General features: G+C 43.5%; 1 protein-coding gene and 1 pseudogene across 3 annotated transcripts; both read left to right on the top strand.

Moving 5' to 3' along the window:
- Positions 1-12,483: 12,483 nt before the first annotated feature.
- Positions 12,484-31,653, top strand: LOC125304378 (annotated as a pseudogene).
- Positions 31,654-37,758: 6,105 nt separating this feature from the next.
- Positions 37,759-67,354, top strand: LOC125304379 (glutathione hydrolase 1 proenzyme-like). Of its 3 annotated transcripts, XM_048258599.1 has the most exons (13): positions 37,759-37,844; positions 48,715-48,878; positions 53,048-53,178; positions 54,009-54,098; positions 56,616-56,808; positions 58,764-58,924; positions 59,585-59,731; positions 62,138-62,274; positions 63,287-63,474; positions 64,508-64,635; positions 64,768-64,880; positions 66,338-66,451; positions 66,925-67,354. In XM_048258599.1, exons 2-13 carry the CDS (start codon positions 48,715-48,717, stop codon positions 67,069-67,071), a joined length of 1,713 nt encoding a protein of 570 aa, XP_048114556.1. In that variant the 5' UTR covers positions 37,759-37,844; the 3' UTR covers positions 67,072-67,354. The 3 variants fall into 3 exon arrangements, with proteins under 3 accessions (XP_048114556.1, XP_048114555.1, XP_048114557.1); XM_048258598.1 differs by lacking the exon at positions 37,759-37,844 and having other exon boundaries at positions 48,676-48,878; XM_048258600.1 differs by lacking the exons at positions 37,759-37,844; positions 48,715-48,878 and adding an exon at positions 50,166-50,185.
- The last annotated feature ends 4,735 nt before the right edge of the window (positions 67,355-72,089 follow it).

Here is a 72,089-nt window from a genome sequence, read left to right as displayed (position 1 = left end):
TTTTATCTTCTCTCCTCTGCCCTGCTCTTCTACTCCTATCACTGTGTTCTCCTAAGTGTGGGAATCCTTGGGGAATCCAGAGGTGCTTCGGTCCAGAGGTGCTTGTAGCCAGAGTTGCTTGGGTCCATAGGGTCCAAGGATGCTTGGGTCCAGGGGGTTCAGTTTTTATGTTTACGTATGTATTATAATTGTTTTATTTTTCTATTTATTTAGTTTATTTCTTTCAGGGACCATGCACAAAAAACGTTAATCATATAAAGGGAATAGATGCTTATTACCAGATTTAGCTAAAAGCTAATTTCCATTTGTAGGTAGAAACAATGGGATAAACATGAACGCACAAACACACACACAGTATTAAACTGTTCCTTGATCTACCATACATATAACTCTTGGTATGGCATGCCCTTACTTACTTATTATGCCCTTACGTATTTTCTACAATATTCTAATGCATCTTACTGTCCCATAAAGTTCTGACACGCGTCAACCTTCCCATCAGATGTTTTACGACATTTTGACGGTCCTTACAAGTATGTCAGCTTCAAGCAACAAGATGACTTGACTGGGTGATGTTGAGAGTGTTTATGTTTAGATGACTTGACTGGGTGAAGTTGAGAGTGCTAATCTTGTATTATTTTTCTGCAGTGCATTAGTCCCAGTGTAGCTTGGGAGAACCAGTCAAACCTGTTAGGAACGGTTCGTTAGTTATAAACGGGGTCACCGGAGGGATTTTGAGTGCTTCAATCAAAAGTTGCGTGACCCTCCCCTGCCTGCAAGACAATTTTCAACGACCCTCCTGCATACTTTTCAAAAAAGACATGACCCTCCCCGGCCAACTATCGATACCTTCCTCTCACGCTGTAAAGCGCAACGAGTCTATGCTCTAAACTCACCCTCTGCTTTCTGATCTTACACATCACACTTCACCAAGATGGTGGCCATTTCAGTAGATTTACTCACTAACATTGTTGTGGAAACACAATAAGCATGGAAACTAAATGCACACTTCCTGCAACTGCATTAGCCTACTTGAAATAAGTTACTCCTTTAGTAAGTATTCACATGAAATAAAACAATAAAACATTGAGACCATTCAACAAAGCACACTGGGTAATAACAAATTCAACATAACACTTGCTATGGACTCGTCTCTAGGCTTCCCAGTCATTGTAAAGCTGCCGAAGCTGAACATTATCCAAAACTCAATTTCTCAGACGAGCGTCAATTTGGGAGCTTACTACACTCCTTCCTTCTCAAATGACTTGAAAAGGCCGTTTGCACAATTTCACAAATAATCACAGGGACCGAAAAATACCTAACATGCCAACTTTTTCCGGGTTTAGGCCTATCATATTAACTTTTCCCTGCTGCCTTGCCGTTTTAATATTTTCCCGTATAGAATATCCCATATTACTGTAATACTCTCATAACATTAGTCCTGCATTCTGGCCTGTCCCTGTGTTGTCCTGTTGTTACCCCTTGCCCTTCCAGAGAAACAGTATATTCAAATCATCGTTTTGCTTGCTTGAATGCGAACTCAGAGTGATGTTAACCTACAGTAGGCCTATTTAAGTTAACGACGTGGTTGTCGTGAGAGCACGATTCATTGGCGCTTGCAGTGTTCGGCCGTAGGCTATGTCTACGTGTGCACCTGCCAGGCTAATAGACAAAGAAATCCCCCTGTATATTCACTCCAAGTTGGCCTTCCATAACTTACCAACTCTACACTGTAGACCATAAACTGGCTATTTATATGACCAATGACATGTATTTGTTCAACTTTATGAAGCAGAATTACGCACTTCTACTTGGAACACATTTTTGTTGGCAGAGGAGAGAATGACAGCGATTAACAAATTGCACTTGTTGCTGGTTACTAATACTGTAAAGTTAGGCTAGGCTACACAGTAAACTACAAGTAAACCAAAGTTAAATTTAGCTTTTTTAGGGCTGGATAAAGTTGACCAAATGGATATAGGCTGCTTAGGCGGAATAAAGTAGGCTACTTTGTTGCTCCAACCCTTCCAACGTTACTGGGGACGGATGTTGACATTTTTCCGTATTTTATGCGGAGAAACCCGAAATCTCCCTTATTTTCATTGTTCAATGTTGACAGAGCTATGGAACGAAAGAGAACGTTATATGGCGACAGAAATCAACAATCAAACAAGCCACTTTGATTTTTTGCTGTTTTCATTAATACAAAAGATGGGGGACCCCCCCTCCTAGACAAAAAAAAGTTAGGTGACCCTCCCCTCAACAAAGAATAAAAAGACATGACCCTCCCCTATTTTCCACCGGTGACCCTGTTTATAAACTAGATGTACCGCATAGCGGTACAAAATATGACCGCCGCCAGTCCTGTACATCCGTTCAGCGAAAATAAATCACACTTCAATTTGTCTCCATATTTTACTCCATCCCCACTCTTGAAACTTTTGTGTATGCTTGTTTGGCATGCCTGAGTGTGTGTGTCGGGCTGCACAGAAAGTAGCCTACTGGTGCTGAAAAGGTGAATAGATTGTAGAATAGCCAAAGAAGATGTAGCATTGTTATAAAACCTTTAAAATCTCTAAACAATCACAAGTAGGGCAGTTCATCACAGTTCATCCATTGCAACTGGATTGATGAAAGGTCACTTACACCTGTAGGCTACATTGTATTTGGGAAAAGCAAAAGGTATCAGCATAATGTTATTTATTTATTTATTTATTTATTTATTTTTTATGTATTTATAAACAAAAACATCTCTGTCAGTTCCATGCCGTTTTCAACAGCTATCAAAAACAAAGGTCATTTTTGGATGGATGGATTTTTCTTCTACAATGTTTCTTCTTCTACATAAGATTTTAGTCATCTTTAGTTCATGTAATACTTTATTGTCAATGCACAAATTAAGTAACAGTAGTCTGAAACGTTATTGTTAATGCACAAATTAAGTAACAGTAGCCTAGTCTGAAACGAAATGCTGTTTTACATCTAACCAGAGGTGCAAATAACTGACATGTCCAAATGGGCCTTGATGAAATGCGTCGCTAGACTGTTCATACACATTTTAACGGGCCAAAGTTGAAGAGCTTTTGTCCGTTATTGTTCGTGCAAATATAGGCTGATTCATGTTCCCTTGCATTGTTTAACTGAGGTCCATGGCTAGTCTGGCTTTCATCAGACCAAGCTCAATCTTTTAAGAAATCAAAAAATAAATAGCGGGCAGATCAGGCTGGGTTCACCCAGCCTAGTCCATAGGCACACGATATTGTTTAATTTTCCGATTGAGATATACACGCTCTGGCTATTCTAAATGCAAAAATGCATCAGGGAGTTATGACAAAACGGTAACTAACAAACTAGATCCTTATAGAAAGCTGTTAGCTTCCATAAGCTACAGGTAGGATTATAAGGTAGGCCTATTTACAACATAAATTGTCAATAGGCTATGCTGGCGACACAAATAAAATCTCCTTTGGAAACCAATGGCTTACGCCTTACAGTATCAAGCGGACTTAAACTGTCATATCGTGGCGAAAAGTTGTAATAACATTCACGCAGCTCCATGAGTCAAGGAAAGCCAATGAAGTAGCCACTTCTAAATGGGACCCACTACACAGTAGCTTAAGGTGTTTTGCTAAAGCAGCCATAATGAAATGAAGGTGTCATTGTTTGGATACTTCACACACACGCGCTTTTAATTTCACAGACTACAACTACCAAGCTGTAATCAAAGCACATCGATTCCCCTCACACCCCTGCACGCACAACGCAAAACAAAAATAAACAGGCGCCTCAGTCTCACGCATGTATAGGCAAAACTGTATCAGACTGGTGTAATGTTGGTAAATCTTCCATTGCACAGAATGATTTTGTAGCACGTGCAATAAATGACAGTCGAAAGATACAAACAGTGCTGCTATACATTTGCTTGGTATAACCGCATTTATAGTTTTCTACAAATGCAATCAATCAAATGCCTCCATCACTCAACCAACGCTAACGGTAACATTACCTAGGTCCTTATTGATATTACAAGATTAACGCACCTGCAGTAAAACCAAGCATGTCCGATAAACATCCTCAGATTTATTTCGGCTTCAAGAAGAAATGGGAATTACACTTCATGTGAACATCATCCTATCCTTATTAGATGTTCGCCAAGCAGTAAATTACAGTCCTTGTAGGGAAGCGTCCATTGTTTTTCCAACCCACTTTTAACTTCCAACAAAATTTCGCCTCACTGCAACGATGCGCCATCTAGTGGACAAACGACTACTTCGCCAACACTGAAAAATGCAGCCATGATGATGATGAATATTTATTTTGGCTTTTTTTTAATCCTACTGAATTTGTAATTATGTATCGGCCGCTCTAATACCGATAGTATGTGGGTGCCTGTGTGTGTGCATGTGTATATGTGTGCACCGCCATTTACAGGCCAATGAGTGTACAGTCACTAAATGTACACATAACCTAATTTTTTAGACCCCCATGGATGAAATTCTACGAAACTTGGCATACCCCCAGAGAATGCCAGGTCAATCATACACATAAAATTTGGTGCAGTTCTGAACATCTTAACTGAAGATAGGGCGATTAAAGCAGAATAATATTGCATTTTCATTTTTTACCGGGGTGCAAATCACAAATGAGCCAGGTTGATGTGGGCCCTTGAGACCAACATACCATAAAAGATTCTGCATCCTCAGTGCCACGGTTCAGGTAGTTATTTAGGAAGAACTGTTTTTTTTTTTATGGTTTAGGGGCCCAGCACGGGCGGGGCGGGGGTGGTGGTGGTGAAATTTTTCCCGTAAAAGTCTAGTGGGGCTACATACCCACCAAATTTCATGTACCCCGGTGGTTCGGGTGTCCCGGTATCAATGACCAAAAATTCAGGGAGTAGATGACGGAAAGATTCTTGAATTGTGTGCATGTGTCGCAGTACAAATTTATGTTTATGTGTGTGGGTGTGTGTGTGTGTGTGTATGTGCGTGCTTGTGTGTTTGCCTGCGTATGTGTGTTTGTGCATGTGCATGCATGCGTACATATGTCTACTGTGTGAGTATGTGTCATATGTATGATTACTGTAAATGTATGTGTGTGCGTGTGTATCTGTTTATGCACATGTGTGCACATGGAATGGGTTAACATGACCCTGGAGGCAAAACATACGGGAAAAATTGGTCATCCTAGGCCCCTACAGTTCTCAAGATATTCACAGAGAACTGTGTCTGCCCCACCCTCCTTTCGGGGTCCAGTCCAGCGGGGGCTACAGATCAAAACGAAGAATGACGGTTTCATGCTATCCATGTGGGGTACATGCCCACCAAGTTTCGTGGTACCCGGTCTTTCAGTGTCCAGGGAATCCTTGTTGGTGTAATGCCACTAAATGTACACATAAATTATTTTATTGTAAGGCCCCCCATGAACGAAAGTACTCAAAACTTGGCATGCATTCGGAGGGTGTCATAATGATCCTACACTTTTAATTTCGTGCAGTTTTGACCTTGTCAGCCAGAGATATTGTGATGAAAACTTTTTGCTTTTTAATTTTTAACTAGGTGGCGCTATACATGAAATAAGTGGTAATGGGATGGGTTGACATGCCTCCTTAAGACCAACATACATAAAAAAGGTGGACCTCCTAGGCCCTACGGTTCTCGAGATATTCACAGAAAACTGTCTCCGGCCACCTACAGGCCAGTTGGTGTATAGTAACATAAATTAATTTATTGTGTGGCCCCCCATGAACGGAATTCCACGAAACTTGGCGTGCATACAGAGGGTGTCATAATGATCCTACACTTCCAATTTCGTGCAGTTTTGACTATCATAGGTCACAGATACCTTCAATTACAACACCTCATTTTTACTTTTTTGTGTTTAACTAGGTGGCGCTATACATGAAATAAGTGGTAATGGGATGGGTTGACATGCCTCCTTAAGACCAACATACATAAAAAAGGTGGACCTCCTAGGCCCTACGGTTCTCGAGATATTCACAGAAAACTGTCTCCGGCCACCTACAGGCCAGTTGGTGTATAGTAACATAAATTAATTTATTGTGTGGCCCCCCATGAACGGAATTCCACGAAACTTGGCGTGCATACAGAGGGTGTCATAATGATCCTACACTTCCAATTTCGTGCAGTTTTGACTATGTTAGGTCACAGATACCTTCAATTACAACACCTCATTTTACTTTTTTTGTGTTTAACTAGGTGGCTATACATGAAATGAGTGGTTATGGAATGGGTTGACATGGCCCCTTGAGATCAACATACAAAAAAAAAATGGTCCTCCTAAACCCTACGGTTTTCGAGATATTCACAGAAAACTGTGTTCGGCCCTACCCTCCTTTCGGGGTCCAGTCCAGCACAGATCAAAACGAAAAACGATGGTTCCATGCTATCCATGGGGTTACATGCCCACTTTTCGTGTACCCCGGTCTTTCAGTGTCCCGAATCATTGGGGAAATTTGGACATGCTAAAAGAAAAGAAAAAAAAAAAAAAAAAATCTGAAAACCTATATATGACCGCCGCTTGCGCTGCTTGGCGGTCATAATAACGAACGGTCCCTTAGCCAATTAGAATGCTCTGCAGGTCAGTCTGGCAAGGAGGTCATAGACACCCATTTCCAAAGTTCCAAAACCCAGGCACCAATCACAATCGCTTATCTGTGTAGAATGTGTACATCTGTGTGTAGTATACAACAGGGAGAGGTCCATATTATTGTACATAACTGTGCCTTAGGCCTGTGTACCAGCAGGAAAGTCATACAGGCCGATGTTTAGGAACATCCGAGGAACATCAGTGATAACATGGGCCGAGGGAGACAGCATGTCTGCCTATTCGGGCTAGTATCTCCATCTGGCCAGGGCCGGGTTTTGTACACTGGTTGGCACCTGCCACGTTGGCATGATTGGCGCTTCTGTGTTTTTAGTATAACAGGCTTTGTCTTAGGTTTTGACACAATGAGACGGATCGAGGAAGCAACCCAAGGAGCATCTTCTGTCGGAAGGCTCAGCAGCCGCTTCTAATAACAACCGCAACTGTTAGACTCTGCACAGTTTTACTGTTTGAGACTTAGCCTGTGTTCTGTTATTCATTGTTGTACCATCTACAATAAATCATCATCTAATCGCCAATCCTGATCCAGCCGTCAAAGCTTTATTGACCATCTTCAATACAGACATTAGAACTAAAACACAACGCAACAACCAGAGAATCCAACATTTGGTGCCGCGGACCCTTCTCGCAAAAGGAGAAGAAAAGACGACAACATTTGGTTATCGACCACCGCAAGAGGAGAGGCAAGACGAGAACATCCAACGGGTTCAAAGAGACTTTGGGGCAGATTTTGGATTTTGAACATCTGTAAGAAGAGTCCATCTTGGCACCCCTGGATTGATCGGACTGAATCCCAGCTGAAGCCTGCCAAGAGGGGAACACTGTTGCACTGGCGCACCCTGCATGCAGTGAAGACATTCTGACCAGGTGAAAGCAAAAAAATCTTTACTCCTTTTATGGGAAAAGAACCAAAGTAAAGCTAATTTATTAGATAAATTAGAAATTAAAAGCTGCACATTAATGAGAGTATTGAAGTTTGTGTCATTAAGTGTTTTGACAGTAACGTACCTATATCAATGATTGATGAGCTCTAGATGTCATTTGATATAAGAAGTTTTCTGAAAAAGTAAAAAAGGTCAAAGTGTACACATATTTTGGGTATTGATAGATTCGTGAAATCCAATTAAAAGAAGTAATCGATTAACCACGGACAAGCTTGGGGATTAAATCTTTTCTTTTCTGTACTGCCATTACATGTTAAGCTGTGTGAGTTTTATGAGATAAATGCTGTGCATGTGCCAATGAGAAAACAGGGAGTCATTATTTTGCTGAGTGAACTGTGTGTGGTTTCTCAACGTCTTTGTTTAGTTTAATGGCCTAGGACTAAACTTAGTGCTACAGTGATAATGGAAAGGAGATTTAAATCACCAGAGTGGGGTGTTTTGGTTGTGCAGTATTTGAAAAAGTGGGATAGGGTTTCCACCTATGTTTTGTTGACTTGGTCAACTGGGAAATTAACTAAAAGATCGTTAAAAGTGTGGAGTGAGACATTAATTTGTATCATTGTCCAGCCGTTTTGGGAGAAAAGAAACAGTCTGAGTTAAGTGGAACTGACACTGGTGAAATTTTCAAAGTGCAAAGTTGTCACTATATCACTACCACATCAATGGGAAAATATAAAAATATATTTAAAGGATCACGCCACTGCACCTAAACACATAGTACAATTTAATATTTAATATTAGCACAATCCAGATATGGTTCTTGGTAGGAAAAACTAAGTTACAGGCCTTAGTTGAGATACAAGACTATGTGTCAGATTGGATGGCAAAGTGAAATTACAATTGGGCAAATTTGAGGAAAAAAAAAGTTGGAATTAGAGATCCCAGACAGGATTTGCAGACATGAAACTGAGAGGACGGATTTGGAGGAACAACTCATGGAAGCAGATGTGTTGCCAGAACAGAGAGTGGAATGAGGTTTAGGAGTAGTCTCAGAGGCCCACTCAACGGGGGGAGCCAACTCCTCCCCCATAACACACCGCACCCCAAGGGGGGGGTCGCGAACTATAGTCGCAACAGGCAAACCAAGCACCCATACTCAATCCGACTCTACCTGACTTGGACTCAACAGCGCCATATTATGCCATGGTGGGAGACATCTAGAGGGTGCAGTGGACATTGATAAAGACAGCTTCATTTGGACAGAATGCTGCTGTTATAGGAGGGACCCACATGGGCCCAGAAACAGCCACCCCACCTGACCAACCCAGCCAGCGGGTGCCTGAAACAAATCATTCTGGCCCTTCCAGCAGCCACTGCTTTCTACAATCCACAAGAGATTAGGGAAGAGCGTCTGCAACCAGCAGTGTCAAACTGCTCCACTCCAGGTATGGCTATTCACAGCCACCTAGCCAGCTGGTACCTCCTCCTCCCCATTGTTGTTACCAATGCCACTGGCTACAAGCCCTTACCCACCTCACCCACCTGTCAGCTATTTCCCTACCCCACCACCACCACCACTACCCTGTCAGCTCTTTACCTCACCCACCCCCACCCCCCCACCTCCTCACCCCCACCTGCCAGGAGATGATGGGGCATCACATCCAATGCTGCCCAGGAGGCGACTGCTCGATAACAAGGACCAAAGACAAAGAAAACCAGGCCAGCGATGGAGACTGGGATGCCTGGGATGATTCAGCTGGCGAGGCACTCGCATGCCCTGGCACACAGTAGCCACCACCGGCCCAGCGTGTCTGGCCAGCACACCAACCTCCAGCTAAAACGGCAACACCCTCTATGCTGCTGCCTTGCTTGAAGAACACATCAAAATTGAATTCTTGATTGATACTGGTGCTGAACTTAAAGTCTTTTCATCTGACCTATTAAAGAAACAGAAATACCTCTGTCAGGCATCATCAATACAGCTGGTGGACCAATGGGAAAAAATTCAGTCTGAAGCAGACAGCCCCATCACCATAGCCATTGGAGAAGGAGATGGAAGTCTTGTGGAACCTAGAGGCCCCAAAGAGGGATCTCCTGGAACATCCTGCATGGGCTAAGGAAGGAATGACTATTGGACTGTTGGAAATGGAGACAGTCAGACTGACTGGTCAGACTGACTGGAAAACCACCTCTGTGTGTGAAACAATGTCCCATCAAGAGCGGACAGATTGTGGCAGAATTGTTGGATGCAATTTTGGCTATAGAAAGAGGAACTGGCAGTGATCAAAGTAAAGGCACATACAAGGCAAGACGCCATTAGAGCAGAACATGGCTGGCAATGGATGCTGTGTCAAAAGACAGCCCATGAAGAGAAAGGGGAGGAGATAATGAATGAAAGATAATGAAATGGAAACAGAGACCCGGATCTAACGGTAACAGGAACATTTTGAAAATGACGGAAATGCATGAGTAGAGTGACAAAGAGGTCAAGAAACATCTGAAGAGGGAAAAGCGGAAAGAAGTTTGGCCAACTTATCATAGACATGCAGAACAGCTCAAGCCGAGAAGAAAAATGGACTTGGATTGAAAATGCGCGAAGTTCAAGGATGATGCAACTTAGGATATTTGGAACAATGAACAACAGTGGCTCCAGAAAAGTCTTTCTACCCATATCTGACGGGCGCGTAAATTATCTGCTATTGACACGGGAGTGCAGTGGAAGAGCGGAGGAAACAGATTCCGCGAGGTCTGGTGGTCACCGGTTCACAGTAACTACAGATATCGTCAAGGAGTGTCAAATGTCAGCAAAACAATCACGACAAGAAGCGTTGCTGCCAATGCTGAAGACACCAGCTCCACCCGTGACTATTCTGTTAGAGTCTTCAGATAGATTACATCACTCTTCCTGCGCAAAGGCTACCAGATACCTCTAAGGTCCTGTGCAAGTTCTCCAGGTGATCGAGGCATTCCTGCACGATCTGGAATTGTACCTTTGCGATGTTCGCCAAAGTCCTTGTGAAAGACATCATTCCCGCTGTGGATTGCCATAACATAGTCGGCAGGAAGGTCCAGGTGAGAGAAAAGTGGATTGGCTGCAAGCCATTGGTAAATCTGTCAGAACCGCCTGAAACATGACGCCATGGTAGGGTAATGAATTCTATCTGAGTTTCACTTTAATTCTTTAGGGGTGAGGTGAACTAGAGGGGGAAGATTCACGGAGACTTTCATTTTGACAGGGAATTTATGACCAGAGAAATGAAAGGTTAGGATCCGAGAATAGAATCTTTCGAGAACCCGAGTATGCTCAGAGTGCTGTGGTAGTGGACTCTTCTTGACACAAACTCATGTTATAGAAAATGATAGACTTAGATAAGTCTTATAATTGATTTTGATGATTAAATATGTGGATTACTGATATATGAAATGTTTAATCCGAGGATACAATTACAATTGCATTTTGAGAATGATTGGCAATTAGATAGATCAAGTGGGGGAGTAACCTGCAGTCCTGGTTCTAGAGGTGGGTTCCTGGGGACACCAGAAGGGAGCTGAACACGCAGCAACGGTTAACTGGGACTCACTGGGGACCAGGGTTGGGGATTGCTACACCTATAATGAATAATTATATATATTGTTTCATTGACTATCCTTCAACTGATACTGCTCTTTCTTTTTACTCCCACATGTACCTATATAGAGGTTGCCAGAATACAGACAACATCTGGGACAGAGACTTTGCCTTTGAACTGAACTGTGCTGGCCCGGTTCCTGAACTTAAAGACTTTGTTTTCCTTTTCTTTTAACTCTTAGAATGTGAGATAATCATCAACTAACATAATCAGTTTTTAAGTTTTTTCTTTCAAAGGTGCCTGCACTTCTTTTCTTTTTTCCTTAAAGTGCCTGAAGAAGTAATGCTTGGTTTTATTATTTTCTATTTTTGTTGGGACACATCAGACTCTGTTTGCGATTGTTTTGATCTATAAAAATCTGTTTTTTGATTGATCAAGAGGGGGACTGTAGAATTCTGGGAATATTCTTACTGTATTCTGATGTGTTCATATGTTTACATCTGTGTGTAGTATACAACAGGGAGAGGTCCATATTATTGTACATAACTGTGCCTTAGGCCTGTGTACCAGCAGGGGAAAGATCATACAGGCCGATGTTTAGGAACATCGAGGAACATCGAGTGATAACATGGGCCGAGGGAGACAGCATGTCTGCCTATTCGGGCTAGTATCTCCATCTGGCCAGGGCCGGGTTTTGTACACTGGTTGGCACCTGCCACGTTGGCATGATTGACGTTTCTGTGTTTTAGTATAACAGGCTTTGTCTTGGGTTTTGACCGCGGGAGGCGGATCGAGGAAACAACCCAAGGAGCATCTTCTGTCCGGAAGGCTCAGCAGCCGCTTCTAATAACAACCGCAACTATTAGACTCTGCACAGTTTTACTGTTTGAGACTTAGCCTGTGTTCTGTTATTCATTGTTGTACCATCTACAATAAATCATCATCTAATCGCCGATCCTGATCCAGCCTTCAAAGCTTTATTGACCATCTTCAATACAGACATTAGAACTAAAACACAACGCAACAACCAGAGAATCCAACATCTGGCATAAGGCGGGCTTTATATGATGACAGATAGAGCAGTGCATTCAGCACAACCAATGGCTGCTCTGATGGCAACGTGTTAGTTTCTGACCTCAGTAAGATGGTGCATAAGGTGTACAGTATAAGTCTCCTGTGTTTGTTTCTGACAGTAAGATGGTGCATAAGTCTCTGTGTCTCTATGTTTCTGACCTCAGCAAGATGGTGCCTATTGTACGTCTCCTGTGTCTGTTTTTGACCTCAGTAAGATAGTATCTTTTGTAAGTCTCCTCTGTCTGTTTTTGACCTTAGCAAGATGGTGCCAATTGTAAGTGTCCTGTCTGTTTTTGACCTTAGCAAGATGGTGCTCAATGTAAGTTGTCTGTTTTTGACCTTAGCAAGATGGTGCTCGTTGTAAGTTGTCTGTTTTTGACCTTATCAAGATGGTGCATAAGTCCATTGTGGTGGGCCTGGTGGTGCTGCTGGTGGTGGCCGTGGGGACGTTTGTGGGCGTGTTCTATGGGGTTGGGAAGAAGATGACCGACCAGAAGGCCTACTTCAAAGCTGCAGTGGCCGCGGACGCTGGACCCTGCTCGGAGATAGGCAGGTACGGGAGGAAGAGATGCAGACACACACACACACACACACACATACATGCTGGACCCTGCTCGAAGAGAGGCAGGTACGGGAGGAAGAGTTACATACACACACACACACACACACACACACATACACACATACACATGTACAGGAGGAAGAGTTGCACACACACACACACAGATACGGGAGGAAGAGTTGCACACACACATAACAAACCTGCTCGGAGATAGGCAGGTAAGAACCGCAGGTAAGAACCGAGCAATGGAGCAAACAGGGACGATAGAGTACAGGATAGAGGATGTGTAGACACACATGCACACACACACACACACACACAGGCCCAAAACACACACACACACACACACACACACACACACACACATTCACACACCGTCATGCACACCACTCTGTTTGGAGAAATCATCCCTGAACTGACATCAACCTCTCCTGCATGTTCCTTTTCTCTTACACCACCAAGCTTACATCGCATCACTGTGTGTGTGTGTGTGTGTTATTGATAATGGCGATGTGTGTGTGCCTGTGTGTATGTGTGTGTTTGTGTGTGGCTGCAATGTGTTGTGTGTGTGTGTGTGTGTGTGTGTGTGTGCACGCGTGTGTGTGGTGTGTGTGTGTGCTGCGTGTGTGTGTGTGTGTGTGTGTGTGTGTGTGTGTGTGTGTCTCTGTGTGTGTGTGCATTAATCGCGTGTGTGTGTCTTGGCGTGTGTGTGTGTGTGTGTGTGTGTGTGTGTGTGTGTGTGTGTGTGTGCGTGTGTGCGTGTGTGTGTGTGTGTGTGTGTGTTCACGGCACAGGGATATCCTGAAGAAAGGCGGTTCTGCGGTGGACTCGGCCATCGCTGGGCTGCTGTGTGTGGGCCTGATGAGCGCACAGCATGGGCATCGGCGGAGGCCTCTTCCTCACCATCTACGATGCCAGCACAGGTAGCCACAGGCCTCACACACACACTATCACTGGACACACCGCATAGTACAGGCACACACACACACTACCACTGGACACCCGCGCCAGTACAGCACACACACACACACTACCCACTGGACACACCCGCATAGTACAGGCACACACACACACACACACTACCACTGGACACACCGCATAGTACAGCACACACTACCACTGGACACAGCGCATAGTACAGGCACACACACACACACACACTACCACTGGACACACTGCATAGTACAGCACACACACACACACTACCACTGGACACACCGCCAGTGTTGGGAAGGTTACTTACAAAACATATTCCGTTACAGAATACAGAATACATGCCCAAAAATGTAATTTGTAACATATTCCGTTACGTTACTCAATCTGAGTAACGTATTGAATACTTGGATTACTTCCGCATTGAATTGCATTTTATAACTGTAGGAATGCGGCCATCAAATCCTGCTTACTAAACAGGCCTATTCTGGTGTGTTCTTCTGTTCCAAATGGCTGGTGTTGGGCCCACATAGGAGAATGTAAAGTCAACTAAGCTACCTGATACAACTATAAAATAGCAAGGTGACCACTAAAACTACAGCAGGCGACTAGGCTAATTAAAACATACTTTAAGGGCGTAGCCAGAAATTATAATTAAGGCGTGCCTGTAAGATTTTTCAGTTGCATCAACCCAGTACAAGTGAGGGGCGCATATGATAGGTGGAAAGCAAATGACCTGCAAATGTAAACACTATAGGCTACTGTATGTCAGTGCTCTCAAAATTAACGTGATCGCGTAATAACAATCAAAAACCGCACGTTAAAATATGCTACTCACAAGAATAATTCTTCAGAGGCTGCACCATAATTCATTTTAAAACGTAAATGGAGATCTAATTAGAAAGAAATAAGCCATAAAGCTATTTTAAGTTAGAATAAAAAACTTAGAATGCAGTGCCTATTTTAAAGATGGGTTTTATTGTAGGTCTAAATCAACACATGAACTGCTTTGTTTATTGATTAGCAAACTGTGTAACCAATTGGCCGAAGTAGCCTAAGCTATTAATACTTGGGAAAATATTCTTTGAACAGACATCAGGAACCACGATCAGTGAGGAACAGGAGTTACCTCCACTTACTTAACTCCTAATTTGCTGTGCACAGTCATTTCAGGGTCTCCGATGACGCGTCCCTAATGTGCGCTGGCTGCGTTTTGACGGGTGCAATGTCAGGCTAGTGGACGGTGGGGGTTGGACATGGAAACAATTTCATCATAGATTGCTTTCAGGAGCTTTTGGGAAATGGAGACACACACACACACACACTGTGTACCACTGGACACACCTCATAGTACAGCACAGGTAGGCTCAGGCACACACACACTACCAGATGTAGAACATTGCAGTAACATTGGCATGACAAAAGAACATTGCAGTAACACTGGCATGACTGTGAAGCATTGCCCCCCCACACACACACCTTTCTCAGGTTATCACCTACAGTACATGCCCTCACCTGGCCCTGGCCCTGAGGCCTCTGCTACACGTCACTGAATCAGTGTCGATACAGAGTTCCAGATCAAATCCAATCTCAGGTTATCTCCATAGACACTGTGTCTTGCAGGAAAAGTGGAGACTATCAACGCCCGGGAGTCCGCCCCAGCGAATGCATCTCAGGACATGTTTGGGAACAACACAGACCTGTCGCGCACAGGTACTCATTAAACTGCTCACCTATGCAGCAGCAATGATGGCATTGTCACAGACATCACAGGGACAGTTTATGAGAGTTTGGACACAGACATAGGGTGGACACACACACACACACACACACACACACACACACACACACACACACACACACACACACAAACACACACACACACACACACACACACATTGAGAACGTGCGTCAGGGCCACATGAGACACAGGGCCACAATCATAAACGCTCTCATTTCATTAGAAAAGGACTAAACACTAAGCTCAGTAAAAAAACTCAGATGTTTCTGCAGACAGTATGTATGGGTGTAGTGAGTGAAGACAGTATGTATGGGTGTAGTGAGTGAAGACAGTATGGGTGTAGTGAGTGAAGACAGTAGGTATGGGTGTAGTGAGTGAAGACAGTATGTATGGGTGTAGTGAGTGAAGACAGTAAGGGTGTAGTGAGTGAAGACAGTAAGGGTGTAGTGAGTGAAGACAGTAAGGGTGTAGTGAGTGAAGACAGTATGTATGGGTGTAGTGAGTGAAGACAGTATGTATGGGTGTAGTGAGTGAAGACAGTATGGGTGTAGTGAGTGAAGACAGTATGTATGGGTGTAGTGAGTGAAGACAGTAAGGGTGTAGTGAGTGAAGACAGTATGGGTGTAGTGAGTGAAGACAGTATGTATGGGTGTAGTGAGTGAAGACAGTATGTATGGGTGTAGTGAGTGAAGACAGTATGTATGGGTGTAGTGAGTGATGACAGTATGGGTGTAGTGAGTGAAGACAGTATGGGTGTAGTGAGTATGTTGATCAGTCGTGTTATATTTTCCATGCATGACAGCTTGAAGCAGCATGGGTGGAGAACAAGTGTTGTGTTTTAAGTGTTGCATGCGTGAGAGTGTTGTGTGTGTTGTTTGTGAGGTGTGTTGTTTGTGTGTTGGTGTGTGCATTGTGTGTGAGGCGTTTTGTGTGACAGTGTGTTGTGTGTTATGTGGGAAGTGTTGTGTGAGAGACTGGTAGTTCATAAGTTCAGAGCTGAAACCCAGCTCAGCATCACGGCTGTCCTGATCTATGTGTATGTGTGTGTGTGTGTGTGTGTGTGTGTGTGTGTGTGTGTGTGTGTGTGTGTGTGTGTGTGTCCATATGGCAGGTGGGCTGGCCATCGCAGTGCCAGGAGAGATCCGCGGCTACGAGCTGGCACACAGGCGGCATGGCAGGCTACCGTGGAAGGAGCTGTTCCTGCCCAGCACTCACGGTTGGCCGCCGAAGGGGTTTCCCTCTGGGCAGTGCCTTGGCAAAGGCCATCAACAGCTACAGGAGAACAATCACTAGCGATAAGGCTTTATGGTACAACCACTATCTCAAAACCGCACCATATTCAAAAAACAATCACCAGCGATAAATTTGGTGCAAAAGTAATCGCAATACTGCACTTGATTCTCATCAAAGAGAGAGAAAACGTAACATTTTTGCTGCTTTTTCTCTGAGATGAAATCAAACTTTGCCATTGAAACCCCTGAGTTGACTCTTAACCGTGAGTCAGTTTGCTTCACTGCAGGTTGCAGTTGTTGTTGTTGTTGTTGTCATTGTCTCCTGCTGGTTGCTCTAGTGTTTTCTCTCTCTCTTCTCTTAGTGAAGTGTTCTGTGACTCAAAGGGCAACATTCTGAGAGAGAACAGCACCATCTACTACCGCAAGCTGGCCGACACCTACGAGGCCATAGCCAATCAGGGCCCAGATGCGTTCTACAAGGGGCCAATAGCGGAGAACATGGTGCGGGACATCCAGGCTGCAGGTAGGTTCCTACTTTGTGAGCTGTGAGGTAATGGTAATGTGCAAACTTTACTCTTTTTTATTATTCCTATAGCACATATTATAGCACAATGGCAATTCAAAGTACCGGTACTTCACACAAAGACATAAGCGATCGCTAATAAGTCCATGGGCAATAGGTGACTCTTGGCATGGACGAGACACAGTATGGAGGAGATAAGCACTGTAGAGAAAAGACCAGCTCTACTTCACAACTCTTCGTACTGGCGATATGTAACCTAACCCTGGGTGCCAACGCCAAGCTTTCTCTGGACAATTGGGACAGCAGTCATGGCGGTTTATGCCAGTATGTAAAAGCAATCACTGGCCCGTGCTGATTTGACATGATGGACTAGGCCTGAGTCATACAGTAGACCTTAATTGACATGTTTGTGCAGGCATTGTGTGCATGTGTGAGTGTGTGTGTGTGAGTGTGTGTTTGTGTGTGTGTGTGTCTGTGTGTGTGTGTGTGTGTGTGTGTTTATGTCTGTGTGTGTGTGTGTGTGTGTGTGTTCATGCCTGTGTGTGTGTGTGTGTGTTCATATCTGTCTGTGTGGTCATATCTGTGTGTGTGTGTGTATTGTGTTACAGGTGGCATCGTCACTCTGCAGGACCTCCAGGACTACCAGGCCAGGCTGGAGGAGGCCCTGTGTGTGGGCATGGGGGAGTACCGGCTATGTGTCCCCCCCGCACCCGCCAGTGGCCCCGTGCTGGCCCTCATCCTCAACATCCTCAAAGGTGAGTTCCGCCTCACGTAGGGCCTGAGGATACCAACAACACCAACACCCACACCACTACCGCAACACCATACCACACCCCATCACTACCGCACCAACACCCCATCACTACCGCACCACTACCACACCAACACCACACCACTACCACAACACTATTGCACCCTTTTGCCACCATGTGTTAATGTCTATTCACCCCCCCCCCCAAAAATAAATAAATGAATAAAAAATAAAATAATAAAAAATGGATTATGAATTTTGTGCTGCCATCAGCCATCACAGCCAATTAAACTTTAGACTTCAAAGACCAGTGGACCAAATCCTTCAGACATGAAAGCCTTGTTGATAACCTATTTCTATCACGATTTTTTAACTGTTACATTCATGACGCTTATGCTAATGTTACAACTGTAGGCTATCGCACGTTTAAATGGCTGCATCAGGTTGTAACAAAGCTAGCCTAGACCTGCGTCGCTGTTAAGTTAAATTCTTAACAAACTAGAACATATTTTTTAATTCTTTCATGAACTAAACATGTATGACTCCTTTCTGGTCAAATTTCACAGCTTTCACGTTTAGCAGCATTATGTAAATCGAGTTTGAACGGAGAGAATAGAAAAGTGTTATGATTGTGCCACTTCTCTACTCTCACATAGTAAACAAATGGAATGTTGGAACATTGCGCTCCCCAACACAAACGCGAAAGGTCGGGTTTGCTTCTTATCTCTTTTGATGATAAGTTTTGAAGTTTTGTTTTGAAAACGGAGGGTTAGCCTACTTAACGTAACGTTCACGGATTGGGATAAATATAAGAGATCAAAATTTCCCTCACGGGATCAAAAGAGTATAAACTTACTTGTGGTTTTCTGAGTATCAATGTCATAAGATGGTTCATCATCACATTACACCTCATGACATTACATAGGCCTATACGTGCACACATGTGCAGGCCAATTATAGGGGGATTCGACTTCATGTAGGCTAGCCACTGCAGACGTCTAAGCGCTGACTACGTGATTATCTCTGAGACTCTGCTACGTTTTAAACCCGGAATTGTGCATAGGCTATGTCATGGTTGAAAATGTCGAAGTCAAATCCCACAAATTTTTCACCGATTTTTTTATTTTTTTTGCGGTGAGGACGGTGACGAGCTCAGACCCGCGGTAGGGGTCACGTGACCGCAGGATTGCGGTAATGCAGTTACCTTCACATCCCTACCCTCCGGTTACAAGTCCGAAGCGCTAACCAGTAGGTCACGGATGCCCCAAAAATGCCATTATCGAGGTGATTAGCTATGTAGCCTTAATACTTCGTATGGGAAGCAAACCTGTGAACACGCAAGAATGTCATTGCTTTGGTATGCCGTCTCTCTGCACGTTACACCACCACCAAACGTTTAAATAAACGTTTAATTTAACGTTTAAATTTAAAGGTGTAGTCAGAGATGTAAAAGAACGTAAAGGTCCTGCCATGTATTGGTTCTACCTCTGCGCTTAACACATGTGATTTCACTAATTAGCTGATCTAACCTGGCTTAAGAGCTGTGCTAATTAGAATCAGCTCATTAAGTGAATGGTTGGAACAAAAATGTGGCAGGAGTTTTACTATATGAAGCCGGACTTCTACACCTCTGGGTGTAGTCTGCATCTCTAATTTAGTACACTTTTGGTCAATTTCAGTGGAGCCAACCAACAAGCACTAAAAACACAGAGTAAGAAGTTAACTTATATGAAGGCTGAACTCTACAGTTAGGGTGACCAGACGTCCTGAGCAATTCGGGACAGTCCCGAAATCTAATCGTTTATCCCGAATCCCGAATCCAGCCCTAATTGTGCCGAAAATTATACTGAGTAGTTATTTTCTGATAAACATTAAAACTGTACGTAGAGAGGTTGAGTCGTCTGGATGCAGCCCCGGCTATTTTGTTTCTTTTTTGACGTTCTATAATTAGGCACAAATATAATAATAATAATAATAATAATAATAATAATAAAGCTTTATTTGTATAGCACCTTTCATACACAGAATGCAGCTCAAAGTGCTTTACATTTGAAGCATGTAACACAATAATAGTCAGTCAGTCATTATCAATCACTTTTCTTTGCTGTTTATGATATACTCAGCAACATATCAAAAATATAGAAAATGACGTCATAAGACTGGCAGCCTTAACCCTCTTACCCCCCACAAGCACGCCATATGGCAACTGTGGCAAGGAAAGACTCCCATATTCCAGGAAGAAACCTTGAGCAGAACCTGACTTAATAGGGGGAGCCCATCTGCTTCTGGCAATATGCACTGATTTTAGCTCATTTTCATTCATTCCTTGACATGGCTGATGTACCGGAACCCCAACACGCCGCTAAAAAGCAAAAGCGTCTATGCAGGTACCGGGAGGAGTGGGTGGGGAGGTACCCGTGGATTGACAAAGCCTTAAGCGACGAGATGAAAGCATTCTGCAAAGTGTGTAGAAGAGAGTTTGGTAGGCAGATGTTAGACTACATGCTAGGCTATTATCCTTATTCTGAAAGGTCTGATTTGCACTGTTACGCAGTCATTGTTTTTTTTTTTCCCACAATGACATTTTGAGTTCATGATTTCTCTATTGTATTTTGAGGCAGACTTGATGTTTGAATAAAAATGTGTTTTGGTAAAGGTTTGAAAATAAATTAATTATCTTTTTTAATAGTCTGTGTAGGCCTACAACCCCCAACCCCCCCGCGAAAAATCTGCAGGTGTTAAACTCCGGAGACGATTAACCATCCAGGCTTTTCAAGAAGCTGTGTGGGATTTAAATCAACATTTTTTTTGTCAAATTCAGTAAACTGCTCCTCACAGTTCTTTGGCTTTCTGTTCTGTGTGTGTGAACTCAAAGAAGCTCAGGCGTTCCAATACAGTGTTGCTTCTGTAAATAAGAAACTAACAAAGATTGGGCCTTACACACACACACACACACACACACACACACACACACACACACACACTCTCTCTCTCCCACACAGCACTGCCCCCTGTACACACACACACACACACACACACTGCCGCACTCCCTTCTTCCCACATATTTTCCTCTCTGATGATGATCTGTTCCTGTCCTCCTCTACTGCCCCCCCTAACTCCCCTTACTCCTGAACCCCAACTCCTTTCTTCCCACCTCTCTCTTTCTCTCCCCCCTCTCTCTCCCCCCCCTCTCTCTCTCTCTTTCTCTCCCTCCTACACATACCCCCGCTGCGTTGGCTCTAATTGGGCTCAGAGACGTCTCTGGGTAGTCACACTGTACTCTGGGAAGCCCTCAGTCTCACATGGCAGACGACACCCTCTGTCTGCGCCAAGGGATTCACCACAGTTCACTGGCTCCTCTCTCTGTGCCAGACACACACACACACACCTACAATCACACACACATACTGGCACACACATGCACACACCCACGCACACAACACACACACACACACACACACACACACACACACACACACACACACACACACACACACACACACACATACACATACACAAATACACTCTCAGTCTATCTCTCTCATCTTCTCACACCCACACACACATACAGTACACACACACACACATAAACACTTTCAGGGCCCGTAAACACGATGCTTTGTTTTTTTACTGTAAACCGGTGAATTAATTTTATCGGTTAGGCCTTGCGTGTACACAACGCTGGCATTTTAGGAGGCTGTAACCGATAGTTTTTGTAACAGGGTTCCGAAGTGGAATTTTTAAAACCGCGGTTAACTTTTGCCGTGAAGACAGCAGAGCCGGCAATTTTATGACGACATAGAATTACCCCTCAACTCTGTTCTGACAAGCCACCACACTCGACCTGACATGCTGCTTGTCAGAACAAACCAAACCATTTGTTTATCATATTAAAAAAATGTCATGATTTATGTGCACAATGTATCAGCCTTTTGTGGCTAAGTTAAAAAGCACACCGTTAGCTTAACTTAAACATTAGCTTACTACAACCTATGACTAACGCATGTTGATGTTTTCTCCAGTGGTGCTCAGGCCTAATGCAAAACGTAAGCATTTCAATTTCCACATAGCAGTCACATACCTTGAAAATGAGCTTTATTAGTTTAACTGTTGAATTGAAAACCGAATTGTCTGTAGTCTCCTTATTTCATGTGACTGCTTAACAAACTATTAAACAATGTTTTGTCTTCTACGCAAATTAAATGTGCAGCCTCTGCACGGCTTTCACTGCGCCATCGACTGGTCTGTCATATGCACTACAGCACTTTTAGCCGCTTTCACCTCTGTTTTTTCTTCACCGGTATTGTTAAAGGTGTGAAAGCGGTAAGAGACAATACATGTGTAGACGTAGCCTCCCTCTCTCTCTCTCACACATACACACACACACACACTCACACTGATGTATCTCACACATTCAGCTCTCCCCTTGGGCGTGCTTGTGAGGTGTGTGTTTGTGTGTGTGTGCCTCTACTTCCTCATCTCTCAGTAGCGTTGCTTCTGTAGCCCATAATTAACCACACACACGCGCACACACACACACACCTCCCCTCCACGTCCCAAAGCCTATTACACATTCTGTGTTTTTTTGTTTTGTTAAATTACTCATTTCTCGTTTTCTCTGTCTATCCGACGCCATTCTGCCCATGAGTGAGTGAGTGAGTGAGAGAATAAGTGAGTGGGTGAGTGAGAGAATGAGTGAGTGGGAGAGTGAGTGAGAGAATGAGTGAGTGGGAGAGTGAGTGAGTGAGTGAGTGAGTGAAAGAGTGAGTGAGAGAGTGAGTGAGTGAGTGACTGAGAGAGTGAGTGAGTAAGAGTGAATGAGTGAGTGAGAGAGTGAGTGAGTAAGTGAGTGAGTGAGTGAGTGAGAGAGTGACTTAGTGGGAGAGTGAATGAATGAGTGAGTGAATGAGTGAGTGAGTGAGTGAGTTAGTGAGTAAGTCAGAAACTCCCAATGAGAACGACTAATGAGAGCCACCAAAGCCAAACTTGCAGCTCTTTCGGCGCCCCTCTCCATCCGTGCGAATCCCATTACCGCGCCACACTTTAGCGCTTTTGGTGTCCTGGTAATGAAAAACATGTCACTGCTGTCGGAGAAAGTCCTCCTCCCTGCTGTTTGGCTGCCCAGGCGGCTAGCTGCGGTCCCCAGTGGTCCTCTAATTAGCCTGGCGTTTGGGTAACATGTTATTTGAAAGGGTCCGCATAAGACTGATGTACTCCAACGCCATCAGAGCTATGACACCTGTCATGAACATTAAGAAGCCTTTATGAATGTTTATGTCTGGTAAGTGGCTTTTTTTTATGCCAAGTTGACATTTCTTGGGCTGCCTTCGTTGTGACAACTTTACAGCAGAGCTGCAGAGGCACGCGGGCCTTATGGAAGAAAGCCAGGGTTAGGGCAGAGAACAAGACAAACACAGCACTAGTACCACAGAGCCAGCAGGGTGTGCCAAAAATGATCCCAAAAGTAAATTAAGAAATTTAGGGTTCATAACAATGGTCAGTCTGACAGACACTGAATAGATTCATCTGCAGACATCTCTGTAATCTGTTTGTCTGTCCCTCAGGTTACAAGCTCGGGCCAGACAGTGTTTCCACGCTGGAGAAGAAGGTGCTCACCTATCACCGCATTGTTGAGGCCTTCCGTTTCGCATATGCCAAGAGAAGCGTGCTCGGAGACCCTCACTTTGTCAACGTTACCTCTGTGAGTTTGACTTCTGGAAGGGGCTGATTGAGTGATTTAACAATTGATTGATTGATTGACTGATTGATTGATTGATTGATTCATTCATTCATTCATTCATTCATTCATTCAATCAATCAATCATTCAATCAGTCACAGATTTTGACATAAAAACGATATTTACTTGTGATAGTCTGTTCACGGCCTTGTCTGAAAGCTGTGTTGTAGTATCACCATTAACATGTGTTACGCAAACCAAGTGTTTCTACTGGCAGTGTGAATGCAAGCCTTGGAACGTCTGTTCACGGCCTTGTCTGAGAGCTGTGTTGTAGTATGACCATTAACATGTCTTCTCTTGACACAGAACTCTAGGAACTGTGTAGTTTTTAAGGTAGCCTCTTCCAGTAGAACTGTGTTCTTAGAACTGACACTGATTGCCAGGTGTGTTCTATTGCCAGGTGTGTGTGTGTGTGTGTGTGTGTGTGTGTGTGTGTGTGTGTGCTGACCCTGGGAAAGCTCCTAGTGAAATTCCGTCCACAGTCTTTGACTTTCTAGGCCCTTTCTCCATCAATGACTGATTATAAATCTGCGGTTAAAAAGCTGCAATCATGTCGAAATACTAATATTAATGTTGGAGTCTTGCCCTAGCTTTTATTTAAAGCGTGCAAGGGTCAAACACTGAGCTCGCTAACCTCAAGTGTCCAGGATTGAGAAAGATTTGTTTGGAAGAGGACACATACAAACACACACACACTTTCTCTCTCTCTCTCACACATGCAAACACACACACACACACACGCAAACATCAGAGAATGCCTTTGATAACCAACACTGGATCACCATTCTGTGTGTTCCTCTTGGATTTCATTCCTTGTTGTTTCTCTTGGATGTTCTCCATTTGGGGAAAACACACCTCCATCAGTCCTTTCCTCCCCCCATCTTTCCTTTCAGTTTGTCAAGAACATCACCTCAGATGATGTGGCCGAACTATTCCGCAGTCGGATCACCGACGACACCACACACCCAATGGAGTACTACGAGCCCGAGTACTTCGTCCCCGACGACCATGGCACCGCCCACCTGTCCGTCATGGCGGAGGATGGAAGCGCGGTGGCCGCCACCAGCACCATCAACACCTAGTAAGACATGAACTTGAGTATCAATGCAGTACTGTAAAATAAGTAATTACCAACAATGTCTAAACACTTCTTTTATAACCACTGTTTTAAATTGTAATAAAGCCTGTTACACTTAACTTAATACACTATCAATTCCCATTTACATGGAACCAACATGAATTATTCAAAAAGGCTAACACAATTAAGTTTAACTATTTACTTTGAAAAATAGACTTCACATATAGACACATGCCTTTAGTAGGCGAAAAGCCCTTTCATCTCAACCCTTCTGTTTCAAAAGCAAATAAAAACTATTTGAATAAACTAAATGGGTACCCAACCAGTAAGTAGGAGTTCGAGGTGCAGGCCTGTAGCGTGACTTGGGTTCGTCGAAGCCAGAAACAAGATGGCTGGCTAGAAGGCATTTGCGTAAATGACAAGGGAGCTAGGGAGACTAATGTCGTCTCTGATTCTGATAAGGCGACAGATATGGCTGGCTCAGTCACCACTGTCTGCGCTCTGTAGGAAAGCCCTTTCGTTCCCTCATGGTGGTTCACCTTGTTTTTCACCCAACAAGGCAGCCCTTTACACAGGTATCAACAAGGTCAGAGTGGTTTCGCCAGCCAAATGACAACCTACCCTCTCGCAGGGAACAGCACACACCTGAATATCGCCCCTTTCGGAGTCGGAGGGGGCGAGGAGGTAGGCAGTGATGTCTACAGTCCGGCGGTCGGATGATTCACCAGAGGACAGCTCGATTACTAGGAAGCAAATACAGCAGAGTCCTGGGTGGTGTCAACCCTATCAAAAGGGTACACCATCCAGTTCAAGCGCCAACCGCCGAGGTTTCAAGGGGTCAAAATGACTATGATGAAGGACCAGAGCAAGGCTAAGAGGTTTGGGCCCTCCTGTTAAAGGGGGCCATTGAGCAATTAGGGCCAACATCACAAAACAGTGGGTTCTATTCCACATATTTTTTAATTTCGAAGAAGGGGGATGGACTTCGTCCCATACTAGATCTAAGGCCATTAAACAGTCACCTAAAGGTATTCAAGTTCCATATGCTTCACACAGCAGAGGTATTCCAAAGTGTCAAGCAAGACGTCTGGTTTACAACCATAGACTTGAAGGATGCATATTTTCATATTCCAATTGCACTTCACCACAGGCAATTCCTATTACACTTCACCACAGGCAATTTCCTGCTTCACTTTTGATGGGAGGTCTTACCAGTTCCGGGTCCTGCCATCCGTGATCTCTTCGGTCCCGCCGACCTTCCCGAGATTTTCGGTGGCAGCCTCGGCTCCACTTCAAGGCAGAGGTACGCGCGTCCTTCCTTACCTAGACGATTGACATATCTGTTCCCAGACAAGGGCAGAGGCACTAAGGGACTCAGCCCTGCTAGTCGCTCATGTTACCAGGCTAGGGCTCACTGTGAAATATGGATGTACAGGCTAGAGTTGCATCCAAAGCACCACAGGCACAAGCTAGTAACAGTTACCACCATTTGCCTAAAAGGGTTACAGCCAGGATACAGAAGAAGCATTCATTCCTGACTGCCGGGGTTCATTTAGGGACCAATTCTTCTCACAGAGAAGTGGTAGTGACCGATGCATCCCTGGCCGGATGGGGGGCTGTGTGGCAGTGCAGAACTGCCCAAGGTGCATTGGACCCTCGACAGGGGGAGCAACACATAAATGTGTTGGAGCTACAGGCAGTTGCTCTTGCTCTTAAGTATTTCCTGCCAGTCCTAGCAGGGAGACATGTCCTTATAAGGACGGACAACATGTCAGTGGATTACCATATAAACCACCAGGGGAGCACAAGGTCTCTAGCATCCCTGAGGCTGATTCAGCAGCTAATGTCATAGACCTACCCTCCGCTATTGAGCCTGAGGGCAATGCACATCCCAGGCACACAGAATGTCACGGCGGACTTCTTGTCCAGACAACACCCTAATCCAGGGGAATGGAGGCTGAACCTAGAAGTGGTGCAGGCCATTTGGCACCAATATGGCAGAGCGGAGGTGGATCTTTTCGCTTCTCAGGCCACGACACATTGCCCCCTCTGGTTTTCACACATGGAGTCAACAAGCCCCTTGAGCCAGGACGCACTGGCGCATGGGTGGCCCCAGTAGCTCCCATATGCATTCCCCCAACTCCCGCTCATACTACCCACTCTAGAGAGGATTCTCTGGGAGGGCCACCGAGTGCTGCTTGTAACCCCCAGGTGGCCAGGGAGAGTCTGGTTCCAGGTGCTATACAGCCTGCTGGACGTACAGCTTTGGCGTCTCGCTGTCCGCACAGACCTCCACTCTCAGCTGGGTGGCCAAATCTGGCATCCGAACCCAGCACGGTTGCAACTTTGGGTGTGGCCTCTGAAGGGCATGTGACCCTGCAATGGTAAAGACTATCCACAGCTCATGGGCACCCTCCACTAATGTGCTTTACGCTAATAGGTGGAAGCTTTTTATAAAATCGTGCCAAGAACATAGTCAGAAGGCAGCATGTTGCCTGATACAAGTTATCCTGTTTCCTACAGTCACGGTTTGATGACGGCCTGGCAGCATCCACTATCAAGGTGTATGTAGCTGCAATATCAGCTAGGCATAAGAGGGTAGAGGGGGTTACAGTGGGACCCGATAGTCTGGTGACCCGCTTTCTTAAGGATGCTCAGCGACTGAGGCCCCCTCAAAGAAGGATAATACCTTCCTGGGACTTGCCTTTTACTTGTACTGTGTCAGCACCCATTCGAACCTCTTGAAGACTGCTTTTTTTCCTAGCCATGTCATCGGCTAAGAGAATGGGGGAGCTACACACTCTGTCAATCAGCCAGGAGTGCCTACAGTGGAGTCCCGACCGCACAGAGGTAACCCTGTGGCCAAACCCGGCATTTTTGCCCAGAATCTTCTCTGCAAAGTATACTAACCAACCGTTCAGTCTGTGAGACTTTGAGCCCCCAACCCAGGGGGAGAAACTGGGGCAAGGTGATATTCTTCTATGCCCAGTCCGAATATTGAAAACATATATTGAAATGACCGCTGGATTCCGGCAGTCAGATTCATTATTTATCTGCCACACTCTGATAACGGCCTACCTGTTCCACCTCGTGTTCATGGTCATTCAACTCGGAGTGTAGCTGCGTCATGGGCTGTACTAAACGGAGTCCCACTTTCCGACATATGTACGGCGGCATTCTGGGCATCAACTTGCACATTTGCAATGTTTTATAGGGTCAATGTGACCACGAACCTCGTAGCCACAGCCGCCCTCTCAAGCCCTTAAAAGGGTATGTAGATCTTCCTCGTGACCCTGTTGGCATTTGTCATCCAGGTGCTGAAAGCACCGCCACTGGGGGTCAGTAGAAATGAAATAGAATGATAGTTACGTATGTAACCGCCGTTCTATGAATTTCGGATGACTGCCAGAGCTTGGCGGTCACTCCGAAGGTGGACAGGAATATTGCCAAGAGGTCACTTCCGGGGTAAGCGCACCTTAAGCACTGGGGCGGGGGCAAACATCACCCCTATCACAAGTGACTTTGTTGATATAAACACTCGACCTGCATGTGCATGTGATAAGACATCCAGGTGCTGAAAGCACCGGTCATCCAAAATAAAATAGAACCGCGGTTACATACATAACCATCATTTCATAGTCCTATGACCTTTCAAGAGCCTTGATAAGCTGTTGAGATATGATAGTATGTTATTGTGATATGATATACGTTGATAATCCTTGATAAGCTGTTGGGCAGACATGTGGCTTGTAGAAAATGGGTTCATAACTTACATCGCTGAATGTAGGGCTAAGGGAACAGTCATAATCCGAGAAAATGTTCATTTCTCCCATAGGAATACATAGACACTGGACGTCCCACTAGACTCCTAAATGGGCATGGCAGTGTGATGCGATATGTGTCGTGTTTGATTGTGTATCACAAGCTCGCTCTGTGTGTTATCTTCTTTGCCAGTTTTGGATCTAAAGTCATGTCCAACTCAACTGGGATCCTCTTAAACAACGAAATGGATGATTTCAGCTCCCCCTTCATCACAAACGCTTTTGGCGTCCCACCCTCCCCAAATAATTTCATCCTACCAGGTAAAGCAACAACATACTGTATCTTCTCCATTTTGACACAAGGACAACAAGTCCTTGTGACTGTATTGCACCCAAAGATCAGCCATACAGACAGAAACAGACTCAGTGGTTTATGTTTTACATTTTCTTTAGGCAAGAGGCCGTTATCGTCAATGGTTCCCACAATCTTCCTGGACAAGAACAATAAAGTAAAAATGGTTGTTGGAGGCTCTGGTGGGACGAAGATTACCACGGCGACCGCCTCAGTGAGTTTCAGTAGGCGCTTGCAGCTCTGTCTCATTACTGCCCTTCCAGTGTCCAGTGCATTGCATCACTGTATCTCCCCATCTAATCACTGCATTACATCACTGCATTGCATCACTGCATCTCCCCATCCACACTGCATTACATCACTGCATTACATAACTGCACCTCCCCATCCACACTGCATTAAATCACTGCATTACATCACTGCATTACATCATTGCCATTACATCACTGCATTACACCACTGCATTACATCACTGCATCTCCCCATCCACACTACATTACATCACTGCATTTTCCCATCCACACTGCATTACATCACTGCATTACATCACTGCATTATATCACTGCATTACATCACTCCATGTCATCACTGCATTTCATCACTGTATCTCCCCGTCCACACTGCATTACATCACTGCATTGTACTACTGCATGTTCCAATCCACACTGCGTTACATCACAGCATTACATCACTGCATAACATCACTGCATTTCATCACTGCATTTAATCACTGCATTACATCACTGTATCACCCCGTCCACACTGCATTACATCACTGCATTACATCACTGCCATTACATCACTGCATTGCATCACTGCATTACATCACTGTATCTCCCTGTCCACACTGCATTAGATCACTGCATTACATTACTGCATTACATCACTGCATTACATCACAGTATCTCATTATCTCCTCACTGCTCCTGATTACTTCATCACTGCTTTTGAAGTGTCAAAGTATCTTCTCATGTCAACTCTTCAACCACACGGTATTTCATCACTGCATCTTCTACTGAACTCCATCACATCCCTGTATCTCATCAGGTCATCTCTTTAATGTGATTGCTCAGTGCATCTGCACCCCATTACTGCATACACATACATCTCCACATTTGCACCCCATTACTGCATACCGTCTCTGTGTCTAGGGCCTTTGAGAACAGGTGGCTGTGCACCAGAGCTTTGCTGAGACAGTGACAGATCACAAACAAAGCTATTTTTGTCTTTATTTGTTTCATTCTAAAATATAATTTCAATGTCGGAATGTAAGGCAGACAAGTGGCTTGTAAAAAAGGGGTTCATAACTTACATCGCTAAATGTAGGGCTAAGGGAATGGGCATAGTCCGAGAAAATTTAAATTTTTCCCATAGGAATACATAGACACTGGAAGTCCCGCTAGACTCCTAAATGGGCATGGCAGTTGCGAACCCCACATCACAGCATGCCAGAATTGACCTTCTTATGAATCGCCTCGCTTTATCAACTGTCGAACCGTCGATCGTCGATTGAGTCGATCATTTGTGTTTCATTCATTCATCTTCCCTCTGTGGCTCTGTGGTCTCCAGGTTATCCTCCATGCTCTTGTCTTCGACTATGACCTGAAGACAGCAATAGCGGAGCCTCGCATTCACAACCAGCTCGCCCCCAACACCACGTACGGAGAGATGGACTTTGACCCGGTGAGTGGACAATACATAGGCTCCATAGAGCTGCTCAGTTTGGGGATCCAATTTGCTGAACAAGATGTGAGAAATCTGAAGCAGCAATGAGGGTGGTACGTTTTTGCAGCATTCTAAAGAGCCATTTAACATTTCTGATGAATTGCTCAAGCTCTCATTGTGTGTGTGTGTTTGTGTGTTTGTGTGTGTGTGTGTGTGTGTGTGTGTTTTCCACGTAGAACATTCTGGAGGGCTTGGAGCAGAAGAACCATGACACGGCCTTGCTGACGTCAGTGGCAGCGGTGGTGCAGGCGGTGATGAGACAGGGCGATGGGATATTCGCCGAATCGGACCCCAGAAAAGGAGGATACGCTGCAGGATACTGATATAAACACACATGCTTACACACACACACACACACACACACAGGCATAGTTACTGTAGATACACAAATACATACAGACAAAAACATACACAGATTTAGAGTTAGAGAGTTAGGCCAAACCCACACAAACACAGACATACACAGATGCAGATGCACTCGCACACACGCACACACACACACACATTCATCATATTTTTATATATTTATAAGGGAAAGTGTCTGGAACATTTGTGATGGATCCCAAAACGTGTGCATTTTTTGAAACTCAGGGAAGACAGTAGATGCTTCTGGAAGGAAGCACCTCATTGCAGCTTTTCTAACAATGTATCTTGGACGTACTGTATGTAATTAAATAAGAGTGCCATGCTGCAATGCACTCCTATGAGTGCCATATTCCTCTTTGTGTTTGATGCATGCATGGTCACACAGATTTGTGTGTGCACAAATTGATTGTAAATATTGTATTGTAATTATTTTCAATTAATTGTACTGTCCTATTTCTCTACACACTGTGGGTTTGGCCATTTCATTATCGACTTCATCCTTTGATCCCATATATGTGAATGCTTTGATGAGGCTTCAAAGACAAGTGGTGTTTAGAGAATCTCATGGCCTTTAATTTTTTATTTTGTTTTTAAATTGTTATACTGAGCACAAATCCTTTTACTGCACCTTTAAGATGTCCATGGTACTGTATTTATTCCTTGAATGGCAAGCAGACACTTTACTGTGTTAAATAAAACATGTCTGTTTTAGATGTTGTGCTTTAAAATTGTGGCTATGATATTGTCATTGCTTTGTGTCCTTTTTTGGTGCCTGTCAGACCATGGACCTATTGCACAAAACTAGGATAAGGGATTAAGCCGGGATTTCTTGGTTATCCTGGCTCAATTTATCCGTGATCCAGTTGCACAAAAGCGGGATAGGGGGCAGCAGGATATGGTATGGTATAAATCACCATGGCGATTTATTCTGTGGAGCTAGCCTGCTCCAGACCAGGCTAAGTTCCAGGATCTATTTAATCTCCTCCCTTATCTCAGTCAGCAGTCACCACAAACACTGTCATTATTTAAACGTTTGTGATCATTAATTAACTTTTATATATCGCCATTCCCGACCTGTCATGCGACAATGTGACGTCACGGGAGTGCCTAACCATTTCACGCGTGGTGGTCGCGGCACTAGTTGACAAGATAATCCTTTAATTGTCTCCCAAGGGAGAAATTTGATTTTATACACCTGTGGAAAGGGACCTGATGAAACCCATGAATCGCTACCTACTTCACACCGTAGAACAGTGATCCTCACTATTTTTTTTCACAAGAGCCACATTAGCAGTGCAAAATCAAAAGTAGAGCCACTTTTATGACATGTAACTATTACTTATACTAACGGCTCCCACACACAGCTGCGTGCATCGCGTTGCTGGAGACGCATCCCATTCACTTTAAATGGGCTCACGTGATCCGTTGCCGAACTGAATTGTGGGTCCGTCGGCGTCCGTTTCTCCCCGCTGCTTTCGCGTTGAGGAGTTCAGCTGTTGCAGCACCGACAGACGGCACCGCCAATCAAAGCCAATCTCGGACGGCACCAACCAATCACATTATGGTTTTACTTCAAGTCATTTGCATAGCTACCTTCGGGAACACCCACTGGAATGCGTTGATGGAACGCAGCTGTGTGTGGGAGCCATAAGTAACCTTTGCAAATGTGCATTTCTACATATAAATTGGACATCCCACAAAAAAGAAATAACACAGCCATACATTTCCATTTAAAACCAGATTTACTTTAATACTGGGATGAGCGGAAGCTGGCATGCATGTCCTTGACTTTCTTCATGTTGTATTTGTAGTATTAGTAGTAGCAGGTTTGACAATACCCCCTTTAGGAAACACCATTAAGGCTTAATAACTTCCCTTCACCTTCATTATTTGGGTGAAGGGAGAGGTATAATTCAGATGTTTGCGTTTTTGTGGTGCAGTATTGTATGTTTATGAAGCACATTTGAAAAAATGTATTGACTGACATAGCCTACATGTAAGACCAATACAAAAAAAGTTTTTTAGAAATGTTGGCCAACTGAAAAGTGTGAACATGAAAAGAATGAGCATGTACAGCACTCAATACTTAGTTGGGACTCCTTTTGCCTGAATTACTGCAGCAATGCGGCGTTGCATGGAGTCGATCAGTCTGTGTCACTGCCCAGGTTGCTCTGATAGTGGCCTTTAACTCTTCTGCATTGTTGGGTCTGGCGTATCGCATCTTCCTCTTCACAATACCCCATGGGGTTAAGGTCAGGTGAGTTTGCTGGCCAATTAAGAACTGGGATACCATGGTCCTTAAACCAGGTAGGCCTACTGGTAGCTTTGGCACTGTGTGCAGGTGCCAAGTCCTGTTTGAAAATGAAATCTGCATCTACATAAAGTTGGTCAGCAGCAGGAAGCATGAAGTGTTCTAAAGCTTCCTGGTAGACGGCTGTGTTGACCCTGGACGTCAGAAAACACAGTGGACCATCACTGACTGTGGAAACTTTACACTGGACTTCAAGCAACATGGATTCTGTGTCTCTCCACTCTTCCTCCAGACTCTGGGACCTTGATTTCCAAAGGAAATGCAAAATTTACTTTCATCAGAGAACATAACTTTGGACCACTCCGCAGCAGTCCAGTCCTTTTTGTCTTTAGCTCAGAGGAGATGCTTCTGACGCTGTCTCTCGTTCAAGAGTGGCTTGACACAAGGAATGCGACAGTTGAAACTTGTGTCTTGCATACGTCTGTGCGTGGTGGTTCTTGAAGCACTGACTCCAGCTGCAGTCCATTCTTTGTGAATCTCACCCACATTTTTGAATGGGTTTTGTTTGACAATCCTCACCAGGGTGCGGTTATCTTTATTGCTTGTACACTTTTTTCTACCACATCTTTTCCTTTCCTTCGCCTCTCTATTAATGTGCTTGGAGCTCTGTGAACAGCCAGCCTCTTTAGCAATGACCTTTTGTGTCTTTCCCTCCTTGTGCAAGGTGTCAATGGTCGTCTTTTGGACAACTGTCAAGTCTTCCCCATGATTGTGTAGCCAACATAACTAGACTGAGAGACCATTTAAAGGCCTTTGCAGGTGTTTTGAGTTAACCCATTTAAGCCCAAATTTTTCCCAGACATGCAAATATGCAAATCATGTGTTATTAGCAACCCTTTGAAGTAATCAATAATTATTATTTATTTTTTTTAATGTAGAAAAGTAGATGAAAGTAGATGAAAAAGTGAGTTTTATGGGGATAATGTTTTATGTGGGATAATATGCGTATACTCAATTAAAGGTTGCTCAAATTGCTTTTTTGTTAAAATAAAGGTATTCTGACAGGAATTTTCAAACTGATATGAACCAATGGCAATAATAAATATGAAAAATATGTAAACATAGTTTATTTACCAGAAGCTTCGGCTCATTAAAATAGAACCCTGAATGTGTATGTCTGTGCGTGCGTGTGTGTCTGCATGTAGAGTTAGTGTATATGGTGTGTATATATATATTATATATATATATATATTAGGGGTGTAAAGATTAACCGATACGTATCGGTATCCGTTTTTAACGTGTAAGATACGGCTACATCGATACATAAAGCCCCGTATCGGAAAAAAACTGAAATGAACCGGTCGTTGTATCGACTTACTTGTTATGAATCGCTTAACAATGTTTTCTGCTCGCTCAGACTCTCATTTACGTTCCAAGCAGCGCGTTCATCCCACTTCCGGTTTTGAAACTATACGTGGTACGGAATTGTGGGTAATGCAGTTCGTTTTTGGTTACATTCATTGCCAAAGTTGTCAAATGACCTCATTACCCATACATCTACTGCAACTTAAGCATGTGACAACTTGCACTCGGCTGGCTTTTGTTTTTCGAAATCCAGCGCGAAATTAAACACTTATAGCATTCCTAAACAGCAAGGATAGTCTGTAGAGTAGCCTTACCTTTGATGAAGGGATTTCCTTAATGTTAAATAATAATTTGGCCCTGGCTGCTAAAACGATGCACAAATTATTAGCCAATGATTTTGTTCATATTCACTCAGACTTGTGGCATTATAGGTTTCTGCATTAGGTCTACTGTTGGAACAAAATAAGCCCAGAGAGTTCATTGATTTGTAGGCCTATTTTATTCTTGTAGGGTAGGCTAGGCTATATGAGAAAAGGCCAAGAGTTTCTTAAGCACTTTTATTTTGGTATTGTCTTACCTCAACAAGGCTACAGCTCCATGAAAACAATCAGATATAACTCTATAAAATCTGTGAAAGATCTATAAAGTCTATAAAAATGTATTTTTATGTTGTATTTGGCTGCTGTGTTTGACTGAAATGTAGACTATTCTTTTTTCATTTCAATACAGTATATGAAACAAACCTCAGTTTAGATAATAAATATAATAAATATTCACACATTTTTTTTTGCCTAATTGACAACCATGATCATGATAATTGATAATATAAAATTAATGTGCACCAATTGATAATGAGCAAATGATAAAACATCTTTCAGAATGCTTTCCATTCTTGAACCGCATCGAATCGTACTGAATCATTTTTTATAAACATGTACCTTTTCTTGTATCGAATCGTGCCCATGTATCTAGATAGATATACACACACACACACACACCCCATGCAGATACACACGCAGACCATATACACTACCTCTCACAACTACATGCAGACACACACTCACGCACAGACATACACATTCTGGGTTCTATTTTAACGAGCCGAAGCTCCTGGTAAATAAACAACACACAGACACAAACACACAGATATACACTCACACACACAGATATACACACTCAGACACACACACAGACATACACACTCACACATACACACACACACATATATATATATGTGTACACTATGTGTATATATGTGTGTGTGTGTGTGTTTGTGCCTGTGTGAGTGTGTATGTCTGTGTGTGTGTCTGAGTGTATATATCTGTGTGTGTGAGTGTATATCTGTGTGTGAGTGTGTATCTGTGTGTGTGTGAGTGTGTATCTGTGTATATCTGTGTGTGTGTGTGTGTGTTGTGTCTGTGTGTGTGTGAGTGTGTGTGTCTGAGTGTGTATATCTGTGTGTGTGAGTGTGTATCTGTGTGTGTGAGTGTGTATATCTCTGTGTGTGTGTGTGTGTTTGTGTCTGTGTGTGTGTGAGTGTGTATGTCTGAGTGTGTATATCTGTGTATGTGAGTGTATATCTGTGTGTGTGTGTATGTGTGTATTTGTGTGTGTATGCGTGTATTTGTGTGTGTGTGTGAGTGTGTATGTCCGTGTGTATGTGTGTATGTGTATCTGTGTGTGTAAGTGTGTATATTTGTGTGTGTGTGAGCGTGTATGTGTGTGTGTCTGTGTGTGTGAATATGTGTATGTGTGTGTGTGCATGTGTGTGTGAGAATATGTGTGTGTGTGTGTGTGAGTATGTATGTGTGTGTGTATCTGTGTGTGAGTGTGTGTATTTGTGTGTGTATCTGTGTGTGAGTGTGTGTATTTGTGTGTGTATGTCTCTGTGTGTATGTATGAGTATGTGTATGTCTGTGTGTTTGTAGGTGTAGAAGTATGTGTGCATTTAGATACAACATTCTATCCCACCGGTCACTATTGTGACCGTTAACATGTTTACTCATTCTGCAAACACACCAAATACATTTGAATAATTATAAATGTATATATCATAACTAGACACCTTAAAGACCATGTGTACAACAAATATTTGTCCTATGTTTATTTTAACATACTTTAAAAACCTTTTATTTGGGAGCTGTGAGGCCGTCATCCTCTTCTCAAGGTGCAACCAGGAAGTAAACAGCTCTGGTCATGTGACAAAAACATTTGACACTGCACACATTTCATTGAAACACTTTATTGTTTCAATATTTACTGAAAGAGTATTGGGATATTCCCCAGTTACAGTTTTAGAGGCTTATAAGTACTTTTTTTTTCAGTCACAATTGTGACCGACGGGGTGAAATGGGTTAATTAGCTGATTAGAGTGTGGCACCAGGTGTCTTCAATATTGAACCTTTTCACAATAATTCACAATGAACACTTGAAATATATCAGTCTGTGTGGAATGAATGTATACATTATACAAGTTTCACTTTTTGAATGGAATTACTGACATAAATCAACTTTTTGATGATATTCTAATTATATGACCAGCACCTGTACATGATGCATGTATTGCTTGTTGTTATGGTGGTTATGTATGTGATGCATGCACTGCTTGTGGTACTTGGTTATGTATGTGATGCATGCACTGCTTGTGGTACTTGGTTATATATGTGATGCATGCACTGCTTGTGGTACTTGGTTATGTATGTGATGCATGTATTGCTTGTTGTGGTACTTGGTTATGTATGTGATGCATGTATTGCAGCTGGTCCTCAGTAGGTGGGTTTAGATGGTTTCAATGGACAGATTTTCCGATGAAACTTTGTGTGGGGGTACGTTCTATTCCCATCAAGTGGTAATAAGCCATGTCATGCAACTTAAAGGATATATTGTTTGTTGAATACGTGTGTGTGTGTGTGTGTGTGTGTGTGTGTGCGCGCGCCAGTTGTGTGTGTGTGTGTGTGTGTGTATATGTGGACTCCCGTCTCCTGTCATCTTTGGAGATTTTCTGCATTGGGAGGTGCAGTACTCCAGACCCTTAACTCCCCTGCATATGCCACCTCTCTGCCCCGTCTGTGTGTGTGTGTGTGTGTCTGTGTGTGTGTGTGTGTGTGTGTGTTGCCTCTGTGCTCCATGACAGCACAAGAGGGCTGGAGTTTAATATTCCTGTAGAAGTTATACAGTGACAGCCTGACAGCCCAGGTGCCGATAAGTTATTAAACAGTGCGACCGTGACCAGACACAGAGGGGTAATAAGGACAGAGACTAACCACTGGTCAGATACATCAAGACAGAGACTAACCGCTGGTCAGATATATCAAGGTAGGCTTTGGAAGTCTCTTTCTCTGACTCACTCTTTCTCACACATTTAGAGATAAAGCTTTTGGCTTTGGCTTCCCTATTAGTACCTGGGAAACTGTTAGGATGGATAGAGTAAATCCCTGGACATCCCTGGATAAGGCTGTATACGGGCCAGACCTGTGCTGTATACTATACGGGGCCAGACCTGTGCTGTATACGGGCCAGACCTGTGCTGTATACGGGGCCAGACGGAGCCAGACCTGTGCTGTATACGGGGCCAGACCTGTGCTGTATACGGGCCAGACCTGTGCTGTATACGGGCCCGACCTGTGCTGTATACGGGCCAGACTTGTGTCATATCAGAGACTGGTCCTGTGCGGTGGATCAGGGCTAAGGTCAGGAGAGGATGAGGTTCTAAACTACTGGTGCATCAGGGCTAAGGACAGGAGAGGATGAGGTTCTAAACTGCTGGTGAAGTGTTCTGCTGTGGAGAACCCCATCATCGTTCCTTGAAAGTGAGGAGTAGAATATGGGGGCAGCCGTAGCCTACTGGTTAGCGCTTCGGACTTGTTACCGGAGGGTTGCCGGTCGGGAACCCCGACCAGTAGGCACGACTGAAGTGCCCTTGAGCAAGGCACCTAACCCTTCACTGCTCCCCGAGCGCCGCTGTTGTTGCAGGCAGCTCACTGCGTCAGGATTAGTGTGTGCTTCACCTCACTGTGCGCTGAGTGTGTTTCACTAATTCGCGTGTGGGTCCTGTGTGTGTGTTGCTGGTAAAAATATGGCATGCCAAAGTGAGACACGAGATCCAGTCACGGAGAAGTACAATCAAGATGCAGAGTTTAATTTGGCTGTATACAGGAGAGAGGCACACACGAAGCAATGCACTCCAGAATATGCGTCTCTGACTTGACACAGAATTATCCAGGGTTTAAGCACACAACAGCAAAGGATAGATAGATACAGTAACAGTGGCAGAATCAGGAGACATCCAGGCCACCCTAATCAATGGCACCAATGGCATTTGACGCAAAACAAACAAGAAGTGATATCAACCCTGGCACCTTACATTATCCATGGAATAAGTATCAGTCAGTGCATGTACAGTACATCTGATCAAAATACTGATTTCATACAAGAAATTTCACAAGATTACACAATGTACAGTGGGCATCGCTTTCAAATGACCACTTCATTCGCGCATTACGCGGCGTGAAGCTGCGTGAAGCTTTAGTACCACTTTCAGCCACTGTGCGTCGCTCTGCCACTGTACATCGCTCTGCCTGCCCCCCCTTACATAATTGTTGCCGAGAGTAATCCCAGCCTACGAATTCAATAACAAAATAAATCATGCATAATTAAATATTACCTCGATTTAGGCTACTTGGGTATGGCTTAAGGCTTGACTACACCTAAAATCGAAATCGAAATTTGCTGTCTACATTATTGTCAGTGTTGGGGTTAACGAACTACGCAAATCAAAACAGTGGTGTGATAATTGAGCCAGTAGAGAAATAACTGTTCAGAATTAATCTGTAGCCTTGGGTAGGCTTCTGCAGAAAACAATGTTGTTGCCGATTTAATACTATCTGGCGACGCTTTTAACAGGCTACTAATAGAGGCTTAGACAACTATGACTCACGCTTTGGTTTCAGAATTAATTTGCCCTACTTCTTGACTGCAATGTAGTCAATTGACTGCTTGACATGACATTTTTATTTTTCTGTACAATAAACAATTACATCTGCTTTATGCCGCAGAATTACATTCATATTTGGCTGACTGCAGACGCCCACTTCCCTCCCCATATTCCAAGATTAAGATAGTATGAAGTGCTTTTTGTAAAAAAATAGTTAAAACGAATAGCTATTTGCAATTTGACAAAAACACTGGTCCTCATTTTGCTAATGCGAGGACGATATGAGCATGTTGCATTTAGTTAGATGTCCGAGTCACGATAATGTTTGAAACCACTGGCTCGTAATCACAATAATTTAACACATGACAGTTGGATAACCTACTTCATCATGTCCCCATGCCTACATTTTTGTGAGTAGCATAGAGATCGTTAAAAACAATAAAGTATGGCTCTCCGCTTGGGACATCGAAAACTTATATTTTTAATAGACTACCGTCGAAGATGCTGACTTGCAAAAGCCTCGATAACACGCTATCTCCACTATCATCAGTCATGCCCCTTGATCAAAGTGGGGAATGAAATAAAAGTTTGAGAACCACTGGCTTAACAAGTTACCTACAGTCCAGAACACAGAATCTGTTGCAATATTCTGATGATCGGCGATGATATCGGCAAATGTTTGTTTTCCAAAGTAAGAATTTCACTTCACCATGCACCTTCGACAATACCTGGGCTACCTGGTATCATTACAAACATTATTCTGTGTCCTAAAACTGGCATATTTTATGGCATTGTGTCATGTAAGTTCGTTGCAAAATCTAGAGAAATGTGTGAGGTGGTCAGCTGGGGACAATTGAGACACACATTGATTGTGTTATTACTTGAACACTCCACACTATCCACAGCTGTGGTAGGCCTATCAGGGCAGGAGGATTACTGTCAGCGGGCTTTATATAAAATTCTTCAACAGAAGGCCTCGAATGTTGTCTTGTTTGTGGAGCGCTTTGCTTCGCTTCTGTAATTTCGGCTTCATTGAAAATGAGGGCTTCCCTCAATGACCCTCCGAGAATAAATAAAGGTTGAATGAATGAATGAATGCAGGCTTGCCCAAAATAAAGGCATGTGGTTTGCGCAGCCTACAGTAAATAACAGACCCGCCAGAATGTGCGTTATGATGCTTTTTTATGAGCAAGATGTTTTGGTACCCTACGCACACTGCATGTTCTTAAATAATGATCATCAGTAATATTCAACCATTAATTTGGGTAAATGGGCAAGCGTGACCACCTTGATTGGCTGATTGGCTGATGATTGTAACGCGGCATGATTCCAAACACCTCCCTTACAATGATGAGTGACAGGTCTCAGAATGCGCATGCTTACACAAGGACGGAAGATGATGAATAACTGGGGCCGTGAGGCTATTCACAAAGGCTTTTATCTTACTACTAGGAGTAGGTTACTCCTAAATCGCACTTAAAGATTTTAGATTGGAGTTTTCTTAAAAGTTATTCACAAAGCCTTTTCAGACAACTCCTAAACTAGGAGTGAGTCTTCGATGGCTATGGATGACGCCATTACTCATGCACGAGCTTGACTGAAGTGACCACCTTGATTGGCTGACGATTGTAGCTGAATTCCAAACACCTCTTCCGATGATGACTGACAGGTGACAGGTCGGAATGCGGCGCTTACACAAGTAGTCGCGAAGGACGGAAGATGATGAATAACTGAATAAAAAAGGCCTAGCCTAAATGAATAAAGAGTAAGGCAAAACAAATAGCTTAGTAGCCTAATGAAACATAGGCCTATGGATTGATGCAGTAGCCTACCTTTGCAACATTATTAAATTAATCTGTCACCATATCCCTAGGCTACGCTTTGCAAAGAGGAGAACATTTTAATTTGATTCACAATGAAACGTTACATTTCATTTACATGTTAACAATGAGTAGTTTTGGTTGTTGTTGGTGGCGTTATTGCATCCCTTTATGAATGCAAAATTGTTCCCTATGATTGGAAGTCCTGTTACATAGGCTATTTCAAAACATCGCAACGTGAAAATGCCACAAAAAGCTGTTTATGAATAGGTCTTAGTGAGTTAGGAGTCCTCTCGACTTAAGCTGTCCCAGACTTAGGTGCTACTTTTTAGGTCTAAAATGCTTCGTGAATTACTTTTGTGAAAAAATTAGGGTCCTAAAGTTAGAAGTGACACGCCCATTATTTTTAGGAGTTGCTCTAAATTCGCCAGTTAGGAGCTACTTTTAGCCTTAAAATTCTTTGTGAATAATGGCCCCTGAATAAAAAGGCCTAGCCTAAATGAATCAAGGCAAAACAAATAGCCGAGTAGCCCAATGAAACATACGGATGGATGTAGTATCTTTGTAACATTATTAAATTATTCTGTTACTATGCCTACGTTTGCAAAAGAGAACATTTTAATTTGATTCACACTAATGTTACATTTAATTTAAATGTTGACAATGATTAGCCTAGTTTTGGTTGTTGTTGGCGGCGTTATTGCATGTTAGTTATGCCTACAATGCAAAATTGCTTCCTCACGATTGGAAGCTCCTGTAGCTGCATAGGATTTCAAAACCCGCAGGTTTGTGAATAGGTCTGTGAGTAAGGAGTCCTTTGACTTCTTTTAAGCTGTCAGAGGTGGGAAGGTGTGATTTTTTGGGAAGGGCCGGATTAACTGTGCACAATTGTCTGATGGCCCCCCTTCCCCCCAGCCAACGTGAATCGGGTGGTTAGGCCTATCGTGAAGATTTTTCCATCTAAGGCACGAGCGCATCTGTGAGGCCAAGCCTCACCAAGTAGCTCGTTTGTTTACAACTAACATTCCATTTAATTAAACTGCTTTATAGGCTATGCCAAATAGTTTTCAACATTTTGAATATTAGTGTCGGGTGAATTGAAATGTTCTCAAAGTAGCCTTATGGCTGAAAGCTGCTTGGGACCCCCCTCCTCCGAAAGCAATATAACCATACAAACGCGCTTCCTGCACTCATTGTTTCAAAAGGAGTAATTTTGGCTTTGTCAGAACTGAAGAGCTGTGGACGCACGGCACGGTATGTCCAATGAAAATAAATTAACGCAACGCAACACAACACAACACAGACCCCCTTCTCCAGTCACTGACATGAACAAAACACAGAACCCGCTTCTCTCACAGCAGTCACTGACAGTAACCTAGAATAAATGCATGGGGAAAACACTTCCCATGACAAAGACATCGTAAAACACTGAAAGTTAATATTTTATCACTAGCAACATTCATCTGTCCTTTGTCAAATGTATTATGTTCCAAGTACCCTATGCGTAATTCTGCTTCATAAAGTTGAACAAATACATTTGCTTATTTCACAGAAAAAATATAAATAGCCAGTCTACAGTGCAGAGTTGGTAAGTTATGGTAGGCCAACCTGCAGTGAACATACAAACAGGGGAAATTATTTCTCTTGCAGCTGAGTAGCCTCAGGTGCGCACGAGACATAAGGCCTAACATGCAAGCGCCTAATGAATCGTGGTTTCACGACAATCGCTACTTAAACTTAAATAGGTTAACATCACTCTAAGTTCGCCTTCAAGCAAGGAAAACGATGATTTGAAGACATATGTTTCGTTGGAAGGGCAAGGGTAGCAACAGGGCAACACAGAGACAGGCCCGATGGCAGGGCTGTTTTGAGAGTATTAAAATATGGGATATTCTACGGGAAAACATTAAAACGGCAAGACAGCTGGGAAAGTTAAAATACGGATAAACACGGAAAAAGTTGGCATGCATTGTTGTGAAATTGTGCAAACAGGCTAACACATTTGAAAAGGAAGGACTGGTAGCATGCAAGCTCACGGAAAGATTGATTTAAGAACGCTATCACAAAGTGTGTGGCTGTGGCGCCGGGCGGAAGACAATTGGCAGGAGGGTCATGTCTTTTTAACAATTCTGTCGGAGGGTCATTGAACAATTTCTAGCAGGCAAGAGGGGGTCATGCAACTTCCAACTGAAGCACTCAAAATTCCTCCGTGGCCCCTTCAATAAATAACGATCAGTCCCTAGATTGCTGCTGGGCTATATGTCTTGGTTCTGTTAACAACTCATTGTCAAACGATAGCCTATCTCAAGTTGCATCCATTACAAACAAACATGCAATGTGAACGTCTGGGATTGGGGAGAGCACTAAATGCTCTACTGAATAAGCACGAAGTCAAACCTTTAAATGAAAAAAAAAAACACTCTTTAATAATCCAAAAAATAAACCGCTAATGAAGTAAACTTGTGACCATCAAAAATTGTTTATCGCTTGTAACCCGCGATACCAGGACGTAACAGGAAGGCATTTGGCTGAGCAACGGAGGTTAATATGCTCCATGTTTTGTCCAAACTGTCTATCATCGCTGCACTCGGAGAAAACCGAATGTTTCATTCGGCCCCTCGCTTCAATCGTCCCGTTGTACCTACTCAAAACGCAGATAGAACCTTATTATTCTAAGGTAGCTAAATAGCTGCTCACCATGATTCATGCCCAATTAATTCCCCTGTTAAAGTGTTCGCCTTTGTAGTTTGGTTTCGTGATAGCCTATGATAAACGGCTTATGGCCAAATATGTGAAAAAACGTTAAAATACAGTAGGCTTATAAACCCGAAAAGTTGACAGTGATTTTTCATAATCACTTTGGAGGGTCATAGAAAAATGTATTGCTTGGCGAGGGAGGGCCACGCCTTTTGGACTAATGCTCCCAAAACTCCTCCGTAGCCCCTTAAATAAATAAATCTAACAGTCCCTAATGAAGTAAACTTTTGACCATCAAAAATCGCTTATCGCCTGTAACTCCGCGATAACAGGATGTAACAGGAAGGCATTTGGCTGAGCAACGGAGGTTAATACTCTATATTTTGTCCAAATGATGTCTGTCTATCATCGCTGCACTCGGAGAAAACCAGAATGTTTAATTTGTCCCATGCCTCTACGGCTGCAAACGGATTCACTCGCAGTTAACCAAATATTTCTTTATTAGGGCAGGGCAGGCATATTTATGGCTATTACATTATTTCTAAACCAGTCTGCTAAAGTCTGTAGTGAAGTCTGTGTAGGGTTTTCCAGGCTCCATTTCTTTTACGAGACACCCTGCTCACTTGAGCCATCTACCGTTGTTTGGGTTGTTGCAGCGCCTCACTGGAAAAATACAAATTAAAGTCGCTATGATACCACAAGTGATCCCACGCCAAACGACCATGAGTGAAGCTGGCCAAGTCGAAGCACTGCCCACTGTACATGATGTTTTTTAATTAGTGTAAAGAGTATAATCAGACTTAAATCAGATAGTTTGAGTCAGTATCAGTATCGGATTTATTACACAGCCCAGTTCTCACTGAAGAAATGTGTGCAAGGGGAGAGAGGTCATTACAGCTTCCTGGCCACAGGGTACAGCAAGTGGCAACAGCAATTGGCCCTGATAGGTTGTGCTTGTGTGAAAATGTTCTTCTCTCCTGACTATGTGTCCTGGTGTTCGGATATTTCTCTCTGTCGAGAGTACAGAGGCATGATAACAGCATAAACACACCTATCTGTCCAGCCTTGATGTGAATTAATGTGCTTTGTGTCTCAAAATGTGTTTAAGGGTGGGGTGTGAGTCTTGCTCTGTGGTCTGGTCTGTGTGCTTGTACCTTTGCTGTTGCATATATAACTTGAATGCTGAAACGTTCACTTCAGTTCATCTTTGTGGAAGTTGAGCCGCATTTCTGGTATCTGAGATCTGGTGAGTTTGTTCTTATGGTGTTGGTTAAACAGCAGACTAATGGCTCTCTGCTTATCTGAATGTCTGAATATCAGTTTACTACTACTTACTCCTTCTGTTACTCGTTACTCTACTTTTCAGTTGGTCTCTGTAACCAAAGTGCAAGGGTTATGTTGTTAATATTGGCAATTTCAGGTTCGGCATTGGTCAGCTGAAAGTATAGCCTCCTTTTCACGCCTAAAATTAGCCTTTATTAATTTTGCCACCTTAGCTAAATTTACCTTTAGTTTAGTTTTAGCGTACCGTTGTGTATGACTTAAAATCGTGTGCGTGCTTTAACATCAGTAAAGCATTGAGCTTCACTCAGCATGATAATCCAGCTCTAATGCTGATGTTTTGATGCATATCTTGCGGAGGAGGGGAGGAGCCAACGTGTTTGAGGGGGAGCGGTGCAGGGACAGTGCGTGCTCTCCCTGCGCATATCTCTACAATGAAGCCATTTTTATCTAGGCTAATCTTTATTTGAAATAGGTAATCACTGCACATGTGTTTATAAAATAACACATAGGCTACCCATGAGTCTTCATGCAATCATGTCCATCATCACCATGGGAACATGTGCACAATTTAGCTATCCTGCGTCAAAACTCGTTACCGCCCCAGAATAGACAGGCTCTGTGCCACTCACCATGGTCAGGCCTCTCACTAGGTAGGCTATGAGATATTTAATTTGCCCTGACTAATTAAAATGTGAGGGCTAACTGTAAAGCTGATGATGCACGGGTCTGTTATTTTTTTCCAGAGCTGTATGAATACCCAGCCTAAATTTGGGTGGGGCGGGGTGGGGGTCCGTGCTCAGTGTCTCTCTCAGCAAAGGGGTCCTTGGGCTGAAAAAGTTTGAAGACCCCTGCATTAGCCTATAACAAACTCAACAGCACAATCGGCATAGTCAGGATACAGGTTCTAAACATTTCAGATCAACTTTGCAAACTAAAACCTAGTCTATATTTTATTTAATAACGTTGGCCTGAAATAGTGTTCTCAAACTAGTTTATGTATTACCTGGTTTGGCCCAACAAAGATCATCTTAACATGGGCTATAGGCTCCTGGGTTGTGCTAAGCTCTGAACAATGTCCAAACCAACAATGTCAAAAAGAAAGAAAAGTCATATAGATTGCAAACACTCACCAAAGGATAATAGCTCCTCCTCCCAACACACACACACACACACACACACACACAAACCACCACCAGGCTACATTAGGCTACATTACTGTAAATGGCCACTGGCACAAGAAGTGTGGGGGTGCCCTTTTATCATTTGTAAGAGCAATGGCCCATCAAAATGTCTGTGCATGCCCTGCACACACACACACACACACACATGTCTGTGCATGTCCCTGCACACACACACACACACGTCTGTGCACGTCCCTGCACACACACACACACACACACACGTCTGTGCATGTCCCTGTGTGTGTATGTGTGTGTGCGCAGGGCTCGAAATTAACTTTTTTTCTCAGTTGCAGCTGTCCCGAATTCTACTTGGCACTGTCCCGGACTTAACCACCAGTGTGGTTCAAATTCAAGTTCTTGTTTTTTCCCATTCTACGTAATAAACAGCATAATAATCAGTAACTTGCACCACTTAATTAACTCATTTTGGTCCACCATAAGTTCTGAACACTTAATTTATTAAACACTATTTTATTAACATTAATCATCTGCTGTTTCACACAACACTCATTTTCAGAGGTTGTGCTAGACGTTCTCATTGTCCGTCGTTTTGACGGACAGGTTTGTAAAACATTCCGTCAATAATCTATTTTCACGTGTCTTTAATTTCAATGTCAGTTTGGTGTGATGTCATGGCCACAGATCAAAGTGAAAACAATAAGTAGCGTGGGAAATTACCACGAAGCTGGCTAATTTCTGTCTAACTTTACCGAAGTGAAGCTGTCAGATAGGCTACTCTCCTGTATTCGTTTATTTTCTCAATAGCCTATAACTTAGAACTGCCACAACGAAATGTCAAATGCTAACTTGCTAAAGAAAATGCATTTAAAACCTTAATTTACAAGAAAGATTTGATTGCTGCTCTTCTGAAACAATTTGGCACCAATTGCACCAATTTAAGTTTCATTTAAATGCTGGTTACGCCCCTGGAAGTCATAAATTAACAAAGCCTTCCCAGACCCACTCTCAATCTCAATTCAGATTTGAAAAGTGGTCGGGTGTTAACCAGGCTAGTCCCAGTGATTAAACTCTGATGAATTCCTTTGTCTCTGCATACTGTTCTGGATAAAATTGTGCCAGAGTCCTGTGGATAAGTGTGCTGTGCCTTGCCCGCGTGTTCCCTCTCTAATGAAAACGGTGTGATAAGCTCATGATGACCTCAGGCCTCCATGCCTCAGTGTCATCCCACAGAAAGATCATGCACTTCCCCCCTGGGTCCTCTGTTTGTTTCTGACCTCAGTAAGATGGTGCTTTAGTCTCCTGTTTGTTTCTGATCCCAGTAAGATGGTGCATAAATCTCCTGTGTTTGTTTCTGACCTCAGTAAGATGGTGCTTTAGTCTCCTGTGTTTGTTTCTGACCTCAGTAAGATGGTGCTTTAGTCTCCTGTGTTTGTTTCTGACCTCAGTAAGATGGTGCTTATTGTAAATGTCCTGTGTCTGTTTTTGACCTTAGCAAGATGGTGCTTATTGTAAGTGTCCTGTGTCTGTCTTTGACCTCAGCAAGATGGTGCTTATTGTAATGGTCCTTTCCATTAGACTTGTAAATCATCGTACACCCACCCGTACAACATGTATAAATGAGTTGCTAAAGGCATTAGCAGGAGGCTAGTCATTGTTATTGTTTTGCGCTACATGTAGCCTCTAGCTAAACGGCTGGAAAACAAATTGTTACATTGTACTGCATGCACAGCAAGACCGTGCAATGCATGAATTGGTGACCGGATTGAAGCAGCAATGTAATCTGGTGTGTAAGAGCATTGCATCAACATTAAAATGACCAACACAGCACATATGCAAAAAAACATGTCATCTCATCTCAGCTATGGGCGCAGCCATGTTTGTCGTAAGGTCGTACGTCCACCTCGGAGTACCCTCAAGTATTTGAAGGGCGACGTATTTACAAGTCTAATGGAAAGGGCCATAAGTCTCCTGTGTCTCTTTTTGACCTTAGCAAGATGGTGCTCATTGTAAGTGTCCTGTGTTTGTTTTTAGATATATAGATAGATATATAGATAGATAAATACTTTATTGATCCCCAAGGGGAAATTCAAGGTCTCAGTAGCATACAGACATCACACACAACATGCACTTACAGCAGAAAAAGTAATATACATATAAACAAAAAAACTCCACTGTAAAACAGAGACAGTAGAAGATAAACATGATACTAAAATACTAAATACTAAATATACTATATAAACTAAATCAAATCAATTTTACCTTAACAAGATCGTGCTCATTGTAAGTTGTCTGTTTTTGACCTTATCAAGATGGTGCGTAAGTCCATTGTGGTGGGCCTGGTGGTGCTGCTGGTGGCGGCCGTGGGGACGTTTGTGGGCGTGTTCTATGGGGTTGGGAAGAAGATGACCGACCAGAAGGCCTACTTCAAAGCTGCAGTGGCCACGGACGCTGGACCCTGCTCGGAGATAGGCAGGTACGGGAGGAAAAGTTGCAGACACACACACACACGGGAGGCAAATATTGTACTCTTTACTCCACTACATTTCTATCCATAACTGTAAGTACCAGTTACTTCTTCTAAAAAAAAAGGAAAAAGAAAAAATCTCAGAAACCCTCAATTTGTTTTTTCCCTCTCAAACATGATTGGATTGTGCAGGCGCCACTGATTGGAACAGCCTATCAGCAATCACCTTCAGCTTTCCGCCAAAGTCAACTCCATGGTCAGATTTAGATAAGAGACGAAACCATGGATGAAACAATGGATAAAGACGCAGCAGGTCCATCCCGGGAATGTGCCAACCTGTGGCCCCACCTCGCCAGACTATTTCAACTTTCGTTAATGATAGTTTTTGCTTCAAGTGTTTCAATTACAAAATAGTATTTTGTATTTGAAATACATATTTTAAATACATGTATTAGAAATACTGCCCATCCCTGGCAACATGGTAAAAAGATGAAAATGACTTGATTTTACTTTCAATTCCTTTTACATTCTCCAACATTAACATTTTTCATAACATTTTCATACTACTATTGCAGTAGTAATGCAATATTTAAAAAAAAATTAGGCTACTCTTGATACTCAAGTACTTTTAAAAACAAGTACTTCAGTACTTTTACTTAAGTAGGTATCGTAACTCCCCCTATTTCCACCGGTCCCGTATTTCCACCGTCTTGCGTGTATGTGTCACTTAATATCCATTTCTATACAAACCAAGACAGCGGACTCCTATAGAAACGCAACCACCCACAACATAGGTGTATCTAAATTAGCTATGTACCAAAAATGACATTTTACCGTGACTCGAGGAGCTGTAAACAGTGTTGTAAGGCTGCGTGTACACAACCGCTTGGAGCTCCAGTGGAATTTTAATTTCACGACGAGAATTCTCGGTCTAATCGTCCATGTGCCGTTGAAACGGTGTAAATAGGCGACCCATCAGGCCAGCACTATAACTCCGAGCGTGGTAAACAAAATCGGATATTTCAGGCAGTAAATGCTCCCGTTAAGAACCAAACCAGATTTTGTTCAAATCTACACAACTATGGCTACTGAAAAATGTAAGGTTCATTTAGTAAATGTTATTTTGAAGTGTTAAAAAACATCGTTGTTTTATCATTTCTGAACAAAAGTGGTGATAATTGGGGGTGTTACGATATCTGACTGTTGTACTTGTACTTGAGTAAAATTGAGCAAAGGGTATCTGTACTTTTACTCAAGTAATAAAGCTGTGTACTCTGTCCGCCTCTGCATGCTGGACCCTGCTCGGAGATAGGCAGGTAAGGGAGGAAGAGTTGCACACACACATAACCAACCTGCTTGTAAATGAATGGGAACAGGTGAACTGCAACATACAGCCTCTATTACAGTGTTTGCCCATTGCTTACACACTAAAATCGAATGCTTAGACCAAAGCCTCAATACATAAACACATTTTTTGCTTTGCACATTTTTTGCAATTCTGCAACACACTTATTGCGAAACACTACACACGATTTCTTACATTAGACACTTTGTTCAAAAGTGAAATCTCCTGTTATTATTGAGAAAACACTTCTATTCAAAATCAACATCTGGTAATTGGTGAAACCCACACACATACAGTACCTGAGAAAAACACAGAGAAAAACACTGAAAAAAAAAAAACTGAACACAAATCAGTCTGAGGCTTAGCACTACAAATATACTTCAGGTAAGTTATTATGTACCTGTTCAAGTGTACTTTTACATTGAGCACCCGTGTACAGTTCTGTACAGTTTACTCTCTATTTCTAAAACCTATCGAATAATTATTTTCAGTGGGCCAATGAAAAATATATGACCACCAACCACATACCTGCATGCCTCTTTTGCAAGCAATGGAATGGGCATGCAGAGACATTGAGGTGGGGTCAGTTCAAGGGGGCATTATGGCACACAAGGTGATATTTTCCCCATTGCATAGCCCTAGAGTACTATGATGTCAACGAGGACTCACTCACTTATTACAATCTCATTACAAGTAAAGTAAGTAAGTAAAATGTATTTATAAGGCACATTTAAAATACAATACTCACTCATTACAATCTCATTACAAACTTTATTCTTATTAATAGCAATAGCATAGTGTGGTGGTGCCCACTAGTTCATCTTCCATTTGCCATGTTGCGTTGTCTGAACATCGGCCATAATCTTGTAAACACTCATACATTTATTCACAACACTTCCTGGTGGTCCAACATCTTTGCATCAGTCCCATTGCGGAAGCTTTATTAGGATTACTACTTTTGAAATCTGTTTGGAGAATTCATCCCTGAACCGACACCTATGGCAAGCCGATTGAGCATTTATTCAGATATCTTGATATCAGGCATAATTGTCATGTACATGCAAGCCATTTCTGTCCACTAGTTAACTAGTGAGCCATTTCTGTGTGAACTAGTTAACTAGTGACAGCCAAAATGCTCACTAGTTAACTAGTAAGGCCCAAGATCTCTCTAGTTAACTAGCCTAATGCTCAGCATGTTCACTAGTTAACTAGTGGACACTGAAATGTGCACTAGTTAACTAGTTTAAAAACTTCTATATTTTACTAGTCAACTAGTAAGGTACAAAAATGTTTACTAGCTGACTACTGAATGTCAAATTCCCACTTGTTAACTTCTATGTAATTTGGCCAGCCGCTTGAGCATTTATTCTGATATCTTGATATCAGGCCAACATGCAAGCCATTTTTGTCAACTAGTTAACTAGTGAGCCATGTTTGTGCACACTAGTTAACTAGTGACAGCATAAATGCCCACTAGTTAACTAGTGAACACATATTAGCTTCACTACTTAACTAGTGGGAGCCAGAAATGTCCACTAGGTAACTAGGTAAAGGCCAAAATGCATACCAGTCAGCTAGTTGAAAGCTTTTGGGTCTCACTAGTTAACTAGTGACAGCAGTTGAAAGCTTTTGGGTCTCACTAGTTAACTAGTGACAGCCAAAAATGTGCACATGTTTACTAGTGAAGGCAAAACTCCTCACTAGTTAACTAGTTGGAGTAGGTCAATGTCACTACTAGCTAGCTAGGTGATGGCAGCAGGCTCACTAGTTAACTAGTTGATGCTGCTTCACTGCCACACATGCAAACTAGTGAGACTTAAATTGTTCCACTAGTTAACTAGTGGACAAAAACGGTCAGCTTGTTTGTGTTTTTAGGTGTAACTAGTTAACTAGTGAACAAAATATGCATGCCACTAGTTAACTAGTAAGGCCCACAACACCCTCACTAGTAAACTAGTGGGTATTTTGGCCTTTACATGTTAACAAGTGACCATTTTGGCATCTCACTAGTTAACTAGTGGGGCTGAAATGGCCTTCACTAGTTAACTAGTGGCCATTTTGGGGCACACTATTAAACTAGTGACACTTTTTGCACCTCACTAGTTAACTAGTCGAATGGAAATTGCCATCACTAGTTCACTAGTGGGTGTTTTGGTGCACACTAGTAAACTAGTGACACTTTTTTGACCTCACTAGTTAACTAGTGGGCATTTGTGTCTTCACTAGTTAACTAGTGAGCAGTTCTGCCTTCACTAGTTTACATGTAAGTGTCACACTGAAGCCACTAGTTTACTAGCTAGAGTACCTTTGGCCAGCGTGTTAACTTGTTGTTAACTGCCACATGCAAATGTTGTGGGTGGGATTTTGTGAAATTCTGCACTGTGATTGGTTGTCATGTTCTATTTGGACATAGGGAGCCAATTATAAGATATCAGAATAAATGCTCAATCGGCTTGCCATAGACACCAACCTCTCCTGCAGGTTCCTTTTTCTCCTACACCACCAAGCTCACATCGCATCACGTAGGTTTGCCATCTTGGTCACTCACAGTCTGTGTATATGTGTGTGTGTGTGTGTGTGTGTGTGTGTGTGTGTGTGTGTGTGTGTGTGTGTCTGTGTGTGAGAGAGAGTGTGTGTGTTTCTCTGTGTGTGTGTGTGTGTGAGAGTGTGTGTGTGTGTGTGTGTGTGTGTCTGTGTGTGTGCGTGTGCGTGTGCGTGTGCGTGCGCGTTTGTGTCTGTGTGTGTGTGTCTGTGTGTGTGTGTGTGTCTGTGTGTGTGTGTGTGTGTGTGTGTGTGTGTGTGTGTGTGTGTCTGTGTGTGTGTGCGCGTTTAGGGATATCCTGAAGAAAGGCGGTTCTGCGGTGGACTCGGCCATCGCTGGGCTGCTGTGTGTGGGCCTGATGAACGCCCACAGCATGGGCATCGGCGGAGGCCTCTTTCTCACCATCTACGACGCCAGCACAGGTAGCCATAGGCCTCACACACACACTACCACTGGACACACCGCATAGTACAGCACACACACACACACTACCACTGGACACACCGCATAGTACAGGCACACACACACACTACCACTGGACACACCGCATAGTACAGCACACACACACACACTACCACTGGACACACCGCATAGTACAGCACACACACACTACCACTGGACACACTGCATAGTACAGCACAGGTAGCCACAGGCCTCACACACACACTACCACTGGACACATCGCATAGTACAGCACACACACACACACTACCACTGGATACACCGCATAGTACAGCACACACACACACTACCACTGGACACACTGCATAGTACAGCACACACACACACACTACCACTGGACACACCGCATAGTACAGGCACACATACACACACACTACCACTGGACACACTGCATAGTACAGCACACACACACACACACTACCACTGGACACACTGCATAGTACAGCACACACACACACACTACCACTGGACACACTGCATAGTACAGCACACACACACACTACCACTGGACACACCGCATAGTACAGCACACACACACACTACCACTGGACACACTGCCTAGTACAGCACAGGTAGCCACAGGCCTTACACACACACTACCACTGGACACACCAGGCACACACAGTAAGACTGCCATGACTATAGAACATGCCTCCCCCTCAGGTTATCACCTACATGCCCCCTGCCCCCTTCACCCTGTCCCTGAGGTTATCACCACAGTCACTATAAAGGGTTATCACCCCCCCCCACACATGCACACACCTTTTCACCCCAAAACTGTGTCTTGCAGGGAAAGTGGAGACCATCAACGCCCGGGAGTCCGCCCCAGCGAATGCATCTCAGGACATGTTTGGGAACAACACGGACCTGTCGCGCACAGGTACTCATTAAACTGCTCACCTAAGCAGCAGCAATGATTGGCCAAATGAGTGACTGTATAGAGAGAGGTGTTCTTGCATGACATGGGGAGATAAGCACAGCGGAGCTTCAGATACGTCCAGTGTCCCGGAAGGTCAGGACAGCTTATAAAACCACAAGGACAGTGTGTAAAACTTTGTGAGCTAGTAACTTGAACTTGAACTGTGGTGTACGACGGAGTTTTAGGCCCACACATGAAGAGAAAAAAATATTTTTGCTATGGCGAGATTAAACGACATTAAACGACATTTCAAGAATAAAGTTGAAATGTAATGTCGACTTTAATCTCGACGTGTCGACTTTAAAGTCGACATGCTGACATTAAACTCGCAATAGGCCCCACTGTTTAAACATAGCCTACACTAATACACACCATGTTACATGAAAATAGGTGTTATTTCAGATAGATTGCAGATATTCAGATAGATTGTGTCTTGTCTGTTAACTATCATTGCCGTCATCGTGAAGTGCTGTCTCGCAGTTATGGAAATACTATGCCGTTTAGGCTAAATAGCTAGAAAAATATATGTATCCAATAATATAATGTTTCTATACAAAATGTTATTTCACTCTGTTTAGGCCACTGCACATCCAAATAACTGCCCTTCATGACCCACGGGCATCACTCTCCATAGGATAACATGGCAAAACTCATTTTTCTAAAACTGCTTTTCCATGTCTCAACTGCAATATGTATAGGAGGCTAGAAACACAGGTAGCCTAAGCATATATACTATTTTGATCCCGTGAGAGAATATGTGTGCATGCACTTTATTTATGCACTTTGTGTGCATATGTGTGAAAGTAGGCTACTAGCCTACATGGGGTGGTAGGGAGGACAGCTTCATTCGTCCCTCCATAGACATTCAGCATGGGCTGTTTTGCATCCATTACCAACAAGCAACGTGAAAGTCTAGGATTGGGGAGAGCGCCTAGTATGCCTCTAGTGCATAAGCATGAAGTTGAACATTTAGATGAAAAACAACACTTTAATAATAGGCCTACAATAAATGAATGAACCGCTATGACGTTTAGGCTACTTTTGACCATCGCATTTATCGCCTGTAACTCCGTGATAAGGACCTAACAGCAAATTATTTGGCTGAGCAACGTAGGTTGATATGTTCTATGTTTTGTCCACATGATATAGGCCTATGTCTAATCATTGTTGCACTCGAACACTCTGAATTATTGTTGCACTTGTTGCATTGTTTCATTCGTCCTCCCTTTCAATCGTCCCGAAAGGGTCGCTTCTCTCTCCAAACTAACTTTATTCTCAAAATGTTGAGTTTAATGTCGACACGTCGAGATTAAAGTCGACATGATATTTCAACTTTATTCTCGAAATGTTGAGTTTAATGTCGACATGGCGACTTTCCCCGCTGCGCCTAGCGTCCCCAGGCGGAAAACCAACCTTGCAACATTGAGACTACCGTCCCGGAAAGAGAAGTGAGAAACAAGAAACTCGCTTTTAAATCGTTTTTTACCTTGTAACATCCACATAGTTCTGCCAAACTTATTAACCGCTCGCTAGCTAGCTTCCATGTGCTTTATCGCTACCTTTTTCCACAGTTTGAAATAGCATAATGCACAATTTCTCCAGCAGAGGGGGAAATCCTGCCAAGTTTCCCTTTAAGCTACTTATTTTATTTCACATTGAACATTAGGACTAGGCCTACAACTAGGCTCCATCCATCTATCCGATCCATCCATCCTATATATATATATATATATATGTAAACACATACATACATACACATACATACATACATATACCTATACACGCACGTTAAACCTTATGATGCTCCGGACCTTTGCTTGAGGAAATTTTCCGTAACTGGATCTCGCTGAAGGTTAATTGAATACCCCTGGTATAGTGAATGAAAGTTTAACACTGAGTATGTTGATCAGTCGTGTTATTTTTCCATGCATGACAGCTTTGGTGCAGCATGGGTGGAGAACAAGGATGGGTTGCACCAACAAGGATTAAGTCTTAACCTGGATTAAATCAAGGTTTATCCATTAATCCAGTTGCACCAAACTTTAAATCTAGTTTAAAAGTAATCAAGATTGCATTTAAACCATCCTTTTAATCTTGGCTTAGAAATTCATATAAACCTGAATTAATTTTAACCCCTCAACTGCTTTAAACTCAGATTTAAATTTCAGTCGTGTTATATTTTCCATGCATGACAGCTTGAAGCAGCATGGGTGGAGAACAAGTGTTGTGTTTGAAGTTTTGCATGCGTGAGAGTGTTGTGTGTGTTGTTTTTGTGTTGGTGTGTGCATTGTGTGTGAGGCGTTCTGTGTGACAGTGTGTTGTGTTATGTGGGAAGTGTTGTGTGAGAGACTGGTAGTTCATAAGTTCAGAGCTGAAACCCAGCTCAGCATCACGGCTGTCCTGATCGTTGTATGTGTGTGTGTGTGTGTGTGTGTGTGTGTGTGTGTGTGTGTGTGTGTGTGTGTCTCCATATGGCAGGTGGTCTGGCCATTGCGGTGCCAGGAGAGATCCGCGGCTACGAGCTGGCACACAGGCGGCACGGCAGGCTACCGTGGAAGGAGCTGTTCCTGCCCAGCATACGGTTGGCACGCGAAGGGTTTCCTCTGGGCAGTGCCTTGGCAAAGGCCATCAACAGCTACAGGAGAACAATCACCAGCGATAAGGCTTTATGGTACAACCACTATCTCAAAACCGCACCATATTCAAAAAACAATCACCAGCGATAAATCTTTATGGTGCGACAGTAATCTCAAATACTGCACCATATTCAAAAAACGATCACCAGCAACATGGCCATCTCAATACTGCACCCAATTTTCATCAGAGAGAGAGAAAAAAAAAACGTTTAACTACACATTATAAAATGTTTGCTGTTTTTTCTCTGAGATGTAATCGAACTTTGCCATTGAAACCTCTGAGTTGACTGTTAACCGTGAGCCAGTTTGCTTCACTGCAGGTGAAGATAAGGATTACTCGCTGCAGATCATAGACTGTACAGTCTATGCTGCAGATAGCAGATTGGAGTACAGTAAGGCAGGAAATGATCCCCCTGCAGGCCTTTGATGGCTTGTGTGACACGGTCAAAGAGCCACATGGTCCAAAAGTAATATGTAGATTCCATAACACTTTGATCCTATTGACCCTAAATGACTTCAAACCTACAGCCGACATCTATCTATCTATCTATCTATCTATCTATCTATCTATCTATCTATCTATCTATCTATCTATCTATCTATCTATCTATCTATCTATCCATCTATCCATCTATGTATCTATCTATCTATCTATTTATTTATCTATCTATCTATCTATCTATCCATCTATCTATCTATCTATCTATCTATCTATCCATCCATCTATCCATCTATCTATCTATCTATCTATCTATCTATCCATCTATCCATCTATGTATCTATCTATCTATCTATTTATTTATCTATCTATCTATCTATCTATCTATCTATCTATCTATCTATCTATCTATCTATCTATCTATCTATCTATCTGTCAGTTGCCAGTGTCTTCTCTGTTGCCTCTCCCTTCTGAGTAAAATGTTCTGTGGCTCCAGGGCAGACAGCTGCTTTTCACCAAATATGTTGTTGTTGTTGTTGTTGTTGATTATGTTGTTGATGTTGTTGTTGATGTTGATGTTGTTTATGTTGTTGTTACAGTTTTTCTCAGTCGCTTTGGTGCTTTTCTCACATCACTATTAACATTTGCACAGCAGTTAGTGCATTTCTCAAAACAATTAGTGCAAACTGCAAAACCTAGTGGATGACCTGCAAAAGCACGTCACTTGCTTGAAATGGATAGTCCATTCCTCAAAAGCAAGTATTTATGTCAATGAAACTGTCAGTGTAATCAAAATCAGAAGTCTTGCCACCATCGTTTATGAAAAAGATAGTCAAATGGCTTTGTCATCTTTTCATTATGACAGTTCTCAGTGTTTTCCTATGCAAAAAAAAGGTCAGAACTCGGTGACACTACCTGAACATGCTCAAGACAGCACTATACAATACTTGTACAGCCATTTGAGAACTACAGTAAAGTTACACATTAGGGGAGTCAGTGAGTACAAGACACTGAATACGTACATTTTTACTGTATGCTCTTTGCAATTCTACAGCATTGTGACAGAATTTGATAACTAGTTCAACAATGTTGTATGTAATGACTCAAGCAATGAAATGAAGACTATTAGTTTTATTGGGAACGACTATTCAGCATCCGTAAGTATAGGTCATTTTGACTGACATGACATAAGCAAATGATAATGTTAAAAAACAGCAGAGAATTGTATGAAAACAACTGATATATGTCCAAAAGCATTTGCAATTTGTTCAGAGGAAAGAGAAATTGCTACTATGATGTGCACAAATGACTAAATGTTGTGGAGGTTGAACTAATAGTTATGAGAATTTTCATTCTGATCTGAAAAAAGCACAAAAGCGACTGAGAAAAACTGTATGTTGTTGTTGTTGTTGATGTTGTTGGTTGTTGTTGTTATTATTGATGTTGATGTTGATGTTGTTTATGTTGTTTATGTTGTTGTTGTTGATTGTTGTTGTTGTTGTCATTGTCTCCTGTTGGTTGCTCTAGTGTTTTCTCTCTCTCCTCTCTTAGTGAAGTGTTCTGTGACTCAGAGGGCAACATTCTGAGAGAGAACAGCACCATCTACTACCGCAAGCTGGCCGACACCTATGAGGCCATAGCCAATCAGGGCCCAGATGCGTTCTACAAGGGGCCAATAGCGGAGAACATGGTGCGGGACATCCAGGCTGCAGGTAGGTTCCTACTTTGTGAGCTGTGAGGTAATGGTAATGTGCAAACTTTACTCTTTTTTATTATTATTATTACTATAATATTATTATTATAGCACATATTATTATAGCACATATTCTAGCACAATGGCAATTCAAAGTACTTCACACATAACATAGACAAAGATCACATAAGCGATTGCTAATAAGTCCAAGGGCAATAGGTGACTCTTACCAGTATGTCTCCTGTCCTACAGAAAAGAAAGTCATGCTTTAAGCAGGGTGTCATCGCTGAACTGCAAATAGCAATAAAGTATCTAAAAGTAGAAGTTCTGAAAACAAAACAAGACTATAAAAATAACCTGGAGACTAAGATGGCAACAAACAACCTTGGATCAGCCTGGGACAGTATGAATATGTGTGTGTATGCATGAGTGTGTGTGTGTGTGTGTGTGTGTGTGTGTGTGCGCGTACATGTATGTGTGTTTGCCCTTGTGTTTGCGGTTAACATTGGTATCAGTATATTTGCTCTGTGTGTGTGTTCATGTCTGTGTGTGTGTGTGTGTGTGTGTTCATGTGTGTGTGTGTGTGTGTGTGTGTGTGTGTGTGTGTGTGTGTGTGTGTGTGTGTGTTCATATCTGTCTGTGTGGTCATATCTGTGTGTGTGTGTGTATTGTGTTACAGGTGGCATCGTCACTCTGCAGGACCTCCAGGACTACCAGGCCAGGCTGGAGGAGGCCCTGTGTGTGGGCATGGGGGAGTACCGGCTATGTGTCCCCCCCGCACCCGCCAGTGGCCCCGTGCTGGCCCTCATCCTCAACATCCTCAAAGGTGAGTTCCGCCTCACGTAGGGCCTGAGGATACCAACAACACCAACACCCACCAACACCACACCACTACCGCAACACCATACCACACCCCATTACTACTGCACCACCACCAAACCAACACCCCATCACTACCGCACCACCACCAACCAACACTGCACCACTAACACACCAACACCACACCAATACTGCACCACTAACACACCACTACCACAGCAACACCACACCACTACCACAGCAACACCCCATCACTACCACAGCAACACCACACCACTACCAGACCAACACTACACCACTACCACAGCAACACCCCATCACTACCACAGCAACACCATACCAACACCGCACCACTACCACACCAACACCGCACCACTACCACACCAACACCACACCCCATCACTACCACACCACTACCACACCAACACCACACCCCATCACTACCAGACCACTACCACACCAACACCGCACCACTACCATTACCTCACCACACAACTTATATGGAGGCTGAACTTCACAGTCTGATAACTCTACATTTTAACTCTACAAATGTTTCACTGCACTGGTCTGGTCAGTGTAGCTGGTCTGGTCAGTGTAGCTGGTCTGCTTGTTCGGAGCCATCTCGCTGCTCTCCATTGGTGCAAATCTCATTACCGCGCCACACTGTCGGCTAGCTGCTGTCCCCAGTGGCACTCTAATTAGCCTGGCGTTGTGCTAATCAGAGGCATTTGGGCACCAACAATACCACTACCACACCACACAACTTATATGGAGGCTGAACTCCACAGTCTGTTAACTCTACATTTTAACTCTACAAATGTTTCACTGCACTGGTCTGGTCAGTGTGTCTGGTCAGTGTAGCTCGTCTGGTCAATGTAGCTGGTCTGGTCTGGTCAGTGTAGCTGGTCTGGTCAGTGTAGCTGGTCTGGTCTGGTCTGGTCTGGTCAGTGTAGCTGGTCTGGTCTGGTCTGGTCAGTGTAGCTGGTCTGGTCAGTGTGTGTGTGTGTGTGGGTCAGTTTCAACGACCACTCTGCACCACAGCAGGGGATCAGTCTAACACAGAGAACCAAAGAGCTGAAGTTAACATATCTGCCCCCAATCCCTTTACACACACACTGTATCTAAAGGTCCCTGCTTCTCTCCTGGGTTTGTCCGCACGCACTGGACCCAACCCGTCACACTCTACTCTGGGAAGCCCTCAGTCTCACATGGCAGACAACACCCTCTGTCTGTGCCAGACACACACACACACACACACACACACACACACACACACACACGCGTGCATACATACATACTGGCACACACTGGCACACACACGCCCACACACACACACACACACAGGCACATAAACATATGATTGAACACATGCACATACAACTCTAGACTTCACACGTGCACTCCATGTCACACAGCGAGTTTCACACACACACACACACACACACACACACACACACACACACACACACACACACACACACACACACACACATACTGGCATACTGGCACATACTGGCACACACACACACACACACACACACACACACACACACACACACAGGCACATAAACATATGCTTGAACACATGCACATACAACTCTAGACTGTACACGTGCACTCCATGTCACACAGCGAGTTTCACACACTTGTACACACACACACACACACACACACACACACACACACACACACACACACACACGCACACACATTTGTTTCAGTTAAATTACTCATGCTCATTAAATTACTCATACTCATGCTCTTTTTCTCTATCAGACACCATTCTGCCCATGCGCCCATGAATGAGTGAGTGAGTGAGTGAGTGAATGAGTGAGTGAGAGAGTCAGTCAGAAACTCCCAATGAGAGCGACTAATGAGAGCCATCAAACCCAAACTTGCTGCTTGTTTGGAGCCATCTCGCTGCTCTCCATTGGTGCGAATCTCATTACCGCGCCACACTGTAGCGCTTTTGGTGTCCTGGTAATGAAAAACATGTCACTGCTGTCGGAAAAAGTCCTCCTCCCTGTTGATTGGCTGCCCGGCCGGCTAGCTGCTGTCCCCAGTGGCACTCTAATTAGCCTGGCGTTGTGCTAATCAGAGGCATTTGGGTAACATGTTATTTGAAAAGGTCCGCATAAGACTGATGTACTCCAACGCCATCAGAGCTATGACACCTGTCATGAACATTAAGAAGCCTTTATGAATGTTTATATCTGGTAAGTGGCATCTGTTTTGTTTGTCAAGTTGACATTGTTTGGGATGTCTTTGTTATGACAACTTTACAGCATTCATACACATTCATAAAGACTCTCTCATGTTCATGTGAATGGTTATGACGATGTCATGTCAGTCTGACAGACACTGAATAGATTCATCTGCAGACATCTCTGTAATCTGTTTGTCTGTCCCTCAGGTTACAAGCTCGGGCCAGACAGTGTCTCCACGCTGGAGAAGAAGGTGCTCACCTATCACCGCATCGTTGAGGCCTTCCGTTTCGCATATGCCAAGAGAAGCGTGCTCGGAGACCCTCACTTTGTCAACGTTACCTCTGTGAGTTTGACTTCTGGAAGGGGCTGATTGAGTGATTTAACAATTGATTGACTGATTAATTCATTCATTAATTCAATCCCAAATCATTCAATCAGTCATGGATTTTGACATAAAAGTGATATTTACTTGTGATAGCCTGTTCAGGGCCTTGTCTGAGAGCGGTGTTAAAGCAAGGTCAGCATTTTACAGCCCAACGATGTGAGTGCTCCATTAACACGTGTTACACAATCTTAGAGTTCCCACAGGCAGAGCAAATGCAAGCCTTGGAACTTGGAACCCTAGGAACTGTGTAGTTCTTAAGGTAGCCTCTTCCGTAAGAACTGTGTTCTTAAAACTGACATTGATTGCCTGGTGTCTTCTATTGCCAGGTGTGTGTGTGTGTGTGTGTGTGTGTGTGTGTGTGTGTGCTGGCCCTGGGAAAGCTCGTAGTGAGATTCCGTCCACAGTCTTGGACTTTCTAGGCCCCTTCTCCCTTAACGACTGATTGTAAATCTGCGGTTTAAACACTGAAATGGATGTCGAAATACTACTGTAATATTAATGTTGGAGTCTTGCCCTAGCTTTCTCTAGCTTGCAAGGGTCACACACTGGGCTTACTAACCTCAAGGTCAGGATTGAGAAATATTTGTTTGGGAGAGGATGGGATTTATACTAAAACAAATGATGGATGGACCCTGACCAGACACCTGTCATCACACCAGTGTGCCTGGGATGAGTAACACACACACACACACACACACACACACACACACACACACACACACACACACACGCACATACACACTCCTCACATAGACACACACACACACTTTCTCTCTCTCTCACACATGCAAACACACACACACACACACACACACACGCAAACATCAGAGAATGCCTTTGATAACCAACACTGGATCACCATTCTGTGTGTTCCTCTTGGATTTCCTTCCTGGTTGTTTCTCTTGGATGTTCTCCATTTGGGGGAAACACACCTTCATCAGTCCTTTCCTCCCCCCATCTTTCCTTTCAGTTGGTCAAGAACATCACCTCAGATGATGTGGCCGAACTGTTCCGCAGTCGGATCACCGACGACACCACACACCCAATGGAGTACTACGAGCCCGAGTACTTCGTCCCCGACGACCATGGCACCGCCCACCTGTCCGTCATGGCGGAGGATGGAAGCGCGGTGGCCGCCACCAGCACCATCAACACCCAGTAAGACATGAACTTGAGGATCAAGTGGTCAAGTCAGGGTCAAGAAGTGTCATATTACAGAAAATTGTGACGAATTCTGTGATGAAAGCATGACATTTCTGCCAGCGTCAGTATCATATAACTTCACATATTTAAAGGTCCAGTATGTAGGAAATAATGTAAAATAAACTGTAACCATTCCAAAAATGATCACCATATGTTGTCAGAGAGTAAGGAAACACGATGAATTGAAGTAATGGCTTATTTGACAACATTACTTTAACCCGTAAAACCCATGAAAAAAATGAGTTACGGGGCGGAATCTCTTGGAATTTTCGTTGATGTTTTGAACGATTAATTCTAGAATAGCGATATTAATAATGGGCTAGCTGCGTCCTCCCATTTGGGTTGCCAAATTAGCAAAGGCCAACTGTCAACAGCTGTCAGTTGTAGTCATGAACGCCTACGAGAGGCAGGTAAATTTCCAAAATTAAAACAAGAAACAAATTAAGTGGACATCGGAGGAGCTTCCTGAGATGGTGACGTCTTCGTCAAATGAAGAATATCAAATCTGACGCGCGAGCTGGCCATATTTCTCCACAACAGGTAGCCTAGGCTAAACTTCATCTGCATCGCTAACTTGTTTTCACTGTTTCCGTAATGTGTAGCTGGGTCATGGTTGGAGAAAGGTTAAAGCAGCTGCAGGTCAACTAACGTTAGCTAAGTCTTCATTACATCTGGCAACCCAGAAGAGGCTCACGTCTGGTAGTCTTGAGAACGTTCACCAGTGTTTTGATTTTGGTCTGCAGAACGTTCGGTAACAATCCTACAAATCGCACCTATATTTAACACCACAGATACTTTTCATAGTCCTATGACTCAGTTTCATAGTCCTATGAAGTTTCAAGAGCCTTGATCACCTATTGTGATATGCTATTGTGCTGCTGTGATATGGTATATGTTGATAATCCTTGATAAGCTATTTTGATATGATGTGATATGTGTCGTGTTTGATTGTTTATCATAAGCTCGCTCTGTGCGTTATCTTTGCCAGATTTGGATCTAAAGTCATGTCCAATTCAACTGGGATCCTCTTAAACAACGAAATGGATGATTTCAGCTCCCCCTTCATCACAAACGCTTTTGGCGTCCCACCCTCCCCAAATAATTTCATCCTACCAGGTAAAGCAACAACATACTGTATCTTCTCCATTTTGACACAAGGACAACAAGTCCTTGTGACTGTATTGCACCCAAAGATCAGCCATACAGACAGAAACAGACTCAGTGGTTTATGTTTTACATTTTCTTTAGGTAAGAGGCCGTTATCGTCAATGGTTCCCACAATCCTCCTGGACAAGAACAATAAAGTAAAAATGGTTGTTGGAGGCTCTGGTGGGACGAAGATCACCACGGCGACCGCCTCAGTGAGTTTCAGCAGGCGCTTGCAGCTCTGTCTCATTACTGCCCTTCCAGTGTCCAGTGCATTGCATCACTGCATCTCCCCATCCACACAGTATTCAATCACTGCATCTCTCCATCTAATCACTGCATTTCATCACTGCATCTCCCCATCCACACAATGCATTCCATCACTGCATCTCTCCATCTAATCACTGCATTTCATCACTGCATTTCATCACTGCATTACATCACTGCATTTCCCCATCTAATCACTGCATTTCATCACTGCATCTCCCCATCTAATCACTGCATTACATCACTGCATTTCATCACTGCATCTCCCCATCTAATCACTGCATTACATCACTGCATTTCATCACTGCATTACATCACTGCATTTCCCCATCTAATCACTGCATTTCATCACTGCATTACATCACTGCATTACATCGCTGGATTACATCACTGCATTTCATCACTGCATCTCCCCATCTAATCACTGCATTACATCACTGCATTTCATCACTGCATTACATCACTGCATCTACTCACTGCATCTCCCATCCACACTGCATTTCATCACTGCATTACATTACCGCATTACATCACAGTATCTCATTATCTCCTCACTGCATCTCCTCACTGCGCCTGATTACTTCATCACTGCTTTTGAAGTGTCACAGTTTCTTCTCATGTCAACTCATGTCACACGGTATTTCATCACTGCATCTCCTACTGAACGGCATCACATCCCTGTATCTCATCAGTGCATCTCTTTAATGTGATTGCGAGAAAGAGTGAAGGGAGTGAGTGAGTGGGAGAGTGAGAACACTGTACTTACAGTCATGCTAATAAAGCAACCTTGAATTAAATTTAATTGAGTAAGAGTGAGTGAGTGAGTGAGTAGGAGAGTGAGTGAGTGAGTGGGAGAGTGAGTGAGTGAGTGAGAACACTGTCATGCTAATAAAGCAACCTTGAATTAAATTGAATTGAGTGAGAGTGAGTGGGAGAGTGAGTGAGTGAGTGAGAACACTGTACTTAGTCATGCTAATAAAGCAACCTTGAATTAAATTGAATTGAGTGAGAGTGAGTGATTGAGTGGGAGAGTGAGGGAGTGAGTGAGTGAGTGAGTGAGTGAGTGATTGAGTGGGAGAGTGAGTGAGTGAGTGAGAGATACATCCCTGTATCTCATCAGTGCATCTCTTTAATGTGATTGCTCAGTTTCACATTAAAGAGATACCCCATTACTGCATACAGCATCTCCACACTGCATTGCATCACTGTTCTTTGAGTATCATTCCTGTCTTTCTTCACTGCCCCCAATATACACACACACACACACACACACATAGACACTTCTATCCAAAGCGACTCAGATTTGTGGAGGTGGGAATCAAACCCAGGTGGACTGATTCCAGACCTGAGATCATAGTACGTGTTTGATTCATTTATCTTCCGTCTGCGGCTCTGTGGTCTCCAGGTTATCCTCCATGCTCTTGTCTTCAACTATGACCTGAAGAGAGCAATAGCGGAGCCTCGCATTCACAACCAGCTCGCCCCCAACACCACGTACGGAGAGATGGACTTTGACCCGGTGAGTGGACAATACATAGGCTCCATAGAGATCCTCAGTTTGGGGATCCAACTTGTTGAACAAGATTTGAGAAATCTGAGGCAGCCATGAGGGTGGTACGTTTAGAAGGGCCATTCAAGGTAGTACGTTTCTGCAGCATTCTGAAGAGCCATTTAAACATTTTAAAAGCCTTTTAATTGTGTGTGCGTGTGTGTGCGTGTTGTTGTGTTCTTTGATCAAATGGAGACGGATATTTCTTTAGAGAATTTACTTAAACTTCAGCATCACGTACACTGGTAACAGTTCTCCAACTCATGTTGTACACACTCATTCTCCTCTTACAGATACGCACATTCCTTGATTACACCACTTACAGTGACACCTACTGGTGGTGGAGCATATGCACAAATGTCAGTGTATGCAAACACAACGTGTGTGTGTGTGTGTGTGTGTGTGTGTGTGTGTGTGTGTGTGTGTGTGTGTTTTCCACGTAGAACATTCTGGAAGGCTTGGAGCAGAAGAACCATGACACGGCCTTGCTGACGTCCGTGGCAGCGGTGGTGCAGGCGGTGATGAGACAGGGCGATGGGATAGTCGCTGAATCGGACCCCAGAAAAGGAGGATACGCTGCAGGATACTGATATAAACACACATGCTTACACACACACACACACACACACACACTGTACATTTGTGCATACAGACACATATAGACAAAAACACAGAGTTAAACCCACACACAAACACAGACACACAACCACACACAGGCATCTACATACACAAATACATACAGACAAAAACATACACAGATATGCGTATGCTGCAAAGAGAGCCATGCTGCAATGTGCAATGCCATGTGTGTGCACAAATGGATTGTAAATATTGTATTTTAATTTATAAATTAATTAATTGTGCTGTGCTATTTCTTTTCATACTGTTTGTCTTGCCATTTCATTATCGACTTTGATAGCATAGTATAACATATACAAACATAACATAACATACAAACACAACATAAACAAACATAATATAACATAACCATATATACAAACATAAAATAGCATAACCATATACAAACATAACATAAACAAACATAATATAACATAAACAAACATAACATAAACAAACATATTATAACAGCATAACAAAACAAACATAATATAACATAAACAAACATAACATAGCCGAACAGAACATAAACAAACATAGCATAAATAAGCATAACATAAACAAACATAACAATAACATAAACAAACATAACATAATATAGCATTGCATAACATAAACAAACACAATTTACCACAAAGCGGTACAAAATATGACCGCCGCTTAGTCCTGCACATTCTCTCCGCTTAGTCCTGCACATTCTCTCCGCTTAGTCCTGCACATTCTCTCCGCAAAGATTAATCACGCTGTCTCCATCCCCTACTCTTGCAACTTTTGTGTACGGTATGTAAATGAGTGTGTGCTTCTCTGTGTGTGAGTTTTCGATTGCGAGTGTGTGTGTGTGTGCGCGTGTGTCTGCTTGATTACATGTGTGTGTGTGTGTTTTATGTATCTGTCTTGCGTATAAGTATAAGTATATATATTGTGTGTGTGTGTGTGTGTGTGTGTGTGTGTGTGTGTGTGTGTGTGATGTGGTGGCGTACAGTCACTAAATACACATCAAATCAAACTCAATCAGGCCAATGAAATCGTGTATAGAGTAGCAAGGTGGGCTTTAACATAATGATTGATGGCAGAGTTGCAAACGGTTTGGCTTGAATTCCCTGCTACTTGAAAACAAATAAGATGGATGTTGCTGCTGGCCGAACAGCAGGGCTCTCAAGTTTTGAAGTTTGCAAGGAGTGAGACTTTGTTCTCTCAGGGGGAGGGGTGGCAGTGGCACAGTGCCGCCCACCTGATCGGCACATGAAAGTTCTAAGTCTGCTTGAACTACTGTTCGGGTGCCACGCCCCCCCCCCATCAACAGACCCACCCTCCCATGTCCCATCGACCCAGCTTCATGAGAGCACAAATTCCATTATTTCAAACACACTGTTTTATTTATTCTAGAACCCTATAGTAAATAATAAATAACATAAATTATAATAATAATTTCACCCAAATGGGCCCTTTGAACAGCAGTGGCTCATTCTTCTCTAAACAAACAGAAAACAACCAAATGAGAAAGCACATTTAGCCCCAAAATGGTCTCTTGAACAGTGGTGGTTCTGTCCCGTGTGTGTGTGTGTGTGTGTGTGTGTGTTTATGAGTGATGTTGTGTGTTGTAAGTGTTTGTGGCAGATTTTGATGCCTTGATGACTGATACTGGGGGCTCCCATTTGAAGCACTGTGGTTCAATGTCAGCCATTTTCACAGTCATGAGGTCATCCCAAAATATTCTTGTTTGCAGTAACAGCCAAAAAATAAAATAAAAAAAATGGGTGGTAGGTACAGTAGGTCAATATTTTTTTTTTCAAGATTCAAAGTAAAAAAAAGTACAATTTTGGTCATGGTGATTACGTAGGTATGAATTTAAACAAATGTGCATATTGTGACGAACTGACTGGGTCCTCAACCCGTGCCTTCCAAAGGCGCATCACTGCAAACCTCAATCTGATGCAGGTTATGTAGACCAGCCTTTCTCAAACTTCTTTTGACCTGAGGCCCAGTCCTGGCAGACTTTGGGTCATAGGGCCCATCTACACATACCCAACCCCACCCTCTAAATCAAATTGTCATTATCATTATCACAATCATTATTATGCCTATATTGTTATACATGCACTTTCACTTAAATGTTTGTGACATGCACATCAGAGGGACTGCTTTTACTAATGTAACGATATAATTATTAGTTTCCATTGCTTTTGCATGGTTGCATGATGCTTGCATAAGAACAGAAATACTTCTCAAACACAGCAACAATTATATGGGTGCTATTGTTTTGGATGTTTCCCCATGCAAGCATCATACACATTGGTAGAAAATGGAGAAAAAAAAAAATAATTTGTTTTTTAAATTAAGTTTAATTTGAATGCCTGAATGTAAGGATTCAGGGAAACACAATACCAAATTTTTTGGCGAAAGCAGATAGGCGAATCACTGATCTGTTGATCTTTAACAGATAGAAAAGAAGGCTACAATAGCTTTTTGGCCAATGCTATAATCAAATTTGACTATACAATACTCAGTGCTATACAGTGTATTATAGTCTCTGCTCTGTTTCTATGGAAGTTCCAAAAATCAACGTTGTTCTATTAAGTGTCGTTAAACAATTAAATAGCATTCAACAGGTTGAAGCGGAGCTTTGATACTGTGATACTCCGGACACTCTTGTCACATTCGAGGGAAACTTCCCGCACTTTATTGAAGTCAAGTAAACTCTGTATAACCAAGCGAAGTTGCTGTTTTAGCCACAACTCACGCATGCAACAAGGCATTCACAACCAACTCTCTCAACCCACACCACACGCCAAGACACTCCTAAACTCCACCCCCAAATCCCCTAAAAGGCACACAACAATTTAAGAACTGACCAGTAACAGAACACAATTATCACACACAACTCGCAGGTTATCACACTGCTCCCCCCTTTATGAAGCCCCTCGCCCTCGAGGGGTCATGCAAAAGTCATTGAACCGCGGTGGTCTCCCGCTGCTGTCTCTGTGGCCTGCTTGGGACTGGTCCCAGTCTGCCTTAAGGTGATACAGGGGTTGAGCCCAGAACACCGGGTGGGTGTCAGGGACAGTAAGGCTGGGGACATCAGGGAAGGGGAGGCCGAGATATTTGAATCTGCAGAGGGCCTGGATTTGTCCGTGAATTAGGCCCCAGCTCAAACGATGGGACAGCATTCCCTCTGTATGGTGCTGTCCTGTCCCGTGTGAAGAACTACTCTCCTACCCCTGGGGAACCTGTACCCTATAGACCACCTCACCCCCACGCCGATGACCCTACAAGGGCCATCCCAGTGGCAGTCCAGTTTGGGGCGCCGCCCCTTTTTTTTTTTCCGCTTAGGGAGTATAAACCCAGACCAACTCCCCCGCCTGGAAGTCTCTGCCCTTACTCCTCACATCATAGTTCCGCTTTTGTCTCATGCCGGCCTTCTCCAGTTGGTCCCTGGCAAAGGCATGGGCCTTTCTAAGCTGATCCTGAAGTTTCCTGAGCATACTCCGCCCCGGGGGATGTTCAGTCCGGGTGGCCTACCAAATGCCAGCTCTGCAGGCGTCCGAATCTCTCTGGCTAGCATTAGTAGAGCGGGGTGCAGTTGGTGGAGCTTTGGACAGAGGAGCTGATATGCCATTAGAACAAACGGATGTGTCTGTCCCAGTCGCTGGTGGTCTGCTGTGAGCATGGCTAGCTGCTGTTGCATAGTTAAATTGAACCGCTCTACTAGGGCCATCACTTTGTGGATGCAATGGTGTTGTCGCGTGTTTTCTGCATGCCTAAACGCTTCACACAGGGCAGCAAAAACTTTGATTCAAAATTGCGACCCTGGTCGCTGTGGATGACCTCTGCTGTTCAACCTGCTGAACATGCCCCCCTATCAGTGCCTCTGCCACTGTTTCAGCCCTCCTGGTCCGGTAGAGCATAGGCTTCCAGCCATTTCAGAAAGTAGTCCATCGCATTGGCAGCACATATTTGTTTCCTCTGTCTGATTCAGGAAATGGGCCCATTATGTCCACACCTACCTCCATCGGTGCCCCTGATGTTTTTGTTGAAGGGGGCATGGATTGGTCCAGGGGTCCTTTGTGTGCTGCACATGCATCACAGCCGACAAAAATCTTCAACATCCCCGGACGGTGCTGACCCCAATAGAAACCCCTGGCGAGCCATGGAGAGTTTTAGAGCTCCCGGCGACCAGAACCAGAACATCCATGGCAGGCCCCCAGCACAGCTTCTGAGGGGTCTTTTGGCACCACAACTTGCCACCTCTCCTCTCCAGTGGCTGGCTCCTTCCACGCACGCTGCAGCACCCCATCAGACAGGCGTAGCACATTGAATTTACTCCACAGTCTCTTTGTGGCCACCGACAGTCCTGACACAGCCTCCCAGGGTGGTCTGTGCCCGCTGAGGACCCACTGACGCACTGGCCTCAGGTCTCCATCCTCCTCCTGATGGGCGGCCCACTCCAGCAGCATCCACCACCTGCAGCGCACAGCATGTCGGCTCAGCAGCAGTCTCCTCGCCTCGAAGCTCTCTCTCTGTTTCGAAAGTAGCTACAGCCATCCACAGCACATGGGCTTTGGACAAGGCATCCGTGACAGCATGCTGAGCCCCAGGCCTGTGCACCACAGTGAAGTGGAAAGACTGTAGCTCCTCGCCAGCCAGCTTACCTGGCCCTCTGGTTCACGGAAAGACATCAGCCATTGAGTGCAGCATGATCCGTTCTGACGGTGAAGGGCACGCCACACAAGTAATACCTGAAGTGTCGACAGCGCCTAGCAGCTAGCAGCTCACGCCAGTCACGCAGTAACGCCGCCACTCTTATTGAAGATGCGGCTGAAGCACGCCACCACTCGTTCTCCTTCAGGCCCTGTTTGGGACAGCACAGCGCCCATGCCAACGCTACTGGCATCTGTATCCAACAGAAAAGGTAAAGCTGGGTCTGGGGGTGAGGACTGGGGCATTTGTGAGGGCCTGTTGCAGAGTGCTAAATGCCTCCTGGCAGTCAGCA

This window comes from Alosa alosa, chromosome 12 (genome assembly GCF_017589495.1).
Source record: "Alosa alosa isolate M-15738 ecotype Scorff River chromosome 12, AALO_Geno_1.1, whole genome shotgun sequence".
Taxonomy (NCBI): Eukaryota; Metazoa; Chordata; class Actinopteri; order Clupeiformes; family Clupeidae; genus Alosa; species Alosa alosa.
The sequence above is the reverse complement of the archived record's forward strand: the minus strand, read 5'-3'. Positions and strand labels throughout refer to the sequence as shown.

Excerpts from the sequence above, each read along its gene's own strand:
- LOC125304379 (XM_048258599.1), top strand. The coding sequence starts at position 48,715 with ATGGTGCGTAAGTCCATTGTGGTGGGCCTGGTGGTGCTGCTGGTGGCG. Across the intron at positions 63,475-64,507 it reads ACCAGCACCATCAACACCCA|ATTTGGATCTAAAGTCATGT; the intron begins GTAAGACATGAA and ends TATCTTTGCCAG. Across the intron at positions 64,636-64,767 it reads AAATAATTTCATCCTACCAG|GTAAGAGGCCGTTATCGTCA; the intron begins GTAAAGCAACAA and ends CATTTTCTTTAG.